This window comes from Oncorhynchus tshawytscha, linkage group LG33 (assembly GCF_018296145.1).
Source record: "Oncorhynchus tshawytscha isolate Ot180627B linkage group LG33, Otsh_v2.0, whole genome shotgun sequence".
NCBI lineage: Eukaryota > Metazoa > Chordata > Actinopteri > Salmoniformes > Salmonidae > Oncorhynchus > Oncorhynchus tshawytscha.
Genome location: NC_056461.1, coordinates 42,988,013 through 43,060,101, shown reverse-complemented (window position 1 = coordinate 43,060,101; position 72,089 = coordinate 42,988,013). Strand labels below are relative to the sequence as shown.

Here is a 72,089-nt window from a genome sequence, read left to right as displayed (position 1 = left end):
CCAAAAGTGCTTCTAAAGGGGGTAGGAATACTTATGTAAATTGCATTTAATTTAATGTTCTAACATTCTTAAAAACATGTTTTTACTTTGCAATCACGTGGTACTGTGTGTAGACCGGTGAGGATTTTTTTTTAAATCAATTTTGAATTTAGGCTGTAACACAACAAAATGTGGAGTAAGTCAAAGGCTATGAATATGTTTTGAAGGCAGTGTATGTAGGAAAAGAGCTGTAAGTTTCTAAACGGCTCACCCGGGCATGGATAAAAATACCATCAAATCATAGCTGACAGTCTTGCACTTTAACCTCATAGTTATTGTATAATTTCAAATCCAAAGTGCTGGAGGACAGAGACAAAACAACAACAAATATCACTGTCCCAAAACGTTTGGAGCTCACTGGACATGAAATGTGCTAATTTTATCAAATCATTCAGCCTTCGCTGTAACGCTTCCAAATTTGTGTGGAAAAATATTGAATTCAAAATGTTCTACTATTTAGTTTCATATTCCATTTTTACACTAAATTATGCAAGCAAGGTTTGCTGCACTTGGTCCCTTTGCCTATTGTTTTCACAATTAAAAAAGAAAGACAAATATATTGAAGTTACAGTGTACCATTGTACAGTTTACCACTTAGATTGACCCGTTTTAGTTCAATGTAAAAGCAGGTAAAAATTCCTGTCAATTTAAAGACGAGTTTCTACACCGGGATGCAATTCTGTTGATGATTTGACACCTGTTAAGTTACCTAATTTCAGATATGGTGGTTTTCTTCATTTCACATACATTTTAACTAACCCTATCTCTGACTAACACTCTCCCCATCTCAAAATAACTAACCCTATCTCTGACTAACACTTTTCCCCCATCCCAAAATAACTAACCCTATCTCTGACTAACACTGTTCCCCCATCTCAAAATAACTAACCCTATCTCTGACTAACACTGTTCCCCCATCTCAAAATAACTAACCCTATCTCTGACTAACACTCTTCCCCATCTCAAAATAACTAACCCTATCTCTGACTAACACTCTTCCCCATCTCAAAATAACTAACCCTATCTCTGACTAACACTGTTCCCCCATCTCAAAATAACTAACCCTATCTCTGACTAACACTGTTCCCCCATCCCAAAATAACTAACCCTATCTCTGACTAACACTCTTCCCCATCTCAAAATAACTAACCCTATCTCTGACCACTATCTCAAAATAACTAACCCTATCTCTGATTAACACTGTTCCCCCATCCCAAAATAACTAACCCTATCTCTGACTAACACTCTCCCCATCTCAAAATAACTAACCCTATCTCTGACTAACACTCTCCCCATCTCAAAATAACTAACCCTATCTCTGACTAACACTCTTCCCCCATCTCAAAATAACTAACCCTATCTCTGACTAACACTCTCCCCCATCTCAAAATAACTAACCCTATCTCTGACTAACACTGTTCCCCCATCTCAAAATAAATAACCCTATCTCTGACTAACACTGTTCCCCCATCTCAAAATAACTAACCCTATCTCTGACTAACACTTTTCCCCCATCCCAAAATAACTAACCCTATCTCTGACTAACACTGTTCCCCCATCTCTAAATAACTAACCCTATCTCTGACTAACCTCTCCCCATCCCAAAATCTCTCTGAAACACTCTCCCCATCTCAAAATAACTAACCCTATCTCTGACCCACTATCTCTGAATAACTAACCCTATCTCTGACTAACACTCTCCCCATCCCAAAATAACTAACCCTATCTCTGACTAACACTGTTCCCCCATCTCAAAATAACTAACCCTATCTCTGACTAACACTCTTCCCCCATCTCAAAATAACTAACCCTATCTCTGACTAACACTGTTCCCCCATCTCAAAATAACTAACCCTATCTCTGACTAACACTGTTCCCCCATCTCAAAATAACTAACCCTATCTCTGACTAACACTCTTCCCCCATCTCAAAATAACTAACCCTATCTCTGACTAACACTGTTCCCCCATCTCAAAATAACTAACCCTATCTCTGACTAACACTGTTCCCCCATCTCAAAATAACTAACCCTATCTCTGACTAACACTGTTCCCCCATCTCAAAATAACTAACCCTATCTCTGACTAACACTGATCTCAAAATAACTAACCTTATCCCCACTCCCCCATCCCAAAATAACTAACCCTATCTCTGACTAACACTGTTCCCCCATCTCAAAATAACTAACCCTATCTCTGACTAACACTGTTCCCCCATCTCAAAATAACTAACCCTATCTCTGACTAACACTCTCCCCAGTCCTAATAGTGATGATCTTTGTTCCAGGTGTCCTCTTCATTGATGGGGTGGAAGTGGCAGACAATGAGATAGACCAAAGTGCGGACTCGGATCGTGAGTACAAAGCATAGAGATGTCCAAGAGAACCAGAGCAACATTACAAATGAATGATAGTAGCAAATTATATGAGACATACACTACCAACAGTCAATGATAGATTGGGTTAACTATTATACAACCGTGTTTGATACCTTAACGATTCAGTTGTCTTAGCCACGTTTGATACCTTAACACGGTTAAGTTGTCTTCGCCACATTTGATACCTTTACATTGTTAAGTTGTCTTAGCCTCGTTAGATCCCTTGACATTATTTTTTTATTTCAAGTTCTCATTTACAACTGCGACCTGGTCAAGAAAAGCAGTGTGACAAAAATAACAACACAGAGATACACATGTTATAAACAAACATGCAGTCAATAAAACAATATAAAAAGTCTATATACAGTGTGTGCAAATGAGGTAGGATAAGGGAGGTAAGGCAATAAATAGGCCATAGTGGCGAAATATTTACAATATAGCAATTAAACACTGGAGAGGTAGATGTGCAAGTAGAGATACTGGGGTGCAAAGGAGCAAAATAAATAAAATAATTAAAAGTATGGGGGGTGAGTTAGTTGGATGGAGTATTTGCAGATGGGCTATGTACAGGTGCAGTGATCTGTGAGCTGCTCTGACAGCTGGTGCTTAAAGTTAGTGAGGGAGATACGAGTCTCCAGCTTCAGTGATTTTTGCAGTTCGTTCCAGTGATTGGCAGCAGAGAACTGGAAGGAGAGGCGGCCAAAGGAGGAACTGAGTTTTGTTGTGACCAGTGAGATATACGTCTGGAGCGCATGCTACGGGTGGGTGCTGCTATGGTGACCAGTGAGCTGAGATAAGGTGGGGATTTACCTAGCAAAGACTTATAGATGACCTGGAGCCAGTGGGTTTGGCAACAAATATGAAGCGAGGGCCAGCCAACGAGAGCATACAGGTCGCAGCGGTGGCTAGTATATAGGGCTTTGGTGACAAAACGGATGGCACTGTAATAGACTGCATCCAATTTGTTGAATAGAGTGTTGGAGGCAATTTTGTAAATGACATCACCGAAGTCAAGGAATGGTAGGATAGTCAGTTTTACGAGGGTATGTTTGGCAGCATAAGTGAAGGAGGCTTTATTGCGAAATAGGAAGCCGATGGTTTAGTTGTCTTTGCCTCGTTTGATCCCTTAACATGTTTACAGTTGCCTTAACCCTTTTATCTACTTTATTTATATAACCCCATTCTATATTTCTTCTTTATTTGATCAACTTTTATTTATTATATTGTTGCATTACTCTCTCATGTCCGCGGTCGTTGTACCATTGTTTTGCTATTTACATTTTATTCTTGTCTATCTTCATTTTATATTTGTGTAGAAACATAATGTGTCTTTATTTTTCTACCTTCTATTAGATTAGATTTTTTTAAATGCAAGAAATGTGCTGTGTAAATACAGTTTGATTCATACAAAGGGGAAGTGTGGCTAGCTCAGTGTAGGGATTGGAATGGATCGGATCGTCCTGACCTAAACAAATAGAGAATAAACAAGGCTCTCTAAGGTCAGGGCATGACATCACAGGAATGGATCGTCCTGGCCTAAACAAATAGAGAATAAACAAGGCTCTCTAAGGTCAGGGCATGACATCACGGGAAAGGATCATCTGAGATAGAAGTTACTGTTTGTCAGACAGCACTGACCGGTGAAATGGTGTAACTTTGAATGACATTTTTTTATGGTGTCGTTGGATCAATGAGATCCAGGGTCAACACCCTTCTAGGGGGGATCAATGGGCACGCCCACCCTATGGAGACTAAAACATGATTTTGCTGTGAAATACAATTATCTGAGGTCCCTTAGTCAAACACAGATTCAACAACATACACCAGGAGGTTTTCCCAATTCCTTGCAAAGAAGGATACCTATTGAATATCCTACGAAGAATGGTGCAGTTTCTATTACACATGGTGTATCAAAACACAGAGGCACTACAATGATACCGGTGTCCTTCCTAACTAAGTTGCCGGAGAGGAAGGAAACCGCTAAAGGATTTCACCATGAGACCAACAGTTTAAAACATGACACTAAACTCTTATTGCAAAACATGTGGCCAAGCACTTAACTTCAGAATAAAAAATAAGAAACAGAATGGAACTAAGCACAGGCAAAATCCTAGAGAAACACCTGTTTCAGTCTGCTTTCCACCAGACACTGGTAAATGAATACACCTTTCAGCAGGGCGATAACCAAAAACAGAAGACCAAATCTACACTTGAGTAGGCTTACCAAGAAGACAGTGAATGTTCCTGAGTGGCAGAGTTACTTGAAAGTCTATGGCAAGACCTGAAGAAGGATGTCTGGCAAGGATCAACGACCAATTTGACAGAGCTTAAAGAGTTAAAGAGTTTGGAAAAGAGTAATAAGTAAATATTCCACAATCAAGGTGTGGAAAGAGACTTCCTCAGTAAGACTCACAGCTGTAATCACTGCCGAAGGTGCTTCTAAAGGGGGTAGTAATACTTATGTAAAACTTCCTGTCAATTGAATTGTGAGTTTCTACAAAGAGTTGCAATTGATGATTTCACACCATTTAAATGAAGTTACAGATTTTCAGAAATGATGGTGGTTTTCTTAATTTCACATACATTTCTACTAACCCTCTCCCACATCTCAAAATAATGAACTATCTCTGACTAACCCTCTTCCCAGTCCTAATAGTGATGATCTTTGTTCTAGGTGTCCTCTTCATTGATGGGGTGGAAGAGGCAGACAATGAGATAGATCAAAGTGCAGACTCGGATGGTGAGTACAAAGCACAGAGATGTCCAAGAGTACCAGATCAAAATTACAAATGAATGACAATAGCAAATTATATGAGACATACAGTACCTACAGTCAATGTTAGATTGGGTTATCTATTATACAAACGTGTTTGATACCTTAACATTGTTTACTTGTCTTAGCCACATTTGATACCTTAACATTGTTTAGGTTTCTTAGCCTCGTTTGATACCTTAACATTGTATACTTGTCTTAGCCTCGTTTGATACCATAACATGGTATACTTGTCTTAGCCTCGTTTGATACCTTAACATTGTTTAGGTTTCTTAGCCACATTTGAAACCTTAACATGGTATACTTGTCTTAGCCTTGTTTGATACCTTAACATTGTTTAGGTTTCTTAGCCTTGTTTGATACCTTAACATTGTTTAGGTTTCTTAGCCTCGTTTGATACCTTAACATTGTTTAGGTTTCTTAGCCTCGTTTGATACCTTAACATTGTTTAGGTTTTTTAGCCTCGTTTGATACCTTAACATTGTTTAGGTTTCTTAGCCACATTTGATACCTTAACATTGTTTAGGTTTCTTAGCCACATTTGATACCTTAACATTGTTTAGGTTTCTTAGCCGTGTTAGATCCTTTAACACAGTTCAGTTGTCGTAGTCTTGTTTGATCCTGTTAATACAAACTCAACGGACACTATGAAAGCTTTAAACCAAGTTCATTCTGCCCATAAAACATGGCTTCACCCGTGGTAGTATACATACATACATACATAGATCTCCTCCTTATCACTTAGCAGGGAGCTGAGTGATATGAGACTTCAACGGTTCCTCCCCTTATCAGTACTGCTAAATGTGATAGTTTCCCCTGCACTCAGCCCCTCCCGAGCTTCATTATGGCACCCCTCATGTCTCTATTATAACTAATGATTACTAATAGTTCAAGTTCAGAAACTAAATATTAAGTGTATGTAAACTAAATTAGAATAAATATAAATATTAAATTATTATTATTAATTAAATTATAAATAATTATAAGAGTAATGTAGTCTTCCTTTATCAAAGGCCTTTTCAAAATCCGCTTTAAATACCAACAAGTGTCCACAACAACAGCCAGGCCTGGCTTCTTATGTGTTTCATGAAGTTCTATTACTTCTAGTAGTTGTCATATATTATCTCCAATGTATCGTCCATGTAAAAAACCTGTCTGATCAGGATGAACAATACCTGGACAAGTGCTATGCATTTCGCTAGTATTTTTGCATCAGAACATTGAAGTGTAAGGGGCCTCTAGTTTTTTAGATAGACTGGGTCTTTAAATTTGCCATCTGGATCTTGTTTGAATAATAGTGAAATCAGACCTTCCTGCTGAGTACCTGACAGACTACCATTTCTATATACCTCTACCGGTATGCCATCAAGCCCTGTGGTTTAACCAGACTGAAAGGATTTAATAGCCTCAAAAGGTTCTCCCTCTGTAGTTTGGCCTTCTCACTGATCTTCTGTACATTTGTTAATTTTCTATTTTTTTTCTATTTTTGATTACAATTCTTTATGGTAATCTTCATTCAGTGGGAGAGGATGAGTTGGAAAAGAGAACATAAAATAATTTGCTTCCTCTTTTAAAATGACTCCGTCTTCAGTAACGAGTTTCTGCAAATTATTTTTGTTAGCGTTCCTATATTGGACATTCAGGAAGAATTTTGTGCATTTTTCTCCATATTCCATCCAGTTGACTTTATTTTTTGTAATAGATTTACATTAGATCGTTCTTGAATAAGTTTCTCAAGTTCTTTTAGTTTTTCCTGTAACTTATTTTGTATCTCTGTAGTATTGTTTTTATTGCTATCTACCTGTACTTTAAGGTATTTAAACAACCAGAAATAATAAACAACCAGAAACTGCTTGTTTATTATTGATGAGTATTGAATTGAATGTCCTCTGAAGGTACATTTAAAGGTCTCCCAAACAACAAGGGGATTTGCTGAACCTATATTATAGGTTCAGTTATAAATGATTTTGTCTTAGTTAAAAATAGGTTGTCCTCCAGTAAACATAAAAGACGCCTTGCATTACTCTAGAAACGGCTTCACTACAGTACAAATGTCTTCCATACAATATGTTATTATTCCCCAATGCCCCTATTCTGATATCTTCCCCTTGCTTGTTGTAAACATATATAACCTTGTAGACAAATACATAAAAAAAGATAAACAAACAAGATACACATTAAAGGATAAAACCGTTCTCAACAATAGAGAGAGTGAGAGAAGAGAAAAGAGAGAAAGAAAGTGAGAGTATGAGAGCGAGATCAGGTGTGTGTGTGTGTGTATGTATAAGTCCGTGTGTGTGTATGTATAAGTCTGTGTGTGTGTGTGTGTGTGTGTGTGTGTGTGCGAGCATGTATTTGAGTACTTGTGTTCATATCCACTTCATAGTGTTCAGATATTTTTACAGTTGCCATACTTTCTTTTTTTGGTAACCTGAAGTCCCTGTAGAATTTAGGACAGCCATGGTGTTATGGAGCTGTCTCGGAATAGCTGTCCATCTATAAAGAGTTTGTCCACAGTGAGAAAGTAGCCACCCTTAGCATTGATGACAGCTTTGCACGCTCTTGGCATTCTCTAAACCAGCTTTACCTGGAATGCTTTTCCAACAGTCTTGAAGGAGTTCCCACATGTGCTGAGCACTTGTTGGTTGCTTTTCCTTCACTCTGCAGTCCAACCCATCCCAAACCATCTCAAATAGGTTGAGGTCAGGTGATTGTGGAGGCCAGGTCATCTGATGCAGCACTCCATCACTCTCCTTCTTAGTTAAATAGCCCTTCACAGCCTGGAGGTGTGTTGGGTCATTGTCCTGTTGAAAACAAATTATAGTCCCACTAAGCGCAAAGCAGATGCGACGTCTTCACTATTCTAGCTGCACAGCTTATTTTAAAAGTATTTTTTATTTTTAATACATTTTCATTTTTTTTTTGTTACATCTGTTTTTGCTTTGTCATGATGGGGTATTGTGTGTAAATTGATGAGGAACATGTTTAATTTAATCCATTTTAGATTAAGGCTGTAACGTAAAAGGAAAAATCCCAGGGGTCTGAATACTTTCCGAATGCACTGTATACAGTACATTCACCAGATAGTTTAGGTACACCACCCCGTTCATGAAAATGGATTGCTCCTACAGACAGTGAGTCACGTGACCAAAAATGGATGTAGCAAATCAAATCAAATCAAATCAGACGGATGTTGATGGGGATATTTTGTTATTATGCTAATTAGGTTCAAGTGTGGGATTGTCAATCAACTCTAGACGGTTAAATGCAACAACAAAACATCATTTATAAAAAGCAATATATTTATATTGTTGTTGAAAAATCTAGTTAGTTTACAAGCTGTATTTTTAGCTCAAGGAAAAAAGTTTCTCAGCTGTTCAAAACAAATGACGGTACAGACTGAAGTGAAGTCACAGTATGCACTGGCTAAACGGCCACGAAATGCGCAGACCCAACTCCACAAGTCAGAAGACACACCTCCACAGGTAGGAGGCAGCTAGGGACAGGTAAGACCCAACTCCACAAGTCAGAAGACACACCTCCACAGGTAGGAGGCAGCTAGGGACAGGTAAGACCCAACTCCACAAGTCAGAAGACACACCTCCACAGGTAGGAGGCAGCTAGGGACAGGTAAGACCCAACTCCACAAGTCAGAAGACACACCTCCACAGGTAGGAGGCAGCTAGGGACAGCCCCAACTCCACAAGTCAGAAGACACACCTCCACAGGTAGGAGGCAGCTAGGGACAGGTAAGACCCAACTCCACAAGTCAGAAGACACACCTCCACAGGTAGGAGGCAGCTAGGGACAGGTAAGACCCACCTCCACAGGTAGGAAGTCACACCTCCACAGGTAGGAGGCAGGTAGGACAGCCCCTCCACAAGTCAGAAGACACACCTCCACAGGTAGGAGGCAGCTAGGGACAGGTAACACACCTCCCACAGGTAGGAAGAAGCTAGGTACAGGTAAGACACACCTCCCACAGGTAGGAAGAAGCTAGGGACAGGTAAGACACACCTCCATAGGCAAGACACCTCCACAGGTAGGAGTAGGCTAGGGACAGGTAAGACACACCTCCACAGCTAGGAAGAGGCTAGGAACAGGTAAGACACATCAGCACATGTAGGAGGAGGCTAGGAACAGGTAAGACACGTCAGCACAGGTAGGAAGAGGCTAGGGACAGGTAGACACACCTCCACAGGTAGAAGGCTAGGGAAAGGTAAGACACACCTCCACTGGTAAGACACACCTCCATAGGTAGGAGGAGGCTAGGGACAGTTAAGACACACCTTCACAGGTAGCAGGAAGCTAGGGACCGGTAGGACACACCTCCACAGGTAGGAGGAGGCTAGGGACAGGTAAGACACAACTCCACAGTTAGGAGTAGGCTAGGGACAGGTAAGACACAACTCCACAGTTAGGAGTAGGCTAGGGACAGGTAGACACACCTCCACAGGTAGGAGAAGACTAGGGAAAGGTAAAACACACTTCCACAGGTAGGAGGAGGCTATGGACAGTTCAGACACACCTCCACAGATAGGAGGAGGCTAGGGACAGGTAAGACACATCTCCACAGGTAGGAGGAGGCTAGGGACAGGTAAGACACAACTCCACAGTTAGGAGTAGGCTAGGGAAAGGTAAGACACAACTCCACAGTTAGGAGTAGGCTAGGGACAGGTAAGACACAACTCCACAGTTAGGAGTAGGCTAGGGACAGGTAAGACACAACTCCACAGTTAGGAGTAGGCTAGGGAAAGGTAAGACACAACTCCACAGTTAGGAGTAGGCTAGGGACAGGTAAGACACAACTCCACAGTTAGGAGTAGGCTAGGGACAGGTAGACACACCTCCACAGGTAGGAGGAGGCTAGGGACAGTTCAGACACACCTCCACGGGTAGGAGGAGGCTAGGAAAAGGTAAGACACACCTCCACAGGTAAGACACACCTCCATAGGTAGGAGGAGGCTAGGGACAGGTAAGACACAACTCCACAGTTAGGAGTAGGCTAGGGACAGGTAGACACACCTCCACAGGTAGGAGGAGGCTAGGGACAGTTCAGACACACCTCCACGGGTAGGAGGAGGCTAGGAAAAGGTAAGACACACCTCCACAGGTAAGACACACCTCCATAGGTAGGAGGAGGCTAGGGACAGGTAAGACACACCTCCACAGGTAAGACACACCTCCATAGGTACACACTTTCACTTTATGTTTCACTTCATGTGACTTCAGGTGACCTGTCTGTGTTGCTCGGGGCTGGTGCTGCTGGAATGGGTCTCCTCGCGGTCCTAGCGCTAACCTACAGGTCAGACACATAGATGAACCATCAGTCTTTATTTTTTAAAGTTGCTTTGTAACTTACCCCCTGGCTACATATAGTAAATATGGCTTTATCCCTGTTTATTTGGCTGTTTGAAAGTTTGACGTGGGCGATCGTATTTCAGGAGGTTGGGTTGATAAAACTGCCTGTAAGGTTTTGTTATGTGTTGTTATGCCCTCAGGAGAATGCATGTCAAGTGGCCATGGAATTTAAATCCGGAGGACACACCAGAAGTCATAGTAACATACTGGGTGAGTTTCAATGCACACACAAAAAGGTTACTCATTTTTCATTTTTCCCCGCAGGGGAAACCTTTCCTGGGCTGTGAAGAACCTTTTTATAGCGGTTCTTTGAATAACTATTTGTATCACCATTTGTTGAATTCAGGACGGTTCTACCAGGAACAAGAGGGTTCTTCATTACAAATCAAATCAAATGTATTTATATAGCCCTTCGTACATCAGCTGATATCTCAAAGTTCTGTACAGAAACCCAGCCTAAAACCCCAAACAGCAAGCAATGCAGGTGTAGAAGCACGGTGGCTAGGAAAAACTCCCTAGAAAGGCCAAAACCTAGGAAGAAACCTAGAGAGGAACCAGGCTATGAGGGGTGGCCAGTCCTCTTCTGGCTGTGCCGGGTGGAGATTATAACAGAACATGGCCAAGATGTTCAAATGTTCATAAATGACCAGCATGGTCAAGTAATACATTGTTAAACATTTCCTGCCAACTGGTTACAGTGAACATACAGTTAATATACACAAAGTTACTGTAATTTATTATTAAAGCATTAAAGCTGGAAAGAACAGTATGCTGCTGTATACACACGTGGGTTATTGGTTCCATCCCTGTAGGGCGGAGCCCTTCTGGGTTCTACGCAGAACCCTGTCATGAAAAACCCTCTGGTTCCAGGTAGAACCAATTACAGGTTCTACAGTTATAGGATATTTCAGATGCGCTTATGGCACACACTGTAAAAATTGATCTGTAATTTGTTACCAACTAGAGTTGCAGTAAATATTCAGTAACAACTTATATGGTATTTTTAAAACTGAACTGTATTTGTATAGTTGAATGACGGTGTTGTTGTTGTAACATGACATTATGCTGCTGATTTCTCATTGTTTCAAAAATATTTGATGTCTTTTTACTGCAACTCAGTAGCCAGGAATATATTGTAATTTTGCAGGATTTTTTAAACCTTTATTTAACTAGGCAAGTCAGTTAAGAAAAAATGCTTATTTACAATGACAGCCTAGGAACAGTGGGTTAACTGCTTTGTTCAAGGGCAGAATGACTGATTTTTACCTTGTCAGCTCAGAGATTTGATCTAGCAACCTTGCAGTTACTAGTCCAATGCTCTAACCACTAGGCTACCTGTATAACCTTGTAAAATTATGTATTCTGAGCACAATTGGGACTAAATCTCTATTGGGATTTGAACTTGGTTAACAATGACCTGAATTCCCTGCTGCACCATCAGGTCTGTGGCATTGATCAAGATTGGCCACAGATTTAATGGCAAGAATACATTTCTGCAATTTGCTAAAAGTTGTCCAAAATCCAATCAATAATTGTGCAAAGATCTGACAAACTAAAGTAAAAGGGGCAGTGCTCAGGGAGCCTTGGCATCAAGTATGGATATACGCTATGGAGATTTGGATTTGAAACGTTTTGGTCAGGATTGCGTTAATGTTTCTGCAATGACATCAGATACATATTGATATCAAGAGCATGTATTTACACTCACAAGAATATGGGTACAGCTAGGGTATAGTGTACATGTATCCTAAAAGGTACTAACTACAAAGAATGCTTACTATCTGTCCAATAATGTTATATGTTATCTTATAATCAGAAAAGTTTATTAAAGGTACAGTAAGTTACTGGCAGTTAATTTAATACATTTTACAATAATTTACTGACATCTGGTTGCCAGTAAGTTGTTGGCAGTTAGTTGCCAGTGTAGTATTAGCAGTTACTGGCCATAACTCACTGAAAGACGGTTGCCAGTTAAGTAATGCAAAATTCACATCAACTTCCAGAAAATTAACTTCCATTAATTTTCGATGAAATGCAGAATGCGGCTCTTTATTGTAGCATGGTCTTAGAAAGATTGCAAAACTAACAGTGTCAAAAGAGGTGCTCTACCTGAACAACATAACCATCCAACCACTTAAACTGGTACAACACTTCCACTGACGGTGGGCACAAATATGAATCTTACTATCTATCTTACTTACTATCTTACTTACTTTTTTGTACCCCAGGGAACAACACTAACTATTATTTTTGAGAGTGTGTGGATATACAATGCCTTCAGAAAGTATTCACACCTCTTGACTTTTTCACATTTTTTTGTGTTACAAAGTGGGATTAAAATCGATGTATTTGTCTTTTTTTGTGTCAACGATCTATACCAAATTTGCCCCAAACACAATACTTTGTATTCAGGACCAAAAGTTATTTGCCACATTTTTTGCAGTATTACTTTAGTACCTTGTGGCAAATAGGATGCATGTTTTGGAATATTTTTATTCAGTACAAGCTTCTCTATTTTTTACTCTCTCAATTAGGTTAGTATTGTGTAGTAACTACAAGTCTTAGAGACTTACCCCCCCAAAACAAACTAACCGCTGTAAACACTGCCAAAGGTGCATCTCCATTATTGACTCAGGGTGTGAATACTGTAAATGACATTTTTATGTATTTAATGTAATACATTTGCTAAAATAAAATAAAAATGTTTGCACTTTGTTATTATGGGGTATTGTGTGTAGATTATTTATTTATTTGACCTTTATTTAACTAGGCAAGTCAGTTAAGAGCAAATTCTTATTATAATGATGGTGAGAAAAGAGATTTGAATACTTTATTGAGACTTACCTTTACATCAAGTGTCCCTAAAGCACTTCTATTTTTATGTTGTCAGACAATTATTATTATTGACTTGATTCTGTCCAACTTTTAGCAAAGTGCAGAAATGTATTCTTGTCATTAAATCTGGTCTTTGTCACAACGTTGTTGGTGTAACAAGAACATATCAGTTTGCTGGCAACCAAAAGTTTCCATTCGTTACACTTCTCAACTTCACCCCTTTTCTCAGCGCACACACAAACACACAGCCCTTCCCTCTCTGTCTTTGTGTATCAGAACAATTGTGTGGCCAATGAGGCAACAACAGAAGAAACCACAGCAGAACATGGAGGGAAGGTGGAACCAATCATGGTAGAACCCTAGAGGAACAGAAATACAGAACACAGGACGGGCTGGAGATATCTATTTTCAATTGTCTTTTGTTTTAAACCAGGGTTATCTTCATGTCACACGACTTAGGCACTAGCTATGTCACTCCCTGCTTACCAACACACAACCCCTAGCACAATGTCCTAGTGGACCAAACTGATTAAAACCTAGTAGTCAGTTGAATTTTCAAAGCCAAGTGGTTTGATTTTATTTCTGTGAATGTGAAAAATTGAAAAAAAAAATGCTGCTCAGCTCAGGATGGGTTTGTCCAACTACAGGACAAACAAAATAATTACATTTCCATGCATGGCATTTAATTAAAACTTCATATTCCTTAAACACACTGCAACACTGCATAATAAGATACACTTTACATATACGCTATATTTAGTTATAAAATGTTAACATCATTGGATTGTTTAGATACTAATAATTATTATTATTAATAAAGAACAAAAATGCCATCTATAAAATATGTAAACTTTTTGTGAATTACAGGTTTGTTTAAATACAAATATAAACATATTATTATTATGATCATTATTATTAGTAATATTATGTAGTATTTTGTATTATTATCATTATTGTTGTTATTATAATTATTATTATTATTATTGTTATTATTATCATTATTATTATTATTATTATCATTATTATTATTATTATTATTATTTAGATCTGTCTGGCCTACCTTATATCCATCTCTGGCAACTGATTCTAATTTTGATCTATTACATATATTCCTATTGAATGCTCTCTAAGAAATGTACCATTGCTCATCAGATCTTAATTTGTAAAATAAAAAAATTATTCCTTTTATCTGCAACCTGTTGTTTCTATCCCTTAATTTGTGTTGGACTCCCCTAGAACCCTCAAATTAATCTCTGAACCTGCTGTTTAATTTGTGTTGGACTCCCCTAGAACCCTCAAATTAATCTCTGAACCTGCTGTTTAATTTGTGTTGGACTCCCCTAGAACCCTCAAATTAATCTCTGAACCTGCTGTTTAATTTGTGTTGGACTCCCCTAGAACCCTCAAAATCATCTCTAGACCTGCTATTTTTTCATTCTCCCGCTCTAATCAGGAATTTATCTAAACCTGGGCCACCAGGTGGGAGATAATGATCAGGTATAACAGAAAATCATCTGGCTCCGGACCTCGTAGGGTAGGATTTGAATATCCCATGCCCTAGCACAGGGGTAGGCAACCAACCCCGTTCCTGGAGAGCCATAGGTACTGTACTACAGCATTTTGTCCCAACTAGGCACCTCGTCTAACCAACTGAGATAATGAATCAGTCCAGTGAGCCTAAATTCAATACACCTGGTGTTCTTCCAGGTCGGTTAAAGGAAAAACATGAAGTGCCTGCAGCCCTCTAGGGTTGCCTAGCCCTGCCCTAGCGTCTCTGTGCCTGCAGCCCTCTAGGGTTGCCTAGCCCTGCCCTAGCGTCTCTGTGCCTGCAGCCCTCTAGGGTTGCCTAGCCCTGCCCTAGCGTCTCTGTGCCTGCAGCCCTCTAGGGTTGCCTAGCCCTGCCCTAGCGTCTCTGTGCCTGCAGCCCTCTAGGGTTGCCTAGCCCTGCCTTAGCGTCTCTGTGCCTGCAGCCCTCTAGGGTTGCCTAGCCCTGCCCTAGCGTCTCTGTGCCTGCAGCCCTCTAGGGTTGCCTAGCCCTGCCCTAGCGTCTCTGTGCCTGCAGCCCTCTAGGGTTGCCTAGCCCTGCCCTAGCGTCTCTGTGCCTGCAGCCCTCTAGGGTTGCCTAGCCCTGCCCTAGCGTCTCTGTGCCTGCAGCCCTCTAGGGTTGCCTAGCCCTGCCCTAGCGTCTCTGTGCCTACAGCCCTCTAGGGTTGCCTAGCCCTGCCCTAGCGTCTCTGTGCCTGCAGCCCTCTAGGGTTGCCTAGCCCTGCCCTAGCATCTCTGTGCCTGCAGCCCTCTAGGGTTGCCTAGCCCTGCCCTAGCGTCTCTGTGCCTGCAGCCCTCTAGGGTTGCCTAGCCCTGCCCTAGCGTCTCTGTGCCTGCAGCCCTCTAGGGTTGCCTAGCCCTGCCCTAGCGTCTCTGTGCTCCCCTTTGCTCCTGTAACAACTATAGTATTGCCACAGTAGTCTATAAAATAACACATATACTGTAGAAAAGTATTTATTCCCCGAACATTCCTCTCGGGGAGAAGTCTATCTTGTGTACGAAATTGTTTGGTCTATTTTTCTACTTGTATGTTGAATACCTAAACATGGCAAATAAAAATATATACAGTGCCTTGCGAAAGTATTCGGCCCCCTTGAACTTTGCGACCTTTTGCCACATTTCAGGCTTCAAACATAAAGATATAAAACTGTATTTTTTTTGTGAAGAATCAACAACAAGTGGGACACAATCGTGAAGTGGAATGACATTTATTGGATATTTCAAAAAATTTTAACAAATCAAAAACTGAAAAATTGGGCGTGCAAAATTATTCAGCCCCTTTACTTTCAGTGCAGCAAACTCTCTCCAGAAGTTCAGTGAGGATCTCTGAATGATCACATGACTGGGCAGGGGTGCTGCCATGGGTGGACCTGGGAGGGCATAGGCTCACCCACCTGGGAGCCAGGTCCACCCAATCAGAAAGAGCCCCCCCCCACAGGTATCTGTGACCGGGGCAGCGGCATTGAGGCTATCTCCATTTTAAAGTAGTCCATTTTATTATTATTTGGGGTTTGAAAATAGTGTTAAGTTCATTTTGGGGATCGCTCCCAACTCATGGGAATCCCCACCCAGTTGACTACTTTAAAATGATGGAAGCTCACAATTACAGTGTCCATGCTAAAATGGATTATATCCAATTTGAGTCCTCTAACTATCTCGTTGGCTATGCACAATACATTTCATTTGAACAGTTTGTAACGTGTTCCCTCGTGAATAGGCCGCATGCACACCTACTGAATCAGGTTGCCAAATTACAGTCAATCAGAATGGTGGTGGGTGTGGCCCAGTGTGATGAAGTTTAAAGGGACAGTTCACCCTAATGACAAATATACTTCATCTTATTGACAGAAACAGCATACCAACAACAGTGAGTGTGGACAGATAGACCCCTATTGGAAAAGAATAGAATGTCAAAATACAGCAACACATACCCCCCCTTTATTCAAGTACACAGTAAAAGACTATGACACATCAGATTGGTCTTTATTCAAATAGACAGTAAAACACTATGACACATCAGATTGGTCTTTATTGAAGTAGACAGTAAAACACTATGACACATCAGATTAGTCTTTATTCAAATAGACAGTAAGACACTATGACACATCAGATTGGTCTTAATTCAAGAATATTGATTTTGTATCATTATAACATTATTCTGTTCAATATTTATGAACTTAATTTAACTTCTTATGGGCAGGGTGGGACGGTAGCATCCCACCTGGCCAACGTCCGGTGAAATTGCAAATTGAAACTTCTTGTTAATCCAGCCGCTGTGTCAGATTTCAAAAGGCTTTACGGCGAAAGCAGACCATGCGATTATCTGAGGACAGCACCCCGCTTCACAAAAGCATGAAAAACATATTTCAACCAGGCAGGTGCACCACGAAAGTCAGAAATAGCGATATAATAAATGCCTTACCTTTGATCATGTTCTTCTGTTGGCACTCCAAAAGGTCCCAGATACATCACAAATGGTCCTTTTGTTCGAGAATGTCCTTCTTTATATCCATAAAAACTCAGTTTAGCTGGCGCGTTTCAGTCAATAATCCACCCAGTTTCCCTCCATCAAAATGCATACAAAATGAATCCCAAACGTTACTAATAAACTTTTCCAAACAAGTCAAACAACATTTATAATCAAACCTTAGGTACCCAAATACGTAAATAAACGATCAAGTTTGAGACGGAGAATGGTTATTGTCTTTACCGGAGAAAAATACCAAAGAACGCGCTCTCTTCCACGCGCTTGGAAACACTACAGCCAAAATGGGAGCCACCTAGAAAAAACACAATTTCTGGGTCATTTTTCCAAAAACCAGCATGAAACTCTTTCTAAAGACTGTTGACATCTAGTGGAAGCCCTAGGAACTGCAATCTGGGAGTACTTGGCCTTATAATAAAAGTGATAGCCATTGAAAATAGTGGAAGGCTAAAAAATTTTTTTTGGGGGGGGGATGGTTTGTCCTCAGGGGTTTCGCCTGCCATATCAGTTCTGTTATACTCAAAACCAGCATGAAAGTCTTTCTAAAGACTGTTGACATCTAGTGGAAGCCCTAGGAACTGCAATCTGGGAGGACTTGGCCATATCAGTTCTGTTATACTCACAGACATTATTTTTAACAGTTCTAGAAACTTTAGAGTGTTTAATATCCAATATCTACCAATTATATGTAATATATATAATATATATATCCTAGCCTCTGTGTCTGAGTAACAGGCAGTTTACTTTGGGCACGCTTTTCATCCGGACGTGAAAATACTGCCCCCTACCCAAGAGAGGTTAACCTCAAGCTTTCTATATTCTATATTCTCAAATCATAATTTAAATTGCCTGGCACATTTACAGAAATCTTAATGTGCACGGGTCCATGTTAAATAAATAAAAAGAAATTCACTGTGTAACACTTTAATTTAAACAACCTGGTCTCATAGTCTAGACATAGCATAGTAAATGTAAATCTAGGACACTCCAATTAGTATGATATGTGTCGTGGAAAAATTACAAGATTATAAAATAAGGCTTGTATTACATTATAATAGTTGTTACATTTGACAGAATAGAGTATTGTGTGTGTGTGTGTGTGTGTGTTCCCCTGAGGATGGGCCTCTATGAGAGAGCACTGAAAATGCCTTTGGGTAATAATGCCTACAGAGCATTCCAGATAACATGAGCTAATGGTTCTGTTCTATGCCGTACCAGGGAGAGATGGTTCCCCTTTGGAGTCAGGTGGCCAGACACCGGTCTTTACAATGAGAACTGTTGACACCGCAGTAACTGTCTGCTATGTTCTATAGATATCTTTCATACAAATCGTAACCTTTTGTGAACTGTTCCTAAAATCTGTGGTTCGTCAGTGTAAGTTGAGAGGGGTGTATCTTGGCTATAAAAGATCTTTGTACTTTTCTGTTGGTACTTTTCAATGGTTCGTTAGAGATAGCGCATCATTGAAAGTCAAACAAGGCTATTGCAAAGCTCTGATTTAAAAAAATGTAGTTTAAGTATAACTCTGACTGGTGTGTGAAGTTTGTAATTCTGTCCTCATTTGGTAAAGCAGAAATATGCCACCACATTTGGCGATGGGGATGGGACGTGAATCTTCACTCGGTGACCGCTCCTGAAGATCTGGGCAAATCGTACACGAGGGATCCCTCAAACTTGGGATCTCAGGGAAACCATCTCAGGGAAACCACACTTCGGGAACGAAGCAGATGGACCCACCTTTGATCTGAGAGGCAGCGAGCCGAGTGGATACCACATCTCAAATTTAGTTTTTTTGAAGAAAGAGGTGAACAAACCACACTTGAAGTCGAGTTTTAAAATAAGCCTCTGTTAGGTATGCTCTGAGTGTGTATTCCTTGTGAGGAGGGCACCTTGGAGGCGTAAGCAGGGCCGAGTCAGAGGAGAGTAATCTGAGAGTTTGCGGACTCAAAGATACTCTGCTATTTGTCGGTTGCGGGCGACCTAGAGCCGTCCTGACACTGAATTGATCACAGTGGGGTTTGGTGCGGTGTGTGGGGGTGAGGGGCCAGGGTGACTGTGCGTTCTGTGTGAAACACGGTACTTGGTAAAGCCCTATTGGACGAAGGACCTCATTCTGAAAAGTGTCTGTGTGACTGTCTAAGTGACTCTGTGTGAGCGCGGTAGGTTGACTCTGTGTGGGTAACCTTTTAATTATGTTCTGATTTTCTGTGTGGACATCTGACCAATCCTGTGTGGGTGATCCTTAAAGTTCTGTGTGAGTAGCTAAGATTCTGAGAATATAGGAAAACATGATCAATTGTATGTGTGTATAATCGATTACTAGTAATAACGATGAAAGTAATGCTGAGAATATAATTAGATACAAGTTAAACCACCCATTCGTAGACGTACGTAGGTTTTGAGTTGGTTTCTTTAATGGATAATTTGATAAAGATGAGGTTTTAAGCACTATTAAACTGTCTACAAAGTCTGGGAAATTGTGCTCTAGAAACTGATTAAAGTGTGTCCACTTTCGGTCAAAAAACTGCCCTTAAGGTCTGAAACTGTTTTCTTTTTTCTTCCCAGTATGAGTGGAGTTGGGGATTTATTGATGATTCGTGTTTATTGTTGAAGGAATGAGCGTTACACCGAGGCCTGTACTCTGGAGCGGGATCAATTTGGAGGTGGAGGGTCCTTCATGGTCTGGGGCGGTGTGTCACAGCATCATCGGACTGAGCTTGTTGTTATTGCAGGCAATCTCAACGCTCTGCGTTACAGGGAATACATCATCTTCCCTCATGTGGTACCCTTCCTGCAGACCCATCCTGACATGAAACTCCAGTGCCACCAGCCATACTGCTCGCTCTGTGCGTAATTTCCTGGGAACTTGGAACTTGCAGGTGCCTTGTTGGAAGAGTGGGGTAACATCTCACAGCAAGAACTGGCAAATCTGATGCAATCCACGAGGAGGAGATGTACTGCAGTACTTAACGCAGCTGGTATCCACACCAGATACTGACTGTTACTTTTGATTTTAACCCCCCCTCCTTTTTTTCAGGGACACATTATTCTGTTAGTCACATGTCTGTGGAACTTGCTCAGTTTATGTCTCAGTTGTTGAATCTTATGTTCATACAAATATTTACACGTGTTAAGTTTGCTGAAAATAAACGCAGTTGACAGCGAAAGGAGGTTTCTTTTTTGTGCTGAGTTTATTTCCCAACATGCTCTATTGCAGTTAGATATTTTGAATTATTTGTTGCAATATCTGTGTTTTTGATTGATAAATAAATCAATAAATGTATCTTATGCTACTCAAAGATAAATAGCATACATTTTCCTAAACTAATTCAATCTATGAGTCGGATTTATTGCTCCCATTACTGAAATGGTTGTTCCAGTAGATAGTATCATTTATTCATATTTCTATCTGCGGCAGTCACTCTGAATGCAGTCACTCTGAATGCAATCCTTCTGAATGCAGTCACTCTGAATGCAGTCACTCTGAATGCAGTCACTCTGAATGCAGTCACTCTGAATGCAGTCACTCTGAATGCAGTCACTCTGAATGCAGTCACTCTGAATGCAGTCACTCTGAATGCAGTCACTCTGAATGCAGTCACTCTGAATGCAGTCACTCTGAATGCAGTCACTCTGAATGCAATCATTCTGAATGCAGTCACTCTGAATGCAGTCACTCTGAATGCAGTCACTCTGACTGCAGATAGTTGGAATCCACTCGGGCTGGATTCCATTAGGAATTCAACATCTCTCTGCAAACCAGCATAACGTGACGTGATGCCGGTGTTGCTGTATCGTTGGCTGGTCACCATGTATAGCACCGTTAACATTCGGAACACATTCCTAATATGGGACAGCATCCCTGTGGAAAGCTTCTGAAAACTATGTAGAGTCCATGCCCAGACGCATTGACAAGCAACAAATACATCCTAATGAACAAGGCTTTGAAGGCTTTGTTTTCCTCTATCCTCTAACTCAAAAAAAGAAAAAGAGACCAATGTAATACATAATACCCCCCCTCCGGTTTTGTGAGATGACCTCTTCCAAATATGGACGTCCACGAAACAGAGTTCAGACGACTGCTGTACAGCTTGCCGATGTCGTTAAGCTAAACAACCACCGTTGTCATGTTCGTGAGAGTCTTGTTAGTTTGTAGCTCACATAGTTTGGGTTGGTTTCCACTAGTTACCCCAATCACAAAGTCATAATTGACTATATTGTAAAAATAGTGTTTTGGTCATTATTTAAGGTTAGGAATAAGGTTATTCAAATCAAATCAAATCAAATTTTATTTGTCACATACACATGGTTAGCAGATGTTAATGCGAGTGTAGCGAAATGCTTGTGCTTCTAGTTCCGACAATGCAGTAATAACGAACAAGTAATCTAACTAACAATTCCAAAAAACTACTGTCTTATACACAGTGTAAGGGGATAAAGAATATGTACATAAGGATATATGAATGAGTGATGGTAGCAGTGTTTTTAAGGTAAGGGTTAAGGTGACGTTTGAAACGTCATTTAAGAAATAGTTTGGGGTTACGACATTGTGTCTGTGGTAACTACTGAGGACAGTTTGGGTTTTACAGACGATTTTGTGACAATGTTCTTGTCCGGATCCTCGCATGTGTAGAAAAAGGCCACTTTCACAAGCCCCATGTAATGAAATAGGTGCAAACGTTACGTCGGCGGAAAGAGGAGATTGAGCTGCAGCCACTACAATAAACAGTACGTCTCTAGCATTAACACGCAGGGAGATATTCAATATTCAAAATGACGTCACGGGTGCGTCAATCGACTCTAGGTGGGTTTTTTTCATAAGCAACTCTCTGCTTTTCTGTGTAGTTTAAAAAAAATTAACAATCAACTCCAGCAGAGTACATGTATCTATCGATTGACTTCCGTTTGATCTAAAAGTCCGTGCTGCTTTGCACACTGCAAAGTGGGAAAATGAGGTCCATGTAAGAAATCCGATCAGGGCTTTCATACAGCATCTGACGCCAACCTTCGGTTTTGTACGGAATATTATCTTCTTTCATTTCTTGCCAAAAACCTAATTGAAAGGCTTCAGGGTTCAGGAAGACGGACACGGACGGACGCAACAGAGGATGTCAGGCAGAAACAGTCAGTCAGCCACATTATTATGCTACATCCCAAATGGGTTCTGAACAAAAGTAGTGGACTACATAGGGAATAAGGTGCCATATGGGTACTACATAGGGAATAAGGTGCCATATGGGTACTACCTGGGGAATAGGGTGCCATATGGGTAGGATATAGGGAATAGGGTGCCATATGGGTACTACATAGGGAATAGGGAGCCATATGGGTACTATATAGAGAATAGGGTGCCATTTGGGTACGACATAGGGAATAGAAAGCCATATGGGTACTACATAGGAAGAGGGTGTCATATGGGTACTACATAGGGAATAGGGTGCCATATGGGTACTACATAGGGAATAGGGTGCCATATGGGTACTACATAGGGAATAGGGTGTCATATGGGTACTACATAGGGAATAGGGAGCCATATGGGTACTACATAGGGAATAGGGTGCCATATGGGTACTACATAGGGAAGAGGGTGCCATATGGGTACTACATAGGGAATAGGGAGCCATATGGGTACTACATAGGGAATAGGGAGCCATATGGGTACTACATAGGGAATAGGGAGCCATATGGGTACTACATAGGGAATAGGGTGCCATATGGGTACTACATAGGGAATAGGGAGCCATATGGGTACTACATAGGGAATAGGGTGCAAATGGGTACTACATAGGGAATAGGGTGCTATATGGGTACTACATAGGGAATAGGGTGCTATATGGGTACTACATAGGGAATAGGGTGCCATATGGGTACTACATAGGGAATAGGGATCCATATGGGTACTACATAGGGAAGAGGGTGCCATATGGGTCCTACATAGGGAATAGGGTGCCATATGGGTACTGACAAGGGTGCCATATGGGTACTACATAGGGAAGAGGGTGCCATATGGGTACTGACATAGGGAAGAGGGTGCCATATGGGTACTGCATAGGGAATAGGGTGCCATATGGGTACTGACAAGGGTGCCATATGGATACTACATAGGGAATAGGGTGCCATATGGGTACTGCATAGGGAAGAGGGTGCCATATGGGTACTGACAAGGGTGCCATATGGATACTACATAGGGAAGAGGGTGCCAATACTGACAAGGGTGCCATATGGGTACTACATAGGGAAGAGGGTGCCATATGGGTACTGACAAGGGTGCCATATGGATACTACATAGGGAAGAGGGTGCCATATGGGTACTACATAGGGAAGAGGGTGCCATATGGGTACTACATAGGGAATAGGGCGCCATATGGGTACTACATAGGGAATAGGGTGCCATATGGGTACACATAGGGAATAGGGTGCCATATGGGTACTACATAGGGAAGAGGGTGTCATATGGGTACTACATAGGGAATAGGGTGCCATATGGGTACTATATAGAGAATAGGGTGCCATATGGGTACGACATAGGGAATAGAGAGCCATATGGGTACTATATAGAGAGTAGGGTACCATATGGGTACTACATAGGGAATAGGGCGCCATATGGGTACTACATAGGGAATAGGGTGCCATATGGGTACTACATAGGGAAGAGGGTGTCATATGGGTACTACATAGGGAAGAGGGTGCCATATGGGTACTGCATAGGGAATAGGGTGCCATATGGGTACTACATAGGGAATAGGGTGCCATAGGGGACACAGTCTGCCACACTTTGTCTCTAATGGCCCTTTTCCTCTGAGATATAACTGGTTGGTAAATGACTGGCGAACACATTGATTAACACAAATCCCGAGAGCCATTAGCGATGCAACACACTGGATTCCTCCTCCTCGGCTGCGTTCTCTGGCTAATGGAGAGTGAAAAACAAATGAGCTCTCTTTGTTTACCCACCGCTGTGTTCTCGCCGTCTCCTTCCGTCTCTCTTTATTGGGCCCTCTCTCTTTCGCTCCCATCTTCCCACCACCGAGATGGCACATTTCATTTCTGTGAGAGGAACCTCAGGGAAACTAATGACCTAGGTCTGACACTGAGGAGTTATGAATAAACCTGACGTTATCAAGATAGGGAAAACATGTGGTCTGTTTCTCTGTGTGTGTGTGTGTGGTCTATTGTTTATGTGGCTCTGTTCAAATACATGTACCTTTCATCCTTCTGATGTGTTCTGACCTAAAGCCTGAATGAACATACTAGGCAGTTGGGGGAAAAGTCAACATGGTGGTCACTTCACATAGTAAGCTAAAGACCGACTGATATAGTGAGAGGCCTTGTCCCGAGCCAGAACGGCCCATGGGACAGGAGCCCATCTCCTGTTTCTGTAGTGTGAGGCAGCTTGATGTACAAGTACACTACCTGGACAGGACGCTAGTCTATTGCAGGGCCCATGATACAGTAGCTCTTTCTAACACCTTGGCACTAGTCTGATTCGGAATCTTCATTTTCACCATCAGTACCTACTGTGTATCAGTTGCAGGTTAATCTCGTCCACGAGCACCCTCCCTCTCTCTGGCAGTAATTGGTCCTGAGGATGTTAGTTGCCGGTTGACGTGATGCACGAGTTCAGTTTTTTGTTGATGGGACACAATGCATTACATCACAGTGTGTAGTGTATTTGGATAATGTTAGGTTTGCAAAAATTCCATTAACTTTCACAAAATTCTCTGGTTCTCCTGCTTATTCCCTGATGATTCTGTGAATCTTCAAAACGGGAATCTTCCAACCAGGGAATTTTGAGACCTTAGTTGATTTTCATGAATGGTATATTTTTCTACCCTGTTCGAGTCATTTTATCTGATGCTCTTATCCAGAGCCAAGTACAGTAGCAATTAGGGTTAAGTGTCTTTCTCCGGGGATTCGAACCAGCGACCGTTCAGTTACTGGCCTAATGATATTTTAACCGTTAGGCTCTGCTATACGACATGCCAGTGTTGCCTACTGTACTGAATTACATGGACATCCAGCAGTACTGTTGGAATCAGACAGACGGCAGCAGAGCTCCATGTTCAGTTTATCACAATACAATTTATTTATTTTTTATATTTTTATTTAACTTGGCAAGTCAATTCTGGAGGTTACAAGACAGAAAAACCCATGTCCAGAGAATACTGAAAAACCATCATGGTTTTCCTTAACCGCCCCAAACCAGACTTGAAATAATGGCATTACAAAATGATCTCGGCTACAATGGGAAATGCAATACATGAATATATTCCAGAAAGATCTGCATTGTAAAAGTTATGGATGCTCGCTTGGACAGTATTCGTCTCTGGAAAAGGATGCTAGACGAGACCACCTAAAAACAGACAGCTTCCTTGAACAAGCATCATTTATTAAATGAGTGATATAACAATGCTCTCTGAAAAGCATGCTGAACAAGCTAAATCGTTTGAATGTGTAGTACAAACCCACATTAATGCAGTCCTCTTCAAAAAGTAAGTACATACATCCCTAAATATGCCCACAGATTTCGTTCGCAAAAAAAGAGGCAGATATATTAGCCATTTACCAATACAAATAAAATAGGTACACAAAACTACAACTGTTCACAAGCACATTGTCTGCTAAGCTTCCGCCAAGTCCTTCTCTTGAAGCCGCCAGAGTGTGTGTGTGTGTGTGTGTGTCTGTGTGTCATCAATTACTTCAGTGTGAGAGTATCTATGGGTAGCATGGGGTGACGCTGCATTTGGAGAGTGCAGACAGGATAGACAGAATTAATCTTGCTGCTGCTGTGTCTCTTTGTGTAGGTGTGTGTGTGTGTGTGTAGTAATTTCAGGCCAAGAAAATATATACACAAACACACTGAGTGTTCCGCAGGTCAGAAGTGAAACATGATTCAGCCGGTGTGTGTGTGTATGAGTCACTGGGTCTTCAAGGAGGAGGATGAGGAAGATCGGTCTGTACCTACTCCCCTTCCTCCCACTCTGTCTCTGGGAATGATGCGCAACTCTGAACCGTGCTTCAGGAACACATTCCCTGGGGGAAAAAAAACAACAGCAGCATCATAAATCGTCTAACGTCAGAGAATAGAAGAAGACAAAACGTTCTCGATAAAGAGACCCCCATCTGAAAACAGTTGATAGTATATATAGTCTTTCCTGGGCATTTCTCTATAAAAACACACATCACCAATCCACAGACACCTCCAGGAGATAAATAAGACGAACTGATAGATTGAGCTACTAAACACAGCAAATGTTGTAAAATATATCAAGTAGTAACATCCCAGAGACTAGTGTTCAAGTACTGACAGATAGTAGTATAGGTTAACGTTAACCTATACTACTAACAATACGGAAGACTACAGTGATTACAGCAGATGGTGAGTACAGGGCACGGTGATTACAGCAGATGGTGAGTACAGGGCACGGTGATTACAGCAGATGGTGAGTACAGGGCACGGTGATTACAGCAGATGGTGGGTACAGGGCACAGTGATTACAGCAGATGGTGGTTACAGGGCACGGTGATTACAGCAGATGGTGGTACAGGGCACGGTGATTACAGCAGATGGTGGTACAGGGCATGGTGAGTACAGGGCGGTGATTACAGGGAGATGGTGGGTACAGGGCACGGTGAGTACAGGGCACGATACAGGGCACGGTGACTACAGGGCACGGTGATTACAGGGCACGGTGACTACAGGGCACGGTGATTACAGCAGATGTGATTACAGGGCACGATGACTACAGGGAACGGTGACTACAGGGAACGGTGACTACAGGGAGACTGGGCACGGGACTACAGGGCACGGTGATTACAGCAGATGGTGATTACAGGGCACGATGACTACAGGGAACGGTGACTACAGGGAACGACTGGTGGTGACTACAGGGCACGGTGACTACAGGGCAGATGGTGGGTCTACAGGGCACAGGGAACGGTGACTACAGGGCAGACTACAGGTGGTGACTAGGGCACGGTGACTACAGGGAACGGTGACTACAGGGAACGGTGATTACAGCAGATGGTGACTACAGGGCACGGTTACAGGGCACGATGACTACAGGGCACGTGATTACAGGGCACGGTGACTACAGGGCACGATGACTACAGGGCACGATGACTACAGGGCACGGTGATTACAGGGCACGGTGATCACAGCAGATGACTACAGGGCACGGTGATTACAGCAGATGGTTATTACAGGGCACGATGACTACAGGGCACGGTGATTACAGGGCACGGTGATTACAGGGCACGGTGATTACAGCAGATGGTGAGTACAGGGCACGGTGATTACAGCAGATGGTTATTACAGGGCACGATGACTACAGGGAACGATGACTACAGGGAACGGTGACTACAGGGAACGGTGACTACAGGGCACGGTGACTACAGGGCACGGTGATTACAGCAGATTGTGATTACAGGGCACGATGACTACAGGGAACGGTGATTACAGCAGATGGTGACTACAGGGCACGGTGACTACAGGGCACGGTGACTACAGGGCACGTGATTACAGGGCACGGTGACTACAGGGAACGGTGACTACAGGGAACGGTGATTACAGCAGATGGTGACTACAGGGCACGGTGAGTACAGGGCACGATGACTACAGGGCACGTGATTACAGGGCACGGTGAGTACAGGGCACGATGACTACAGGGCACGTGATTACAGGGCACGGTGACTACAGGGCACGATGACTACAGGGCACGGTGATTACAGGGCACGGTGATTACAGCAGATGGTGAGTACAGGGCACGGTGATTACAGCAGATGGTTATTACAGGGCACGATGACTACAGGGCACGGTGATTACAGCAGATGGTGACTACAGGGCACGGTGACTACAGGGCACAGTGATTACAGCAGATGGTGAGTACAGGGCACGGTGATTACAGCAGATGGTGAGTACAGGGCACGGTGATTACAGCAGATGGTGAGTACAGGGCACGGTGATTACAGCAGATGGTGAATACAGGGCACGGTGATTACAGCAGATGGTGAGTACAGGGCACGGTGATTACAGCAGATGGTGGGTACAGGGCACGGTGATTACAGCAGATGGTGGGTACAGGGCACGGTGATTACAGCAGATGGTGGTACAGGGCATGGTGATTACAGGGAACAGTGATTACAGGGAACGGTGAGTACAGGGAACGGTGAGTACAGGGAACGGTGACTACAGGGCACGGTGATTACAGGGCACGGTGATTACAGTGCACGGTGATTACAGGGCACGGTGACTACAGGGCACGGTGACTACAGGGCACGGTGATTACAGCAGATTGTGATTACAGGGCACGATGACTACAGGGAACGATGACTACAGGGAACGGTGACTACAGGGAACGGTGACTACAGGGAACGGTGACTACAGGGAACGGTGACTACAGGGAACGGTGACTACAGGGAACGGTGACTACAGGGAACGGTGACTACAGGGAACGGTGACTACAGGGAACGGTGACTACAGGGAACGGTGATTACAGCAGATGGTGACTACAGGGCACGATGAGTACAGGGCACGATGACTACAGGGAACGGTGACTACAGGGAACGGTGACTACAGGGCACGATGACTACAGGGCACGGTGATTACAGGGCACAGTGATTACAGGGCACGGTGATTACAGCAGATGGTGAGTACAGGGCACGGTGATTACAGCAGATGGTTATTACAGGGCACGATGACTACAGGGCACGGTGATTACAGCAGATGGTGACTACTGGGCACGGTGACTACAGGGCACAGTGACTACAGGGCACGGTGATTACAGCAGATGGTGAGTACAGGGCACGATGACTACAGGGCATGTGATTACAGGGCACAGTGATTACAGCAGATGGTGACTACAGGGCACGCTGATTACAGGGCACGGTGACTACAGGGCACGGTGACTACAGGGCACGGTGTTTACAGGGCACGATGACTACAGGGCACGATGACTACAGGGCACAGTGATTACAGCAGATGGTGAGTACAGGGCACGGTGATTACAGCAGATGGTGAGTACAGGGCACGGTGATTACAGCAGATGGTGAGTACAGGGCACGGTGATTACAGCAGATGGTGAGTACAGGGCACGGTGATTACAGCAGATGGTGAGTACAGGGCACGGTGATTACAGCAGATGGTGGGTACAGGGCACGGTGATTACAGCAGATGGTGGTACAGGGCATGGTGATTACAGGGCACGGTGATTACAGGGAACGGTGAGTACAGGGAACGGTGAGTACAGGGAGATGGTGAGTACAGGGAACGGTGACTACAGGGCACGGTGATTACAGGGCACGGTGATTACAGGGCACGGTGACTACAGGGCACGGTGATTACAGCAGATGGATTACAGGGCACGATGACTACAGGGAACGCTACAGGGAACGGTGATTACAGCAGATGGTGATGACTACAGGGCATGACTACAGGGAACGGTGACTACAGGGCACGGTGACTACAGGGCACGGTGACTACAGGGAACGGTGACTACAGGGAACGGTGACTACAGGGAACGGTGACTACAGGGCACGGTGTCTACAGGGACTGTCTACAGGGAACGGTGTCTACAGGGAACGGTGTCTACAGGGACGGTGTCTACAGGGAACGGTGACTACAGGGAACGGTGACTACAGGGAACGGTGACTACAGGGCACGGTGACTACAGGGAACGGTGACTACAGGGCACGGTGATTACAGCAGATGGTGACTACAGGGCACGATGATTACAGCAGATGACTGACAGGGCACGTGATTACAGGGCACGGTGATTACAGTGAAGGTGACTACAGGTGAGACTACAGGGAACGGTGACTACAGGGAACAGATGGGAACGGTGACTACAGGGAACGGTGACTACAGGGCACGTGATTACAGGGCAGATGGTTACAGGGCAGTGATTACAGGGCACGGTGATTACAGCAGATGGTGAGTACAGGGCACGGTGATTACAGCAGATGGTGGAACAGGGCACGATGACTACAGGGCACGGTGATTACAGCAGATGGTGACTACAGGGCACGGTGACTACAGGGCACGGTGATTACAGGTGGTGAGTACAGGGCACGATGACTACAGGGCATGTGATTACAGGGCACGGTGATTACAGCAGATGGTGACTACAGGGCACGGTGATTACAGGGCACGGTGACTACAGGGCACGGTGACTACAGGGCACGGTGACTACAGGGCACGGTGTGATTACAGTGCACGATGACTACAGGGCACGATGACTACAGGGCACAGTGATTACAGCAGATGGTGCTACAGGGCACGGTGATTACAGGGCACGATGACTACAGGGCACGGTGATTACAGCAGATGGTGACTACAGGGCACGGTGATTACAGGGCACGATGACTACAGGGCACGGTGACTACAGGGCACGGTGATCACAGCAGATGGTGTGTACAGGGAACGGTGATTACAGGGAACGATGATTAGAGGGCACAGTGATTACAGGGCACGATGACTACAGCAGATGGTGAGTACAGGGCACGGTGACTACAGCAGATGGTGATTACAGGGAACGGTGATCACAGGGCACGATGATTAGAGGGCACGGTGATTACAGGGCACGATGATTACAGGGCACGGTGATTACAGGGCACGGTGATTACAGAAGATGGTGACTACAGGGCACGGTGATTACAGGGCACGGTGACTACAGGGCACGGTGACTACAGGGCACGGTGACTACAGGGCACGGTGACTACAGGGCACGGTGACTACAGGACACAGTGACTACAGGACACGGTGACTACAGGACACGGTGACTACAGGACACGGTGACTACAGGACACGGTGACTACAGGGCACGATGACTACAGGACACGGTGACTACAGGGCACGATGACTACAGGGCACGATGACTACAGGGCACGATGAGTACAGGGCACGATGAGTACAGGGCACGATGAGTACAGGGCACGATGAGTACAGGGCACGGTGACTACAGGGCACGGTGATTACAGGGCACGGTGATTACAGGGCACGATCACAGCAGATGGTGTGTACAGGGCACGGTGATTACAGGGAACGATGATTAGAGGGCACAGTGATTACAGGGCACGATGACTACAGGGCACGATGACTACAGGGCACGATGACTACAGGGCACAGTGATTACAGCAGATGGTGCTACAGGGCACGGTGATTACAGGGCACGATGACTACAGGGCACGGTGATTACAGCAGATGGTGACTACAGGGCACGTGATTACAGGGCACGATGACTACAGGGCACAGTGATTACAGCAGATGGTGAGTACAGGGCACGATGACTACAGGGCACGGTGACTACAGGGCACGGTGATCACAGCAGATGGTGTGTACAGGGAACGGTGATTACAGGGAACGATGACTACAGGGCACGATGACTAAAGCAGATGGTGTGTACAGGGAATGGTGATTACAGGGAACGATGACTACAGGGCACGATGACTACAGCAGATGGTGAGTACAGGGCACGGTGACTACAGCAGATGGTGATTACAGGGAACGGTGATCACAGGGCACGATGATTACAGGGCACGGTGATTACAGGGAACGGTGATCACAGGGAACGGTGATCACAGGGCACGGTGATCACAGGGCACGGTGACTACAGCAGATGGTGAGTACAGGGCACGATGACTACAGGGCACGGTGATCACAGCAGATGGTGTGTACAGGGCACGATGACTACAGGGCACTGTGACTACAGCAGATGGTGAGTACAGGGCACGATGACTACAGGGCACGGTGACTACAGCAGATGGTGAGTACAGGGCACGATGACTACAGGGCACGGTGATCACAGCAGATGGTGTGTACAGGGCACGATGACTACAGGGCACGATCACAGCAGATGGTGTACAGGGCACGATGACTACAGGGCACTGTGATCACAGCAGATGGTGAGTACAGGGCACGATGACTACAGGGCACGGTGACTACAGCAGATGGTGATTACAGGGCACGATGACTACAGGGCACGGTGACTACAGCAGATGGTGAGTACAGGGCACGATGACTACAGGGCACGGTGATCACAGCAGATGGTGTGTACAGGGCACGATGACTACAGGGCACGGTGATCACAGCAGATGGTGTGTACAGGGCACGATGACTACAGGGCACGGTGAATACAGCAGATGGTAATTACAGGGCACTGTGATTATAGCAGATGGTGAGTACAGGGCACGGTGACTAGAGGGCACGGTGATTACAGGGCACGGTGACTAGAGGGCACGGTGACTACAGGGCACGGTGACTAGAGGGCACGGTGACTACAGGGCACGGTGACTAGAGGGCACGGTGACTAGAGGGCACAGTGATTACAGGGCACGGTGACTAGAGGGCACGGTGACTACAGGGCACGGTGACTAGAGGGCACAGGATTACAGACTGAGAGGGCACGGTGACTACAGGGCACGGTGACTAGAGGGCACAGGATTACAGGGCACGGTGACTAGAGGGCACGGTGACTACAGGGCACGGTGACTACAGGGCACGGTGACTACAGGGCACGGTGACTACAGGGCACGGTGACTACAGGGCACGGTGACTAGAGGGCACGGTGACTAGAGGGCACGGTGACTAGAGGGCACGGTGACTACAGGGCATACTAATCGGGCGATGTCACAAAGTGATGTGCAGAAACATGGTGGCTAGGAAAAACTCCCTAGAAAAGGCAGGAAACTAGGAAGAAACCTAGAGAGGAACCAGGCTGATGGTGTTCAAAAGTTCATAGATGATCAACAGGGTTAAATAATAATAATCACAGTGGTTGTAAGGGTGCAACAGGTCAGCACCTCAGGAGTAAATGTCAGATGGCTTTTCAATGCCGAGCAGGGCTCTATGTGTAACATGAGCCACAAATTAACACTCTGTCATACCCCTTCACATCGACTCAGTACTGGTACTCCCGTGTATATAGCCAAGTTAGAGTTCCTCATTGTGCATTTATTATTACATGTTATTATTTCTCAATTGTTCTTTGTCTCTGAATTGTTGAGCAGAGTTGCAAAGAAAAAGCCATATCTCGGACTGGCCAGTAAAAATAAAATATTAAGATGGGCAAAACAACACAGACACTGAACAGAGATACTCTGCCTAGAAGGCCAGCATCCCGGAGTCGCCTCTTCACTGTTGACGTTAAGTCTTGTGTTTTGTGGGTACTATTTAATGAAGCTGCCTGTTGAGGATTTGTGAGGAGTCTGTTTCTCAAACTAGACACTCTAATATACTTATCCTCTTGCTCAGTTGTGCACCGGGGCCTCCCACTCCTGTTTCTATTCTGGTTAGGGCCAGTTTGCGCTGTTCTGTGAAGGGAGCAGTACACAGCGTTGTATGAGATCTTCAGTTTCTTGGCAATTTCTCGCATGGAATAACCTTTATTTCTCAGAAGAAGAATAGGCTGACAAGTTTCAAAAGAAAGGTCTTTGTTTCTGGCCATTTTGAGCCTGTAATCAAACCCACAAATGCTCCAGATACTCAACTAGTCTAAAGAAGGCCAGTTTTATTGCTTCTTTAATCAGAACAGTTTTCAGCTATACTAACATAATTACAAAAGGGTTTTCTAATGATCAATTAGTCTTTTAAAATTATAATCTTGGATTAGCTAACACAACTCAGTGATGGTTGCTGATAAATGGGCCTCTGTACGCCCATGTAGATATTCCATTAAAAAAAAAAAAATCTGGCATTTCCAGCTAAAATAGTAATTTACAACATTAACAATGTCTACACTGTATTTCTGATCAATTTGATGTAATTTAATGGACAAAAAATGAGCTTTTCTTTAAAAAACAAAGAAGTTTCTAAGTGATCCCAAACTCTTGAATGTTAGTGTGTATATATATTGTGGCAGATGGCAAATGGCAGGGAGAGGTGAGGGGAGTGGTTATTGAGGGGAGATATCTTGCAGCCCACTGGCTCCACCCCCAATCCTTATATGGACTTCCTGCCCCAACGAGGCAAGGCTGTGCCTTGTTAAGGCAGGGAGTGCTTGGGGATAATGGAGGAAGCAGCCTGCACAAGGGGGCAGAGTAATTAGAGAGCAACGTGCGTTATGAAGAGCGGGAAAGAAAATCCTACATGACATGTTTTATTGTGAACATGTTTTTCAGAAATTGTTGCAATGGTATTAAAAATTTAAAAAAACAAATACCTTATTTTACATAAGTATTTCAGACCCTTTGCTATGAGACTTGAAATTGAGCTCAGATGCATCCTGCTTCCATTAATCATCCTTGAGACATTTCAACCACTTGATTGGAGTCCACCTGTGGCAAAGTCAATTGCTTAGACATGATTTGGAAAGGCACAGACCGGTCTATATAAAGTCCCACAGTTGACAGTGCATGTCAGAGTAAAAAACAGGGATTGAAGGAATTGTCCATAGAGCTCCCAGACAGGATTGTGTCGAGGCACAGATCTTGGGAAGGGTGCAAAAACATGTCTTCAGCATTAACCTGTTTGGGCTAGGGGGCAGCATTTTCACTTTTGGATGAATAGCATGCCCAGAGTGAACTGCCTCATACTCGGCCCCAGATGCTAATATATGCATATAATTATTAGTATTGAACAGAAATCACTCTGAAGTTTCTAAAACTGTTTGAATGATGTCTGTGAGTACAACAGAACTCACATGGCAGGCAAAAACCTGAGAAAACAATCCAAACAGGAAGGGGGAAATCTGACGTTTGTAGTTTTAAAACTCAGCCCCTATTGAAGATAGTGGGATATTGGTTATGTTGCACTTCCTAAGGCTTCCACTAGATGTCAACCATCTTTAGAAACTTGCTTGATGATTCTACTATGAAGGGGGGTTAAATGAGAGGGGAATGAGTCAGAGGTCTGGCAGTAGCCTCAAGCCCAGTCACACGCATTCAAGAGGTAGCTCTCGTTCCATTGCTTTTCTACAGACAATGGAATTCTCCGGTTGACATCCTAAAGTTTGATTCTATACTTCGTTTGACATGTTTCTACGAAAAGTAATATAGCTTTTTGAAATTTTCGTCAGAACTTTCCGCTGGAAGTTGCACGCGCGTTTCGATTTGTTTACCATACGCCCTAACAAAAGGAGGTATATGGACATAAATTATGAACTTTATCAAACAAGATTCCTGTGAGTGCATTCTGATGAAGATCAAAGGTAAATTAATATCCGCAACATGGCAGAGATTTATTTTGGCTGGTTTGGGCTCTGAGCTCCGTACTCAGATTATTGCATGGTATGCTTTTCCCGTAAAGTTTTTTTGAAATCTGACACAGCAGTTGCATTAAGGTGAAGTTTATCTAAAGTTCCATGTATAACACTTGAATTTTCATCAACATTTAAAATGAGTATTTCTGTGAATTGATGTGGCTCTCTGCAAAATCACTGCATGTTTTGGAAGCAAAACATTACTGAACGTAACACGCCGATGTAAAATGAGATTTTTGGATATAAATATGCACTTTATCGAACAAAACATACATGTATTGTGTAACATGAAGTCCTATGAGTGTCATCTGATGAAGATCATCAAAGGTTAGTGATTAATTTAATCTCTATTTGTGCTTTTTGTGACTCCTCTCTTTGGCTGGAAAATGGCTGTGTTTTTCTGTGACTTGGTGGTGACCAAACATAATCGTTTGTGGAGCTTTAGCTGTAAAGCCTTTTTTTAAATCAGACACTGTGGCTGGATTAACGAGAATTTTATCTTTAAAATAGTGCCTAATACTTGTATTTTTGAGAAATTTGATTTATGAGATTTCTGTTGATTTATATTTGGCGCGCTGCAATTTCATTGGCTGTTAGCGGAACGGAACCCCGTTCCCAGACAGCTTAAAGGGCCAGGGTGGTGACCAAGAACCCAATGGTCACTGACATTCCTCTGTGGAAATGGGAGAACCTTCCAGAAAGAAAACCATCTCTGCAGCACTCCACCAAATCAGGCCTTTATGGTAGATTGGTCAGACAGAAGCTACTCCTCAGTAAAAAGCACATGACAGCTTGCTTGGAGTTTACCAAAATACACCTAAAGACTCTCAGACCATGAGAAACAAGATTCTCTGGTCTGATGAAACTAAGAGACCACTTTGGCCGGAATTCCAAGCGTCATGTTTGGAGGAAACCTGGCACCATCCCTATGGTGAAGCATGGTTGTGTTAGCATCATGCTGTGAGATGTTTTTCAGCAGCAGGGACTGGGAGACTAGTCAGGATCGAGGGAAAGATGAAAGGAGCAAAGTAGATCCTTGATGAAAACCTGCTCAGGACCTCAGACCGGGGCGAAGGACTTTCCAATAAGACAACGACCCTAAGCACACAGCCAAGACAATGCAGCAGTGGCTTCGGGACAAGTCTCTGAATGTCCTTGAGTGGCCCAGCCAGAGCCCGGACTTGAACCCGATCGAACATCTCTGGAGAGACCTGAAAATAGCTGTGCAGCAACACTCCCCATCCAACTTCACAGAGCTTGAGAGGATCTGCAGAGAAGAATGAGAGAATCTCCCCAAATACAGGTGTGCCAAGCTTGTAGTGTCATACCTAAGAAAACGCGATGCTGTAATCGATGCCGAAAGGTGCTTAATAAACAAAGTACTGAGTAAAGGGTCTGAATACTTATGTAAATATGATTTCATTTTTTTCTTTGTAATAACTTAGTAAAAGTTTATAAAAAACAGTTTTTTGCTTTGTCATTATGGGGTATTGTGTGTAGATTGAGGGAACAATACAATTTAATGAATTTTAGAATGAGGTTGTCTGAAGTCAGATTTTTTTTTTTTTTAATATATGATTATTTTTTAAATAGATGATTTCAAATTTGCCATATTTTTCCAAATTTGTGTCTTGTTTTAAATGCCACCCTTCAGCTACATTCAACCTCTCTGAACACCAGTTTTGATTTCTATTTGCCATATTTTTTCCAAATTTGTATCTTGTTTTAAATGCCACCCTTCAGCTACATTCAACCTCTCTGAACACCAGTTTTGATTTCTATTTGCCATATTTTTTCCAAATTTGTATCTTGTTTTAAATGCCACCCTTCAGCTACATTCAACCTCTCTGAACACCAGTTTTGATTTCTATTTGCAAATATTTTTTCAATTGTGCTGTGAGGTTTCACGACAGTTCTAAACTTTTCTATTCTCAGTTTCTACAGACTCCAAATGAAAAAGATACACATTCAGAGTATAAATTGATTGATTGACTATGACGTTTTCAAAATCACCCAGCAGTGCTATTTGCAGAGTTACCTCCAGGTAAATGTTGCAATTCTTCAGATAATTCCTGAACCTGCAATCAAAGCCAAGCCACATCTGGACGGTACCAAAACATATGATCTAATGATTCTGCAAAATCTGCAGAGCTGGGATGGTTCTTTCCCCAATATACATTTATATTGGTAGCAATAATTTTGTATAATAATTTAAATTGAAAAACTAGTCGTTTTGTGTAATCGGTACATTGAAAAGCTCTTTCCAACTATTTTGCGATCTATTTGGCATGGCTGTATATTTTTTGGTCCTTAAATGAAAATAGTATACTTTTTTTGGTCTTTATTGCAGACAGACTTGTTCCTTACTTTCTCCCCCTTCCACTTGCCTCTTGCAAACAACACGACAATGTAAAAGTTGTATTGTTTTGTGGTCCAATACATAACATAGTACACTTCACATCATTTGGTTGTAATCCATAGAGGTTAGAACAAGTATCTAGATCATCTATGAGGCTGTGGAGGGATCCACATTGTGGATTTAAAAGAAAACACGAATCAGATTTATAGCCCTTTGAAAATTGTTGGATCTGATTTTAATAGAGAACATTTCGATGGCCATTATAAATAGATATGCCGATAGTGGACAACCTTGTTTTACTCCACTTGAGGGTTTAATACTTTGAGATGTAGCCATTATTTAATATTTTACAAGAGACTCTCCAAAATTGAAATATTCCAGGCATTTTTATATACATTCCAGTCGTACTGTAACCCTTGTGTGGTGTTCGGGTCTGTGGGACCCATTTCAAATGTTCGCGAAGACTAATTGGCCTTGGCTCATTTGTGAAGAACATGTAAAATAACACATTTTCATTGTGCACCCCCTACACATTTATATTACATATGTGGTGTTCGGGTCCACTCGACCCGGTTAATAAAAGTCTGGTAAAGTGTGTACGTGAAAACAAGTAAAAATTAAACCAACATTTTTTGCTGTGTGCCTTCACTCGGTCTTCCTCCTCCCTGGGCCTGCTGTTTCAACATAGCACCAAGAACCGGTCTGTCTCCAACTTTTCTCGCACTCTTTACCCTTTGTAATTGTGTGGAACTACACAATGTCTTGCGGGAACCTGCACAATGTGATTACAATACGCTGTGGCAAAATACAGATTTTTTTTTTTTTAACACTCTACTACCGAAGCCAAATTGCAAATAAATAGCTTTGCATGTGTGGTTCCTTACCACATTCAATCAGTATGGCAAAAATAATCTCTGCTCAGAGGGCCTTAGAAAATGTTGGATTTTTTTGCAGAGAGAAGCTGGTTTGGAAGAAGCGTCTTCCACTATGGAAGATGAAGAATTTTCTGAATATGAGGATCATGTCTGTCAATTCGGAGTCTGACAGTGAGTTGGAAGAAGGTAAGATTGACCCTCAGCCAGATCTAGGACCAGCCCATCAGCAACCAGCTCAGCAGCAGCATGCAGGAAGAGAAATATGGATGTCAAAAAATTGTGAAATTGAATGGTCTTCTTGCCCAAGGAATGAGCCCCCCAACATGGCTGCCAATGTGATAAGGATGCAACCAGGGACAACGCAGATGGTGGTTACTCATGTGTAGGACATAGTCTTCTTTTCAACTGTTCATCCCAGGCGCCATCCAGAAAACCATTCTGTACTGCACTAATTTGGAGGGAAGAAGTGTTTTTGGAGAGATGGAAGGAGATGGACCAAACTCATTTACATGCATACTTTGGGGTTCTTATCCTTGCTGGTGTTTTCAGGTCCAATGGGGGAATCCACAGAATCCCTGTGGGATGCAGAAACTGGTAGAACACTTTTCAGTGAAACAATGTCTCTGGATAACTTCTACATTATTTCCAGGATCATCAGCTTGGATAATTGAGACACCAGACCAGCTCGGTAGCAGAGAGACAAGCTAGCTGCAATCAGGTCAGTGCAGAGAGACAAGCTAGCTGCAATCAGGTCAGTGCAGAGAGACAAGCTAGCTGCAATCAGGTCAGTGCAGAGAGACAAGCTAGCTGCAATCAGGTCAGTGCAGAGAGACAAGCTAGCTGCAATCAGGTCAGTGCAGAGAGACAAGCTAGCTGCAATCAGGTCAGTGTGGGACAAGTTGGTGGACCGCCTTACTCTGTTTTACAACCCTGGGCCCAACGTTACTGTTGATGAGCAGCTTATGCCATATATGGGCTGCTGCCCATTCAGACAGTACATACCGTCTAAACCTGCAAAATATGGAAACAAGATCTGGGCTGCCTGTGATGCTGCTTCATCATATGTGTGGAACTTGCAAGTGTATGGAGGAGCTCCTAAGCAGAATCAAGGGATGCGGTTTGTACTCAACGTGACACAGGGACTCTGTGGCCACAACATCACATGATAACTTTTTTATTTCGCACAAGCTGGGACAGGAGCTCCTCAAGAGGAAGCTGGGACAGGAGCTCCTCAAGAGGAAGCTGGGACAGGAGCTCCTCAAGAGGAAGCTGGGACAGTGCCAGCTGTTGAATACACGGAACAGGCCTTTCAATTCCTCTAAGTTTGTGTTCACGGCCGACACGTCCCCAGTGTCCTACGTGCCAAAGAAAGGCACAAATGGGGTACTCGAGTACGCTGTATAGGGATGGGAGAATCTGTGGACAGGAACATTTTAAAAAATGAAATCACAATGGATTACAACGCCACAAAAGGAGGGGTGGACAATTTAGACAAGCTGGTGACTGGCTACAACTGCCAAAGAAGGACCCTACGCTGGCCACTTGATATCTCTGCGTTCAACACGTTAGTCATCTGGATGGCGTTGAACCCAGATTGGAACAGAGGGAAGCTCCAGAAGAGATGGATCTTTCGAGGTGATGGGCAAAACATTGGTAAGACCTTAAATCCAGAGGAGGTGTCATATCCCAAAGACCCCAGCTTCTGCAGCCATCGTGAGGAGGGTTCAGGAGGATGCTGGACTCCCATGCACCTGACCCACAGAACCAACAACTCCAATACCGAAAGTGTGATGTTGTTGCATGTGTGTGTGTGTGTGTGTCTGAATCTCCTACCTTGGCCTGCTATAACTATATACAGTGCCTTGCGAAAGTATTCGGCCCCCTTGAACTTTGCGACCTTTTGCCACATTTCAGGCTTCAAACATAAAGATATAAAACTGTATTTTTTTGTGACGAATCAACAACAAGTGGGACACAATCATGAAGTGGAACGACATTTATTGGATATTTCAAACTTTTTTAACAAATCAAAAATTTAAAAATTGGGCGTGCAAAATTATTCAGCCCCTTTACTTTCAGTACAGCAAACTCTCTCCAGAAGTTCAGTGAGGATCTCTGAATGATCCAATGTTGACCTAAATGACTAATGATGATAAATACAATCCACCTGTGTGTAATCAAGTCTCCGTATAAATGCACCTGCACTGTGATAGTCTCAGAGGTCCGTTAAAAGCGCAGAGAGCATCATGAAGAACAAGGAACACACCAGGCAGGTCCGAGATACTGTTGTGAAGAAGTTTAAAGCCGGATTTGGATACAAAAAGATTTCCCAAGCTTTAAACATCCCAAGGAGCACTGTGCAAGCGATAATATTGAAATGGAAGGAGTATCAGACCACTGCAAATCTACCAAGACCTGGCCGTCCCTCTAAACTTCCAGCTCATACAAGGAGAAGACTGATCAGAGATGCAGCCAAGAGGCCCATGATCACTCTGGATGAACTGCAGAGATCTACAGCTGAGGTTGGAGACTCTGTCTATAGGACAACAATCAGTCGTATATTGCACAAATCTGGCCTTTATGGAAGAGTGGCAAGAAGAAAGCCATTTCTTAAAGATATCCATAAAAAGTGTTGTTTAAAGTTTGCCACAAGCCACCTGGGAGACACACCAAAAATGTGGAAGAAGGTGCTCTGGTCAGATGAAACCAAAATTGAACTTTTTGGCAACAATGCAAAACGTTATGTTTGGCGTAAAAGCAACACAGCTCATCACCCTATCACCCTCATCACCCTATCCCCACTGTCAAACATGGTGGTGGCAGCATCATGGTTTGGGCCTGCTTTTCTTCAGCAGGGACAGGGAAGATGGTTAAAATTGATGGGAAGATGGATGGAGCCAAATACAGGACCATTCTGGAAGAAAACCTGATGGAGTCTGCAAAAGACCTGAGACTGGGACGGAGATTTGTCTTCCAACAAGACAATGATCCAAAACATAAAGCAAAATCTACAATGGAATGGTTCAAAAATAAAACATATCCAGGTGTTACAATGGCCAAGTCAAAGTCCAGACCTGAATCCAATCGAGAATCTGTGGAAAGAACTGAAAACTGCTGTTCACAAATGCTCTCCATCCAACCTCACTGAGCTCGAGCTGTTTTGCAAGGAGGAATGGGAAAAAATGTCAGTCTCTCGATGTGCAAAACTGATAGAGACATACCCCAAGCGACTTACAGCTGTAATCGCAGCAAAAGGTGGCGCTACAAAGTATTAACTTAAGGGGGCTGAATAATTTTGCATGCCCAATTTTTCAGTTTTTGATTTGTTAACAAAGTTTGAAATATCCAATAAATGTCGTTCCACTTCATGATTGTGTCCCACTTGTTGTTGATTCTTCACAAAAAATACAGTTTTATATCTTTATATTTGAAGCCTGAAATGTGGCAAAAGGTCGCAAAGTTCAAGGGGGCCGAATACTTTCGCAAGGCACTGTATGTGAGTGAGATGCCAGTCAAATTCTTGAACAAAGTGTTTTCATCATTCTAGATTGCAGCCGGTAGCGACAAGAAGAGGCGCAACGATGTGTGTGGACCAAAGAAATACATGCAAATACATTGCAACACAGACTGTACAACTCTGTCCCTCATGTGGTGTGTACACCAACCTAAATGTGTGTTCATTTGCATAAAATGCTGTATGTAAAATGTGTTCAGTTCAAAGCAAAAAACATCAGTGATGAAAACCTTGTTTCATTGATATTTGGTCAAGATAAACATGATTTAAATCCATCCATGTCTTAACTACAATTGATTTGTTTACAAAAATCACATTTTATAAAAAATTTAAATAATCTAGCAGAGGTAAAGGACAGATATTAACCATGAATACTGTCTATATTAACCATGTGTGCTGTCTATATTAACCACGTACAGTTGAAGTCAGAAGTTTACATACACCTTAGCCAACTACATTTCAACTCAGTTTCTGACAATTCCTGACATTTAATCATAGTAAAAATTCGGTCAGTTAGGATCACCACTTTATTTTAAGAACGTGAAATGTCAGAATAATAGTAGAGAATGATTTATTTCAGCTTTTATTTCTTTCATCACATTCCCAGTGGGTCAGAAGTTTACATACCTTCAATTACTATTTGTTAGCATTGCCTTTAAATACTTTAACTTGGGCCAAACGTCTCGGGTAGCCTTCCACAAGCTTCCCACAATAAGTTGGGTGAATTTTGGCCCATCCTCCTGACAGAGCTGGTGTAACTGAGTCAGGTTTGTAGGCCTCCTTGCTCGCACACGCTTTTTCAGTTCTGCCCACAAATGTTCTATAGGTTTGAGGTGATGGCCACTCCAATACCTTGACTTTGTTGTCCTTAAGCCATTTTGCCACAACTTTGGAAGTACGCTTGGGGTCATTGTCCATTTGGAAGACCCATTTGCAACCAAGCTTTAACTTCCTGACTGATGTCTTGAGATGTTGCTTCAATATATCCACATAATTTTCCTTCTCATGATTCCATCTATTTTGTGAAGTACACCAGTCCCTCTTGCAGCAAATCACCCCAGCCATCCTACAATCTAAGCTTGATGCCCTCAATCTCACACAAATTATCAAACAACACTACCAGGTACCACCCCAAAGCCGTAAACACGGGCACCCTCATAGATATCATCCTAACCAACTTGCCCTCTAAATACACCTCTGCTGTTTTCAACCAGGATCTCAGCGATCACTGCCTCATTGCCTGCATCCGTAATGGGTCATAGGTCAAACGATCTAAAACGCTCCCTGAAAAACTTCAGAGAGCAGGCCTTTCTAATCAACCTGGCCGGGGTATCCTGGAAGGATATTGAACTCCTCCCATCAGTAGAGGATGCCTGTTTTTTTATGCCTTCCTCACCATCTTAAATAAGCATGACCCATTCAAGAAATTTAGAACCAGGAACAGATATCGTCCTTGGTTCTCTCCAGACCTGACTGCCCTTAACCAACACAAAAACATGCTATGGCGTTCTGCATTAGCATCGAACAGCCCCTGTGATATGCAACTTTTCAGGGAAGCTAGAAACCAATATACACAGGCAGTTAGAAAAGCCAAGGCTAGCTTTTTCAAGCAGAATTTTGCTTCCTGCAAGACAAACTCTAAAAAGTTCTGGGACACAGTAAAGTCCATGGAGAATAAGAACACCTCCTCCCAGCTGCCCACTGCACTGAGGATAGGAAACACTGTCACCACCAATAAATCCACTATAATTGAGAATTTCAATAAGCATTTTTCTACAGCTGGCCATGCTTTCCACCTGGCTACCCCTACCCCGGTCAACAGCACTGCACCCCCCCCAAAGAAACTCGCTCAAGCCTTCCCCATTTCTCCTTCTCCCAAATCCAGTCAGCTGATGTTCTGAAAGAACTGCAAAATCTGGACCACTACAAATCAGCCGGGCTAGACAATCTGGACCCTTTCTTTCTAAAATGTTCTGCCAAAATTGTTGCCACCCCTATTACTAGCCTGTTCAACCTCTCTTTCGTGTCGTCTGAGATTCCCAAAGATTGGAAAGAAGCTGCGGTCATCCCCCTCTTCAAAGGGGGGACACTCTTGACCCAAACTGCTACAGACCTATATCTGTCCTACCCTGCCTTTCCAAGGTCTTCGAAAGCCAAGTCAACAAACAGATTACCGACCATTTCGAATCCCACCGCACCCTCTCCGCTATGTAATCTGGTTTCAGAGCTGGTCATGGGTGCACCTCAGCCACGCTCAAGGTCCTAAACGATATCTTAACCACCTTTCGATAAGAAACAATACTGTGCAGCCGTATTCATTGATCTGGCCAAGGCTTTCGACTCTGTCAATCACCACATCCTCATCGACACATTTGATAGCCTTAGTTTCTCAAATGATTGCCTCGCCTGGTTCACCAACTACTTCTCTCTTCTCAGTGTGTCAAATCAAAAACAGACCTCTACGCTCTCGTTGGCTGGCCCTCGCTTCATACTCGTCGCCAAACCCACTGGCTCCAGGTCATCTACAAGACCCTGCTAGGTAAAGTCCCCCCTTATCTCAGCTCACTGGTCACCATAGCAGCACCCACCTGTAGCACGCGCTTCAGCAGGTATATCTCTCTGGTCACACCCAAAACCAATTCTTCCTTTGGCCGCCTCTCCTTCTAGTTCTCTGCTGCCAATGACTGGAACAAACTACAAAAATCTCTGAAACTGGAAACACTTATCTCCCTCACTAGCTTTAAGCACCAGCTGTCAGAGCTGGACACAGATTACTGCACCTGTATATAGCCCATCTATAATTTATCCCAAACAGCTACCTCTTCCCCTACTGTATTTATTTATTTTGCTCCTTTGCACCCCATTATTTCTCTCTCTACATTGCACATTCTTCCACTGCAAATCTACCATTCCAGTGTTTTACTTGCTATATTGTATTTACTTCGCCACCATGGCCTTTTTTTGCCTTTACCTCCCTTATGTCACCTCATTTGCTCACATTGTATATAGACTTATTTTTCTACTGTATTATTGACTGTGTTTGTTTTCCTCCATGTGTCACTCTGTGTCGTTGTATCTGTCAAACTGCTTTGCTTTATCTTGGCCAGGTCGCAGTTGTAAATGAGAACTAACTAAAAAATTAACCACGTATACTGTCTATATTAACCACGTATACTGTATACCATCTATATTAACCACGTATACTGTATACCGTCTATATTAACCACGTATACCGTCTATATTAACCACGTATACTGTATACCGTCTATATTAACCACGTATACCGTCTATATTAACCACGTATACCGTCTATATTAACCACGTATACCGTCTATATTAACCACGTATACTGTATACCGTCTATATTAACCACGTATACCGTATACCGTCTATATTAACCACGTATACTGTATACCGTCTATATTAACCACGTATACCGTCTATATTAACCACGTATACTGTATACCGTCTATATTAACCACGTATACCGTCTATATTAACCACGTATACTGTATACCATCTATATTAACCACGTATACTGTATACCGTCTATATTAACCACGTATACCGTCTATATTAACCACGTATACTGTATACCGTCTATATTAACCACGTATACCGTCTATATTAACCACGTATACCGTCTATATTAACCACGTATACTGTATACCGTCTATATTAACCACGTATACTGTATACCGTCTATATTAACCACGTATACCGTCTATATTAACCACGTATACCGTCTATATTAACCACGTATACCGTCTATATTAACCACGTATACCGTCTATATTAACCACGTATACCGTCTATATTAACCACGTATACCGTCTATATTAACCACGTATACCGTATACCGTCTATATTAACCACGTATACCATATACCGTCTATATTAACCACGTATACCATATACCGTCTATATTAACCACGTATACCATATACCGTCTATATTAACCACGTATACCGTATACCATCTATATTAACCACGTATACCGTCTATATTAACCACGTATACTGTATACCGTCTATATTAACCACGTATACCGTCTATATTAACCACGTATACCGTCTATATTAACCACGTATACCGTCTATATTAACCACGTATACCGTCTATATTAACCACGTATACCGTCTATATTAACCACGTATACCGTCTATATTAACCACGTATACCGTATACCGTCTATATTAACCACGTATACCATATACCGTCTATATTAACCACGTATACCATATACCGTCTATATTAACCACGTATACCATATACCGTCTATATTAACCACGTATACCGTATACCATCTATATTAACCACGTATACCGTCTATATTAACCACGTATACCGTCTATATTAACCACGTAGCTGGTCTATATTAACCACGTATACCGTCTATATTAACCACGTATACCGTCTATATTAACCACGTATACCGTCTATATTAACCACGTATACCGTCTATATTAACCACGTATACCGTATACCGTCTATATTAACCACGTATACCGTCTATATTAACCACGTTACTGTATACCGTCTATATTAACCACGTATACCGTCTATATTAACCACGTATACCGTATACCGTCTATATTAACCACGTATACCGTATACCGTCTATATTAACCACGTATACCGTATACCGTCTATATTAACCACGTATACCGTCTATATTAACCACGTATACCGTCTATATCAACCACGTATACCGTATACCGTCTATATTAACCACGTATACCGTATACCGTCTATATTAACCACGTATACTGTATACCGTCTATATTAACCACGTATACCGTATACCGTCTATATTAACCACGTATACCGTATACCGTCTATATTAACCACGTATACCGTATACCGTCTATATTAACCACGTATACCGTCTATATTAACCACGTATACCGTCTATATCAACCACGTATACCGTATACCGTCTATATTAACCACAGTATACTGTATACCGTCTATTTAACCACGTATACCGTATACCGTCTATATTAACCACGTATACCGTATACCGTCTATATTAACCACGTATACCGTATACCGTCTATATTAACCACGTATACTGTATACCGTCTATATTAACCACGTATACTGTATACCGTCTATATTAACCACGTATACCGTATACCGTCTATATTAACCACGTATACCGTCTATATTAACCACGTATACAGTCTATATTAACCACGTATACCGTATACCGTCTATATTAACCACGTATACTGTATACCGTCTATATTAACCACGTATACCGTATACCGTCTATATTAACCACGTATACTGTCTATATTAACCACGTATACTGTCTATATTAACCACGTACACTGTCTATATTAACAACGTACTGTATACTGTCTATAATAACCACGTACTGTATACTGTCTATATTAACCACGTACTGTATACTGTCTATATTAACCACGTTTACTGTTTATATTAACCATGTATACTGTCTATATTAACCACGTACTGTATACTGTCTATATTAACCATGTACTGTATACTGTCTATATTAACCACGTTTACTGTTTATATTAACCATGTATACTGTGTATATTGCTCTAAGTCAACATCTAAGTACTATGTATTTTTCTGAAAATTGAAAGGGGTTAAAAGCCTTTTCAATGTCAGCTATGAGTACCAGGTTTCCCAGAGTTGCCATACTTCTCTATTGTTTTCAGTACCCGTCTTATTATCTCGTCCATAGGTAACATTAGGTCGTTAATCCAGATTATTACCTAAGGCCACGATTCGGCAGTCTCATCCAGATCATTTGTAGTTCTTTATGATAGCCACATTAGCAGCTAATTAGTATTACATGTTTGGGGAGGGGGTAAATACAGATGGTATTTGTAGTTCTTTATGATTTAGACGAATCACAGCCCTTCTTTTAAGTGTTTCTAAAAATCCCATATGCGAAAAACATTTATGGTGAGAAAAAAAAAAATCCTTGTTTGACCGCTAGGTTTTATGGGTATTATGACTCCTACTGTGGTACTCTATAAAAACAAAGCAGAGACGAATGAGATTTGAGATTAGAAAAATAGCATAGATCGAGAATAATACAACCAGGAATAGGTTGTAACTAAAATAACACTCTATTCATTATTATGACAACACTGTGTCCCAAAATAGCACCCTATTCACTATATAGTGCACTACTTCTGATCACTGCTCATAGGGCTCTGATCGAAAGTAGTGCACCATATAGGGAATAGCGTGTCGTCATTTGCGATGCAGAAGTATCTGGTTAGGGTAAGACTGGACTTCATACTCACATAATAACGTGTTAGCATGCCTCCTTGGAGCATCACATCAATATCCATGAAGAAATATAATAAACCACATTTACATACAAGCTTACGTTGGGTCTATTCTGTTATTATCAATATTTACATAATGACCCTGGTATCAACAGATGGCATCAACCACAGTCCTCTATTTACATAATGATCTGGTATCAACAGAAGGTTATCAACCACAGTCTGGACTATTTGCATTGACCCCCCACCACCACGACCGTTGTTTTTACACTGCTGCTACTTGCTATTTCTTATCTGTGCAGTCACTGTACCCCTACCTTCATCTACATATTACCCAGACTGCCCTGTACCCCTATAGTCACTGTACCCCTACCTTCATCGACATATTACCCAGACTGCCCTGTACCCTCATTAGTCACTGTACCCCTACCTACATGTACAAATTACCTCAACTAACCTGTACCCTCAACTAACTTTATTTTCTTGAAACTGCATTGTTGGTTAAGGGCTCGTCAGTAAGCCTTTCACGGTAAGGTCGACACCTGCGGTCTTCGCCGCATGTAAAAAAAAAAATTACATTTGATATTGACAAAGCCTCAGTACCAACATAAGGTATCGGCCACAGTCCTCTATTAAAATAACGATCTGGTATTTACCACAGTCCTCTATTAAAATAACGATCTGGTATCCACCACAGTCCTCTATTAAAATAACGATCTGGTATCCACCACAGTCCTCTATTAAAATAACGATCTGGTATCTACCAGTCCTCTATTAAAATAACGATCTGGTATTTACCACAGTCCTCTATTAAAATAACGATCTGGTACCTACCACAGTCCTCTATTAAAATAACGATCTGGTACCTACCACAGTCCTCTATTAAAATAACGATCTGGTATCTACCACAGTCCTCTATTAAAATAACGATCTGGTATCTACCACAGTCCTCTATTAAAATAACAATTTGGTACCTACCACAGTCCTCTATTAAAATAACAATTTGGTACCTACCACAGTCCTCTATTAAAATAACAATCTGGTACCTACCACTGTCCTCTACCTCCATAAAGCCCTGTTACCAACAGAAGGTATGTATCCACGGTAGTTGTTGTTGTTATCTGGGTATGTGCATTAGTATCATACAGTGGCTTCAAGGTATTCACACCCGTTGACATTCTGCACATTTTGTTGTGTTATTTAGATTGTTTTATCCCTGGTCTACACCCCATTATGTCAAAGTAGAATTATGTTTTCTAAACATTGGGAATTCATTAAAAATAAAAATAAATGAAAACCTGAAATGTATTGAGAAAAGTATTCAACCCCTTCAACCCCTTTCATGGCCATAAGTTTCAGGAGTAAAAATGTGTTTAACATGATTTTTGAATGACTACCTCATCTCTGTACACCACACACACAGATAATTGTAAGGTCCCTCAGTCGAACAGTGAATTTCAAAGACAGATTCAACCAAGAAGGTTTTCCAATGCCTTACAAAGAAGGGCACCTATTGGTAGATGGGTAAAAATAAAATAAAAAGCAGACATTGAATATCCCTTTGAACACGGTGAAGTTATTTATTACACTTTGGATGGTGAATCAATACATACAGTCACTACATAGATACAGGAGTCCTGCCTAACTCAGTTGCCGGAGAGAAAGGAAACCGCTCAGGGATTTCAACACGAGGCCAATGGTGACTTCAAAACAGTTACAGAGTTTAATGGCTGTGATGGGAGAAAACTGAGGATGGATCAACAACATTGTAGTTACTCCACAATACTAATCTAAATTACAGAGTGAAAAGAAAGAAGCCTGTACAGCATGAAAATAATCCAAAACATGCTTCCTGTTTGCAATAAAGCACTAAAGTAAAACTGCAAAAAATTTGAAGATATGTCAAAAATGTAGTCTATTTCAGAAGAACATAATAACATCCTCTGAGTTGTCCTTATGTTAGGTCCTGATCTGACTATGCCAAATGGCTGTGGGCTACACTAGTTAATTTCACAGACAGGATTTGCTTAGAATTCCATGGCATTATTTTATAGAATGAATAATACAATTGAATATAGCTGAATAAAATAGAAAGGGTATTTCCTCCAAACGATTTCCAAGGAAGTGCAAACATGAAACTATTCTATGTTGAGCGGTTAACAAAAAAAAAACAGGTCATCCTATAAGCTTAATTTAGAGTTATGAATCTTTGTTATACAAATGTTGGGCTATATGTTTTGATTTTTAATACATTCTAAGTCTCTAGTGATGATTTGAAAAAAAAAAGTCTCATGAAAGGCATGAGCTCTGTTTCTTGTTCAGGCTGCACACACTTCATCAGTCTCTCATTCACTATTTGACAAGCACTTCATTATATTCTCACCATTTCCTGGTGGCAACACCCATAATGCCCCCTAAAAAAGGACATGTCTTTTGAGGACAAAGTAGCCGTTGTACCCTTCGGCTGAATATAATATTCATAATTCCCTTCTACCGGCTGCCACGCTCTGAAGCACCTCTTACTCACATGGCTCTCTCAGATACCTTAATTCTTAATGGCCAATGCCCGTCACATGATCGGGTTCTTCTCACAAGTATCTCCGCTTAAGTAGTAGGCTAAAAGTGAAGACAGACACATCGCGTCCCTGTTACGGAATTCCGAGGCTCATGTTGAAGAAGTTAGAGGAGCTGTCCACATTGACTTTTCGTCATCCAACAAGATGTGTAGGCCTAACGAAATGCAAAAGCACTATCCCCTCCATAATACAAAATCAAGAAATATATAAAACATTTTTATTTTACCTTTATTTAACTAGGCAAGTCAGTTAAGAACTAATTCTTATTTTCAATGACGGTCTAGGAACAGTGGGTTAACTGGTATAGGAACAGTGGGTTAATTGCCTGTTCAGGGGCAGAACGACAGATTTGTACCTTGTCAGCTTGGGGATTTGAACTTGCAACCTTCCGGTTACTAGCCCAACGCTCTAACCACTAGGCTACCCTATCTGGGACAGATATGGAATGCGATAGAGCACAAACTAATACAAATACAAAATAAAAAAAACTTGTTATAATGTGGCTGATGCAACAGATCAAACGCTTAGCTTCAAAATGTTGATAAACAATTTTCCCCAAATAAACAGCGATGCGCACACTGCAGATTGTTTCAAAATGCAATCAATTAGCGAGAAAACACTCTTCCCAAAAGTGTACCACAAATGCGATTATACATGTAACGCTTTCTTATAAAAGTGTATTTTGATGGTGAAAATGATCTTCCCCAAACTTGAAACTCACGTGCCGCCTATGTGCGTCAGTTAGGCTCTACACCGATTGTAGAGTTACTTGGCCAATTTAGTTGATACAAACCTTGTCAAAACATATAGGTGTATGGGCTATGCATACTGTAAGCTATAGACAACAAACACAGTTGCATTTTATCGATGGCATTTTGAATGCGCAGAGATACCGTGACGAGATCCTGAGGCCCATTGTCATGCCATTCATCCAGCGACATCATTTCAGCATGATAATGCACGGCTGATGTCGCAAGGATTTGTAAAAATTTCCTTGAAGCTGAAAATGTCCCAGTTCTTCCATGGCCTGCATACTCACCAAACATGTCACCCATTGAGCATGTTTGGGATGCTCTGGATCAACGTGTACGACAGGGTGTTCCAGTTCCCGCCAATATCCTCCAACTTCACAAAAAGGAATGGGACAACATTCCACAGGCCACAATCAACAGCCCGGTCATCTCTATGCAAAGGAGATGTCTCACGCTGCATGAGGCAAATTCTGGTCACACCAGATATAAACCCAACTATTTAATTTTTTTTAAAGGTATCTGTGACCAAAATATTTATATCTGTATTGCCAGTAATGTAAAAATCGATAGATTAGGGCCTAATTAATTAATTTCAATTGACTGGATTTCCTTATATGAACTGTAACTCAGTAAAACCTTAGAATTTTTTGTTGTTGTTCAGTATAATTTAAATTTATTTTCCTTCCTCTATTACTACTAGGGATAGACCAAATGGGGCAGTTCTATGCTATCTTATAGCCCTACCAACGCTATCAATATCAACCATCAGACAGGGCCTGCAACTGCCTATTGAACAGTGTTTGAGTTGGAGACTCCATGTTACTTTAAAAAGGACGTTGTTGACGCATTTGAACATTTGGAGCTTACTTCCTCAAAGCCAACTGATTGATCTTATTTTAACGAATACACGATTGAAAAGTGTTTCTACTGGTGTCTTCACCCAATATATTATTGACCATTGCCCAGCTGTTTGTGTTAGAGATGTGAGAATACAAAATTCTAAGCCTTGTGTCATCACAAAGAGGGGCAGCAGGGTAGCCTAGTGTTTGGAACATTGGAGTAGTAACCGAAAGGTTGCAAGATCGAATCACAGGGCTGACAAGGTAAAAATATGTAATTCTGCCCTTGAACAAGGCAGTTAACCCCACTGTTCCCCTGAACAAGGCAGTTAACCCCACTGTTCCCCTGAACAAGGCAGTTAACCCCACTGTTCCCCTGAACAAGGCAGTTAACCCCACTGTTCCCTGAACAAGGCAGTTAACCCCACTGTTCCCCTGAACAAGGCAGTTAACCCCACTGTTCCCTGAACAAGGCAGTTAACCCCACTGTTCCCCTGAACAAGGCAGTTAACCCCACTGTTCCCTGAACAAGGCAGTTAACCCCACTGTTCCCCTGAACAAGGCAGTTAACCCCACTGTTCCCCTGAACAAGGCAGTTAACCCCACTGTTCCCCTGAACAAGGCAGTTAACCCCACTGTTCCCCGGTAGGCCGTCATTGAAAATAAGAATTTGTTCATAACTGACTTGCCTAGTTAAATAAAGGTAAAACCATATATTTTTCTAAACTAATTTTAAAAAGTTTTTCTTCATGATCTTTACCTTAGTGACCTTGATTGTATCTCAACTATCCCTGAACATGATTTAGCTTTTAGCCATTTTGGAGATGTCTTTGATGCTATTGTGGATCCATTGAATGCCTGGTACACTCCGGAATTATCAGAAGTCATTCATAAAAAGAGATGATGCTTGGGTCAAGGCCAGGAACACAGGCTTAGTCCCAGACTGGCAAGCTTTGAAGCAACTGAGGAATCATTGTGTGAAACCAAAATCAGAAAGGCTAAATCAGATTATTACGTAAACTCTCTTTCGGATTGTAATGAGAACCCGGCTAAATTCTAGAAGAAAAAAATAAATAATGTGTTCTACTTCTTCCTCTCTGACACAACAAATTAATTCCGACACAAGCCTCATTACACGAAAAAAATATGCCATCACTGATGCATTTAATTACCATTTAATTTTTTCTTATCATTATTTATTATTATTTCAGCAGGCTCTCTTTCAAATAATTTCTAAGTTTATTCACAATGGATATTGGGCTAGATGCGGATAGGGAAAACTTGCTGAATGATAAGATATATTATAGTCAAGGCTTTGATTTTAGGCTATTCACAGAAGAAAAAAAATAAGCCCTTGACGCTTCGCTAACAATAGACAACGAGAAATCCAGAAGGGCCGACCAATTGGATCCTGGTGTTCAGCGCCCACCATGGTTGGCTCAATAACACACTTTTTCATTATAATTTTTTTAAATATTGTTATCAGGAAATATTCAAAAAATATGGAAATGAGCTGTTGTGCTGCCACTCCACAAGGACAGGGACCCATTTCAGGGACAGGGACCCATCGACCCATTTCAAGGCTTCCTTGTCCAGCAAAGATTCTAGAATCCTGGTAAAAATGTACAACTTTGTTCTTTTTTTAAATCTGAGAAATGAATGCAAACCAAATCAGGGTTTAGGCCTGGACATCCAATCAGGGTCTAGTCCTGGGCATAGCACTATTACAGCAACCACTTTAGTTATTAATGATCTAGGTCTGCTGACGCCTGTTCATGGTCATCTTAGTGACAGAACTCAGGCCATTGTGATTGATTGGGTTAAGTCCACATGTCTTGAAGTACATAAAAGGTGTTCCGCAGGGGACGATACTCGAACCTGTTCATTTCACTATTTATATTAATGCTATTGGTCAATCTGTAAAAAAAAAAATGTAAATAATACTTATGTACGCAATTTCCCCAACTGCTGACCTGGCTGTCACGAGGAAACAGTCCGATTTTGCAGTTGTGCAGGAAGTCCTTACTGATTTAAAACGTGTCTCAGATGGATGACATATTCACTCATCGGATAGTTCTAGAAATCGAACGATTCCCTGAATACTTACACCTTGGTATTTGGATTGACAATGATTTATCGTAAAAAATAAATTTAAAAAACAACATACGACTAAGCGTGTTAATAAGAAACTAAGATTTAAAAAGTGGTCTTTTTTTTTTTTACAGAAACAGATCGTCTCTGTCGTCAGCAGGAAGCAGATTGCGCAGTCAACCTTTCTACCGGTTCTCAATTATGGTGATACTAAACGCCAAAGTGCAGCTGCTTCTACTCTTAAACCCCTGGATGCCATTTTTCATAGCACCCTTTGCTTTATCAAAGGAAATCAATCAAATCAAATGTATTTATAAAGCCCTTCTTACATCAGCTGATGTCACAAAGTGCTGTACAGAAACCCAGCCTAAAACCCCCAAACAGCAAGCAATGCAGGTGTTGTTAAACTTTAATTACTCATCACTGTGTTCTTTACCAAAAGGTTGGCTGGACCTCTGAAGTCATTACACTCTTTCTTTGTTTGTTTACAAAGCCCTGCTCCACAAGCTTCCGACTCACAGGGTTGGTTAACTCTGGAGACGCCTTTGGTATCTAGAAAGTTAGGTAGATATAAGCCTTTCGTTTCTTTGCACAATTCACTTTAAAAGTGGAGGAATTGGTGACTCTAGGGCATTTCAGACAGTTGTTAGGGAAACTTTTTACTGAAGAATATGTCTGTGTTTTGCTTTCCATGTATTGTGTATAATAGCATGTATTTAAATGTGTGTATGAATGTGTTTATGGTATTTTGATGTGTATTGTGGTGCTTCATAGGGCTAATCTGGAAAAGACACCTTGGTCTCAGCATCGACTCCCTGTCTAAATAAAGAGACCTTGGTCTCAGCATCGACTCCCTGTCTAAATAAAGAGACCTTGGTCTCAGCATCGACTCCCTGTCTAAATAAAGACACCTTGGTCTCAGCATCGACTCCCTGTCTAAATAAAAGTTAAATAAAACATTTAAAACAACCAACTTGACAGAGCTTGAAGAATTAGGAAAATAATATTGTACAATCCAAGTGGGCAAAGCTCTTAGAGACTTACCCAGAAAGACTCTCAGCTGTAATCGCTGCCTAAGGTGATTGTAACATGTATTGACTTGGGGTATTGACTTGGGGTTGAATACTTATGTAATTAAAATATATATTAGTGTTTCATTTTTCAAAAATCTTTTATAATAAAAAGTTAAGATTTTTCTTCCACTTTGACATTAAAAGTATTATGTGTAGATTGTTGACAAAAAAAAATTACAATTAAAACCATTTTAATCCCACCTTGTAACAAACAGTTTTATAAATCAAGTTATTGTTGTCATCAGTATGGACGAGAAGACGGAAGACTCACCTGCTGTCTGAGCTGGGTTGATGCCGATACCGTCTGTCATGAGCACAGAGAGAACAGGGATTAGCATAAATAGCAATACATGAATGTTAACACCAAAACATGAATAAATAATACTGAGAATTAAAACATGCTAAAAAAGAGTGGTTGAGAGAGAGGGTCTGATGAGTGAGACTGACACATAAGTTCATGGTAACGCTGCTGCACTAAACAAAAACAACCACTTTTAACAGTATGTGTTACACAGACAGACATCTTTTACAAGGACCTGTTTTTTGTCAGAGATATTATCGATACAGAAAAAGCACATCCCCCCCTTTTCTGATTTTCTCTACTTTTACATATTATTGATACTGAATGTTATCATATCTTCAACCAAAACCACATTTTAGATTAAAGGTAACCCAAGTTTACAAACACCCAAATCCCCTGTGTGAACAAAATGATTGCCCCTTTACACTCAATAACTGGTTGTGCCACCTTTAGCTGCAATGACTCCAACCAACCACTTCCTGTAGTTGTCGATCAGTCTCTCACGTCGCTGTGGAGGAATTTTGGCCCCCTCTTCCATGCATAACTGCTTTAACTCAGCGACAATTGTGGGTTTTCAAGCCTGAACTGCTCGTTTCAAGTCCTGCCACAACATCTCAATTGGGATTAGGTCTGGATTTTGATTAGGCCAATCCAGAACTTCAAATGTGCTGCTTTTTAGCCATTTTAATGTAGACTTGATTGTGTGTTTTAGATCATTGTCTTGCTGCATGACCCAGCTGTGTTTCAGCTTCAGCTCATAGATGGATAGGGAGTTAGGGCCTTTAGGCCTGACATTCTCCTTTAGAATTACCTGATAGAGCAGAATTCCATGGTTCGTTCAATTAAGGCAAGTCATCCAGGTCCTGAGGCAGCAAAGCATCCCCAAACCATCACACTACCACCACGCTTGACCGTTGGTATGAGGTTCTTAATGTGGAAGGCAGTGTTTGGTTTTCGCCAGGCATTATGGGACCCACTGACACAATGTAACAGAATCACCCGTTTCTAATAAGACCGACACAATGCAACAGGTGATCACCTGTTTCTAATAAGACCGACAATGTAACAGACTCACCGTTAGTAATGATGGCACTGGTGGCTGCTGGTACTTTGAACTGTGAGAGGAAACAGACAGAATGATCATGTTATACACCAGCCTCTCAGTAGTCCAGGGGTGTTCAGACCTCTCCTCTGTGACCCCCAACCGTTCCATACAAATGTGTGAAATGTCTACGGGTCCATGTGAAGAGGTTTGAAAACCCCGGAAGGACAGCCAGGTGAGAGGGGACTTGGGTTTACGGGGAGAGAGGGGAGTTGGGCTCACGGGGAGAGAGGGGACTTGGGCTCACGGGGAGAGAGGGGACTTGGGCTCACGGGGAGAGAGGGGACTTGGGCTCACGGGGAGAGGGGGACTTGGGCTCACGGGGAGAGAGGGGACTTGGGCTCACGGGGAGAGAGGGGACTTGGGCTCACGGGGAGAGAGGGGACTTGGGCTCACGGGGAGAGAGGGGACTTGGGCTCACGGGGAGAGAGGGGACTTGGGCTCACGGGGAGAGAGGGGACTTGGGCTCACGGGGACTTGAGGGGAGGGGGGACTTGGGCTCACGGGGAGAGAGGGGACTTGGGCTCACGGGGAGAGAGGGGACTTGGGCTCACGGGGAGAGAGGGGACTTGGGCTCACGGGGAGAGAGGGGACTTGGGCTCACGGGGAGAGAGGGGACTTGGGCTCACGGGGAGAGAGGGGACTTGGGCTCACGGGGAGAGAGGGGACTTGGGCTCACGGGGAGAGAGGGGACTTGGGCTCACGGGGAGAGAGGGGACTTGGGCTCACGGGGAGAGAGGGGACTTGGGCTCACGGGGAGAGAGGGGACTTGGGCTCACGGGGAGAGAGGGGACTTGGGCTCACGGGGAGAGGGGACTTGGGCTCACGGGGAGAGAGGGGACTTGGGCTCACGGGGAGAGAGGGGACTTGGGCTCACGGGGAGAGAGGGGACTTGGGCTCACGGGGAGAGAGGGGACTTGGGCTCACGGGGAGAGAGGGGACTTGGGCTCACGGGGAGAGAGGGGACTTGGGCTCACGGGGAGAGAGGGGACTTGGGCTCACGGGGAGAGGGGGACTTGGGCTCACGGGGAGAGAGGGGACTTGGGCTCACGGGGAGAGAGGGGACTTGGGCTCACGGGGAGAGAGGGGACTTGGGCTCACGGGGAGAGAGGGGACTTGGGCTCACGGGGAGAGAGGGGACTTGGGCTCACGGGGAGAGAGGGGACTTGGGCTCACGGGGAGAGAGGGACTTGGGCTCACGGGGAGAGAGGGGACTTGGGCTCACGGGGAGAGAGGGGACTTGGGCTCACGGGGAGAGGGGGACTTGGGCTCACGGGGAGAGGGGACTTGGGCTCACGGGGAGAGAGGGGACTTGGGCTCACGGGGAGAGAGGGACTTGGGCTCACGGGGAGAGGGGGACTTGGGCTCACGGGGAGAGAGGGGACTTGGGCTCACGGGGAGAGAGGGGACTTGGGCTCACGGGGAGAGAGGGGACTTGGGCTCACGGGGAGAGAGGGGACTTGGGCTCACGGGGAGAGAGGGGACTTGGGCTCACGGGGAGAGAGGGGACTTGGGCTCAAATAGGGAGAGAGAGGGACTTGGGCTCACGGGGAGAGAGGGGACTTGGGCTCACGGGGAGAGAGGGGACTTGGGCTCACGGGGAGAGACATTTTGGACTTGGGCTCACGGGGAGAGAGGGGACTTGGGCTCACGGGGAGAGAGGGGACTTGGGCTCACGGGGAGAGAGGGGACTTGGGCTCACGGGGAGAGAGGGGACTTGGGCTCACGGGGAGAGAGGGACTTGGGCTCACGGGGAGAGAGGGGACTTGGGCTCACGGGGAGAGAGGGGACTTGGGCTCACGGGGAGAGAGGGGACTTGGGCTCACGGGGAGAGAGGGGACTTGGGCTCACGGGGAGAGAGGGACTTGGGCTCACGGGGAGAGAGGGGACTTGGGCTCACGGGGAGAGAGGGGACTTGGGCTCACGGGGAGAGAGGGGACTTGGGCTCACGGGGAGAGAGGGGACTTGGGCTCACGGGGAGAGAGGGGACTTGGGAAAGGGGACTTGGGCTCACGGGGAGAGAGGGGACTTGGGCTCACGGGGAGAGGGGGACTTGGGCTCACGGGGAGAGAGGGGACTTGGGCTCAAGAGAGGGGACTTGGGCTCACGGGGAGAGAGGGGACTTGGGCTCACGGGGAGAGAGGGACTTGGGCTCACGGGGAGAGAATCACTTGGGCTCACGGGGAGAGAAGGGAGTTGGGCTCACGGGGAGAGAAGGGAGTTGGGCTCCACGGGGAGAGAAGGGAGTTGGGCTCACGGGGAGAGAAGGGAGTTATGGCTCACGGGGAGAGAAGGGAGTTGGGCTCACGGGAGAGAAGGGAGTTGGGGGAGAGAAGGGAGTTGGGCTCACGGGAGGGAGAAGGGAGTTGGGCTCACGGGGAGAGAAGGGAGTTGGGCTCACGGGGAGAGAAGGGAGTTGGGCTCACGGGGAGAGAAGGGAGTTGGGCTCACGGGGAGAGAAGGGAGTGGGCTCACGGGGAGAGAGGGAGTTGGGCTCACGGGGAGAGAAGGGAGTTGGGCTCACGGGGAGAGAAGGGAGTTGGGCTCACGGGGAGAGAAGGGAGTTGGGCTGGGGAGGAAGGGAGTTGGGCTCACGGGGAGAGAAGGGAGTTGGGCTCACGGGGAGAGAAGAGAGTTGGGCTCACAGGGAGAAGAGACATGCACTGCCACAACTCTGCATGTGTGTGTGTGTGTGTGTGTGTCAGTAGTGATGTGAGAGTCAGCTATTTGTTCACCGACACCCAATTGCTAATAACCCACCCGCCCGACTATATTTGATAAAGTAAAAGTCTGAGGCCCATACCCGACTCTAACCCGCAAATATAGAAAATGAGCTGTACAGTCAGAGATCGTGGAAAGATTTCCTGACTGAAGTTTTTAGATCGTCTGATGTTTCTGCTTATAATGTCCCACATTTTGGTAGACTATTAGTTAGTCAACCTGTCCATAATTAGATACATGCAGCTTCTCTTCTGTTATTATTTGTTACCCTAGAATACTAAACAAATCCTTGCTCACCAGAATAATGTCATAAATCTATAGAATTAACGCTTCAATCTAGTTGACATTGGTAAAAATGTGTTTTCTCATTCATCTCTGCTTCTCTCACACAGCAAAGATGTTTAGGGACCAGGGAGAATAAAATGCAATAACTAAAAAGAATGGGAAAGATTTTCTGTGCAAAAATGTTGAAGTGAGATCAGTTTGAAAGGTTTTTAAAGGAAATTAAAATCTGTTCAAAAGACCCAACATATATTTTTTTTTATATGATTTCAGTTCGGCTTGGATGCATATTTTGTGTGTTTGAAGTACTAATCAGCTTTTACGAGGCTGATAAAGACAGCACCTTTACAGACGGTCCCTAACCACACAGTCATTCTCACATGATGCGGAAAGAAATCAGTTCTCCACTCCTATTCCTGAGTCAAAATGTACATTCGGTGTATCATTTTACTGCAAGAAATGCTTAATAGTATAGAGCAGGAGTTAATAGTATATTGGCCATGTAAGAGGTTGTAGATCTACAGTCAGTGTCCAGACAGGCTACTATTACATTTAAGGCATCTGAACAGTACAGGCCATTTTGAAGTCCCCCGTCATGTGACTGTGGAATTTGTATAGCGCCTCACACATCATTATACATAATAGAGGCGGCACACTACGATCAACCAGCCCTCCCTTGTCTTTATTTTCAACTCTACATTTCACATGTTTTTTTTTTTCTTTTCTTACCGAATTAAAACTCCGAAATGGTCCCTTTTTGCCTCAGTGGATTGACGTAAAATGTTCCCAAAATGATTTGCTGTGTATGTGTTGCCTACAGTTAGCCCTGAAACTAAAGCAACGTGCTACAACAGATACAAATTCTGAAAGAAAAACCTCAGCCTATAGATATGAATTGCACATTGACATTTTTTATGCATTATTTTCCCATTATTCAACCCTAAACCTGCCCGTCCTGTGGATATAACCGCAGGGCCTGCTGGTCATGAGTCGCGCATCACTAGTTGTCAGGGAGGCTGCTGAGCTTCGATACAGAGAGAAAATGACGGAGGATCATCTTCACGCTCTGTAACCGCAGTAGAGATTAAAGGATTTGTCCTAATAAAATGTAAAAACTGTGAAAAAAAACGCTGAATGTTCCAGTTGTTTAGAGGAATGTCTAATCTGTTCTATTGAGTTCTCCTAACTGGGCACTTCGGGTTTTGTTTTCTAGCGAAGTTTTGGTATATGAAACAAAGGACGCACCAATTGCAAAAAACAATGCTTAAAAAATTATTTATTATTATTATTTATTGATGAAAATACCAGTCGATGTAAATACATTCGACCGGTCGGTCATGCATATCGGTCTACGGGTTAATTTACATCATTTAGTGGAAATAAAGTGGTGTGTATTTTTCGTTAGTCGTTATGATTCTTCTTTAGAAAAAGTGTAAAGCCTACCGATACAGAGTTTAAGATGAAAATATGTCAGACTGTGTGAGAGCTGCTGCTGCAGTTCCTGTTGCTGCTGGAGTGAAACATTTAAGAAGCCCGAATAAATTGTGCAACAATTCTAAATTAAATTGCGTGTTAAAAACAGTTCTGATGGCCATGATTGACAAAAAAAAAAAAAACTATTTTTACTTATAAAACTGGTAATTGAAGTGGGCTTTCCGTTCAAGTGCAAGTGTCACACCGTACAATGTGATGTGAAACCTGAACATTTCACTTCGTATTATAAGGCAAGTCTTACCTTGCTTCAAAAGTAGCCTAGACAAAATCTGTTTCTATAAACGTGGAGCCAATTATTTTATAAAGACCTCCATATGCCATTGAAACTAGTAGCCTTTTTCTCATGTTCTATTATTCTATTGGGTTTCAAAACCCTAGTCATATTAGCATCTCATGCTAGTTGGTGATAACCCTAGTCATATTAGCATCCCATGCTAGTTGCTGATAATCCTAGTCATATTAACATCTCATGCTAGTTGGTGATAACCCTAGTCATATTAGCATCTCATGCTAGTTGGTGATAACCCTAGTCATATTAGCATCTCATGCTAGTTGTTGATAATCCTAGTCATATTAGCATCTCATGCTAGTTGGTGATAACCCTAGGCATATTAGCATCCCATGCTAGTTGATGATAACCCTAGGCATATTAGCATCCCATGCTAGTTGATGATAACCCTAGTCAGATTAGCATCCCATGCTAGTTGTTGATAATCCTAGTCATATTAGCATCTCATGCTAGTTGGTGATAACCCTAGGCATATTAGCATCCCATGCTAGTTGATGATAACCCTAGGCATATTAGCATCCCATGCTAGTTGATGATAACCCTAGTCAGATTAGCATCCCATGGTAGTTGTTGATAACCCTAGTCATATTAGCATCCCATGCAAGTTGTTGATAAACCTAGTCATATTAGCATCCCATGCAAGTTGTTGATAAACCTAGTCATATTAGCATCCCATGCTAGTTGTTGATAATCCTAGTCATATTAGCATCCCATGCTAGTTGTTGATAATCCTAGTCATATTAGCATCCCATGCTAGTTGTTGATAATCCTAGTCATATTAGCATCCCATGCTAGTTGTTGATAACCCTTGTCATATTAGCATCCCATGCTAGTTGATGCATCTTTACATCTCTCCTCTTTCTAAATGTGGAATGGATATGTTCATCTCTGTCACATGAAACAGCTCTCATTTGCAATGTACTTGTAACAACTCTGTTTTTTTTTTAATGTACTGGTTGAATGAATTTGGCAATAGATTTTTCCACACAGTATGGAGTATTCTAGTATGGAGGAATAGTAGACTGACATAGTTGAGTGGTTTTGCTGTTCGTTACTCATCTTGTTGGCTGTGGAAAAGTAAATGTTGATAGTTTTTCTAAAACATCTTCAAAGTGCGTTTCATCGGAATTCGTTAAGGACCACACACCGTTGCATCCTCGACTTGAATGTTCTGTTAAGACGGATTAACTTCACCTAGATGTAATTTCTATCATTCTGATCACAGTGGGTGGACACCCTAATCAGGTTACACACCTAATGCATATGGGTACAGTACATTTCTCAAATGTCTGATCAATTAAAAATGTTTCCGGCCAAACTCCTAAAAGGAAACTGTGGTGGCACACACACACACACACACACAAAAGTCATCAAGGGAGAAGGGAGGGGAAGCTAATCATTAATGAAATATTCCACTATCTATGAGAAACAGCCTGGAGGCAAAAATACTAATAATTGAGATTTCGTTCGCAGGAGAGAAAAGAAAACTCCTCTGTTGTCAACCATCAAAATCAGCCTCAGCATTCTAAGAACATAATTGTCTCTGTGAGGATTCTACTTTGCATAAAGAGGACAAAGCATATAGTAGCAGAAACAGCCATCACTCATGTCTACTTGAATCATGATGAGCCTCATGAGTTTTCTATGGGGTTATAGAGGAACACATCTCAAGAGAATGCCCCTGTTATTGTCACACAGAGAGACAGAGGAGATGCCACTAGTCTGAAGTCAGGGAGATAAGGATGGCTAAGCGAGCACAGAGCAGCACGGGCCTTCTAAATCAATCACAGATGAGCAGGAGAATGAGGAGAGAAAGAGAAACGCATTATGTAGCTGGGAATGGACAATGGACAATGGGTTGAAGAGGGAGGGTAGGAAAGATAAACTAATTAATGCTACTCTCAAAACATTACCCATCTGCCTCATTTAATCTTTAGGCTATTCACTCTGTCCATTATTTGGATGATGATTATTGTAATAGGTTGCATTCATAAATCTAAATATTAAAAGGGAAGGGATCCATTGATTCAACGAGGTCTGATCGGTATTATAAACGATGGTCCTCTCCCAGCTTACCATCTACTAGAAATACGTTATTGACTTAATATCATGTGGAATGACAGTTCCAGCTACGGAAGCAGGCAGGGTGGGACCAGGCTAAACAGAGAGGAAATGCTCAAGCCTGCTATCTATATGGTATATCGTGTATTGTTGCCATGTCATACATGTAAGAGAGGAGACTGAGGAGAGACTCTAGCCTTACCTTTACTAGAGGTGCTGTATCTAATCTTTGATAGTCGCCATGCAACAGAGGAGGACTCCATACTGTAGGCAAAGCCTACAGCAAAGCCTATGTGCTGTAGCCAACTCTAGTATTATATCATTGCTATGCCATACATGTATGAGAGACTGAGGAGACTCAACCCTCACATCCATACATGTATGAGAGACTGAGGAGACTCAACCCTCACATCCATACATCTGTGCTTTTGTTCCTCTTTTTCTGTGCTTTTGTTCCTCTTTTTTTGGGGGGCTACATCTTGTAAAGTGGGTTGTGACCCCTTAAAAATGCTTTCACTTGACTTGTATTATAGCCAACTACTAGTATTTTTTGTTGTTGCAACACCCAGTATGAGATGAACTAACCTCCTCCGCTGCAAACTTCAACACGGCTGTAAACGGCGTGCTCTCTGGGACGCTGAGTCTGAAACAAGAAATACACATCTATTTTATACATCACTCCAACTCTCTGCTCTCCATGGAACGACCCCCCCCTTCAATATTTCCTTTCCTCTCCCTCCCCTTTATCTTCCACGTGTAATCAGTAAGGAAAGGCTTCATAGGCCAATTTGCTGTGGCGCTGCAGAGTCCCTGTTCTGTGTTGATTGTTCAACTACGACGTCCCCTTTCATAAAGTGCAAAAACAGCCAGTCATCGAGGTAAGTGGTGACGTGTGGTAAACTGGCTGGAAGCCTGGAACACATAGGCTAGCTAGTTAGCAATGTTGTGATTAAACGTTATTTGGAAATGTCTGCAAACACATTGCAAGAGGTTTATGTTATGCCAAGATCCTAAGCAAATGACAGTGCTAATGGCAACAACGAACGCATCGGCAAAACTGACTACCGTCATAGTGAATTGGCACGCTAGCTAACTTGCTGGCCAGTGACAGCTGTGTTATGGTTCAAGGGAACAACATGCTTCCAAGATGTAGCAGCTAGCATCTTGCAATTAGCTTCTACTAGTAGCTAGATAGCTTCAACACTTAGCTAGCTGCAGACGAATATAATGAAGATCACAGCTAGCTGAACAAGCTACATGCATGGGTGTGACGGTAAGCATCAGTATTCATTGATGTTTTTAGCTAACGTTAATGCTGATCTGTCACTTACACTTTGTAGGGTAGCCGGGGATCCGACGTCAGAGTGATTTTAAACGTGACTTTAGACCTGAAGGAGGAAACAAACACAGTTATCATCACACTGCTTTTTTTGCTAAATAATAGTAATTTATTAAATGTGTATTATAGGACAGAATGAGAGGTAAACTTACATTTTCTTGGTGACTGTGGTCTCTACTCCACACCGTTAACGTAGACCCGGAAGTCAGAAGGACTCCGTGGACACGTCATCAGTTCGATAAGGTTTTAGCAGCCTCGCCGAATGAGTTAAATGTTTTTTTTAATAGAAATACTTGTGTTCCATTAATTTATTGAATAGTACAGTCTTGAAACAAGTAACAAAACAGAAAAAGTTGTGCTATTAAAAGATAGGCGGCTTTGACAGAGTGCTTGTCAATTTACCGTAACATACGACCACATGCGCACACCTATTTGTACATTTGCAGAACTACAAAGCCCAAATGACTTATGATGTATTTTTTTGAAGAATCAACTATTAATATACCATCACTATATACAGAAAATGTAGGGTAGCGATAACTTTTTTTCCATGACATTACACTAGAAGTAAAGTGTGCAGTGATTTGCAGAATGTATGTTGCCTTGTTCTCATGCATGTATAAAGTAATCTCATGCATTTGTAAGGTCAGAATGTACAGTGCATTCATAAAGTATTCACACCCCCTTAACCTTTTCCACATGTTGTTGTTACAGCCTGAATTTAAAATAGATTAGATTGAGATGTTGTGTCACTGGCATGTTACACACTATACCCCCTTAAGTGGTGAGAATACTTTCAGAAGGTGCTGTACATTCCCTTGCTCTCGTTCATTTTTGAGGTTATTGATTAATTGATCAAAAAAATCCCCAATAGCCTTTTCTTCTACAATGTGCTGAGGTTTGCTCTCTGGAGCAGATAGGTCAGTGCAGATAGGTCAGTGCAGATAGGTCATTGCAGATAGGTAGGTGCAGATAGGTCAGTGCAGATAGGTCAGTGCAATAGGCAGTAATGCATCCTTCTTCAGCTAAACATGTCAAAGTATGATGGTGCCTAATGGTATAGACATTTGTAGTGCACTACGTTTGACCAGGGCCCATAACAAGTAGTGCACTATGTAGGGCAGGGGTCTCTAACCAATGATGTATGTAGACCCTGGATAGCTGATGCTGTGTATTGGCAATTGAGAGGCATTGAAGCCACCGGGCGGCCATGTTGTCTCTCCCCACTAGGAGCAGTCTATAGGAATGAATGGAATTCTACACTATTTCATTTAAATGTTTGAAGGACAAAATTACATTTATTTAAAATAAGTTTTTGCTGTTGTAGAGGGGACAGTAACATCAGTACTCTTAATAAATAAATAAAAGACTTTGAGGAAAATGTTTTTGTCAGTCGTTTAGGGTTTATACCAGTTAGGGGAAGTGATGAGTGATGAGGTCTACAGCAGAGTCTCACATCTCAATCGCTGGTTGAAAACTGTTTTCTGACACTCCCAAACGATAGAATTTGTAGATAATTGGCCCTTTTTCTGCGACACCCACAAACAGGACCATTCCTGGCCTGTTGAGGAGTGACGAACTCCATCCTAGCATGAGGGGTGCTCTCATCTCATCTACGAACATAGACTGGGCTCTAACTCCTCAAGCTACACAAGGAGATAGGGTGCAGGCCAGGCAGCAGGCTGTTAGCCAGCCTGACAGCTTAGTGGAGTTCACTAGCACAGTGTGCCACTAGCACAGTCAGTGTAGTCAGCTCAGCTATCACCATTGAGATCGTGTCTGTGCCTCAATCTAGGTTGGGCAAAACTAAACATGGCGGTGTTCACCTTAGCAATCTCACTGGAATAAAGACCTCCTCCATTCCTGCCATTATTGAAAGAGATCGTGATACCTCACATCTCAAAATAGGGCTACTTAATGTTAGATCCCTCACTTCCAAGGCAGTTATAGTCAATGAACTAATCACTGATCATAATCTTGATGTGATTGGCCTGACTGAAACATGGCTTAAGCCTGATGAATTTACTGTGTTAAATGAGGCCTTACTTCTTGGTTACACTAGTGACCATATCCCCCAAGCGTCCAGAGGAGGTGTTGCTATTTTCGTCTTTTGAACTTCTAGTCATGAAATCTATGCAGCCTACTCAATCTCTTTTTATAGCTACTGTTTACAGGCCTCCTGGGCCGTATACAGCATTTCTCACTGAGTTCCCTGAATTCCCATTGGACCTTGTAGTCATGGCAGATTATATTCTAATTGTTGGTGACTTTAATATCCACATGGAAAAGTCCACAGACCTACTCCAAAAGGCTTTTAGAACCATCATGGACTCAGTGGGTTTGTCCAACATGTCTCTGGACCTACTCACTGCCACAGTCATACTCTGGACCTAGTTTTGTCCCGTGGAACAAATGTTGTGGATCAGACCACCATTTTATTACGTTTGCAATCGCAACAAATAATCTGCTCAGACCCAAACCAAGGATCATCAAATGTCGTGCTATAAATTCTCAGACAACCCAAAGATTCCTAGATTCCCTTCACCTACCCAAGGATGTCAGAGTACAAAAATCAGTTAACCACCTAACTGAGGAACTCAATTTAAACCTTGCGTAATACCCTAGATGCAGTCGCACCCCTAAAAACAAAAAACATTTCAAATAAGAAACTAGCTCCCTGGTATACAGAAAATACCCGAGCTCTGAAGCAAGCTTCCAGAAAATTGGAATGGAAATTGCGCCATACCCATAGCCCTTACTGCTGCTCCACCAAACTGGAAGTCTTCCGACTAGCTTGGAAAGACAGTACCGTGCCGTATCGAAGAGCCCTTACTGCTGCTCCACCAAACTGGAAGTCTTCCGACTAGCTTGGAAAGACAGTACCGTGCAGTACCGTAGAGCCCTTACTGCTGCTCGATCATCCTATTTTTCTACTTAATTGTAGGAAAATAAGAACAATCCCAAATGTATTATTGATACTGTCGCAAAGCTAACTAAAATGCAACATTCCCCAAGAGAGGATGACTGATAAATTCATGAACTTCTTTGAGGAAAAGATCATGATCATTAGAAAGCAAATTACGGACTCCTCTTTAAATCTGCGTATTCCTCCAAAGCTCAGTTGTCCTGAGTCTGCACAACTCTGCCAGGACCTAGGATCAAGGTAGACACTTAAGTTTTTTAGTATTATATCTCTTGACATATTTCTGAAAATAATCATGGCCTCTAAACCTTCAAGCTGCATACTGGACCCTATTCCAACTAAACTACTGAAAGAGCTGCTTCCTGTGCTTGGCCCTCCTATGTTGAACATAATAAATGGCTCTCTATCCACCAGATGTGTACCAAACTCACTAAAAGTGTCAGTAATAAAGCCTCTCTTGAAAAAGCCAAACCTTGACCCAGAAAATAGTCCTGCCATACCTACACGTACGCTACGGTCACAAGACACTCTTCACTGTCCCTAGAACTTCTTTGGAAACAGCTGGAGGCAGGGCTTTCTCCTGTATTTTTATGAAATGGTTCTGCCGACCCATGTGAGAGACGCAGACTCGGTCTCAACCTTTAAGTCTTTATTGAAGACTCATCACTTCAGTAGGTCCAATGATTGAGTGTAGTCTGAGCCCAGGAGTGTGAAGGTGAACGGAAAGGCTCTGGAGCAACGAACCGCCATTGCTATCTCTGCCTGGCCGGTTCCCCTCTCTCCACTGGGGCTGAGTCACTGGCTTGCTGGTGCTCTGCTATGTCATCCCTAGGAGGGATGCGTCACTTGAGTGGGTTGAGTCACTGACGTGATCTTCCTGTCTGGGTTGGCGCCCCCCCCCCTCCCCCTTGGGTTGCTGTCTCTGCAGCTTCTCTTCTGCCATAACTTGTTGCCTCATAAGACTAAATAATGTCATTATTTAGTAAAGTAGTGCTCACCAGAACAGTGTTTTACAGTGTTAGAATGAATGTGTAAGAATTATTAGTAATCTAGTTAACACTGGTAATGTTGTCTGTTGAAAACGTCGAAACATATTTCTGATAAGACTTCGGGTAGTTTTGGGTGTATTATTTTACGTGGTTGAAATACTGTCTGCCTGCTTAACAGTGTCAAAAGATAACACATTACACGCACATTCATATTTTCTAAAGAAATCATATTTCTCAACTCCTGTTCCAGAGAGAAAATGAACATGTGTTGTATAATTTAACTGAAAGAAATGTACAATTGTACAGGAATTTATATTATATATATATTATTATTATATTATGTTACAGGTGAGAGAATATAGGCCTGCGCTCAGTGTCCATATTTCAGTTACTTCCATTTAACCCATATAAATTTAAATGAGGAAAAGTCTGTTTATTCACGGTTAGTGGGATACTCATGAGTGGGATATCAAAGGTGCATGTAAACAGCCTATCCTGAGTAAGACCTTAAGCGGGATATGAGCTACTATCCGGAATACTGTGTGCATGGTCAGTGACGCAGTAGGCTGAGAATAGGGCCCTTGCAGTGAAGCAGTAGGTTGAGAATAGGGCCCTTGCAGTGAAGCAGTAGGTTGAGAATAGGGCCCTTGCAGTGAAGCAGTAGGTTGAGAATAGGGCCCTTGCAGTGAAGCAGTAGGTTGAAAACCCCTTGCAGTGATGCAGTAGGTTGAAAACCCCTGGCAGTGATGCAGTAGGTTGAGAACTCCTTACAGTGATGCAGTAGGTTGAAAACACCTTACAGTGATGCAGTAGGTTGAGAACCCCTTACAGTGATGCAGTATGTTGAAAACCCATTGCAGTGATGCAGTTTGTTGAAAACCCATTGCAGTGATGCAGTATGTTGAAAACCCATTGCAGTGAAGTTGAGAACAGGCCTGGTTATTTCACTGATATGTTCAAAATAACTTCAATAGCCAAAATGCAAAACAAGCATGTATGCATTGTGAAAGAACTGAACACAGTTTTTTTTCCTGCCATGAAAGGGCATGAACATGTGGATGTTTTCTTTTCAATTGCAGTCAGGGCGATTGCAGGCCAGCAGAGGCAGCAAATATTTTTGATATCTCAGATTGTATTGGACATTTCCTACACATAAACTTAATTGGGAGGAAGATCATGATGAAAGTGACCCTTTCATTGGGGGAAGAAGGATGTTTAACATGATGTTTACATTTGTATCACAAACGTGTTGTTGTTGTTGTTGTTGTTGTTGTTGAAGATCATGATGAAAGTGACCCTTTCAGTCCTGTTTTAGACCTGTACATGCCTTCTGTAAGACCCTATGACCTGTGAACCAGACCTGTACATGCCTTCTGTAAGACCCTATGACCTGTGAACCAGACCTGTACATGCCTTCTGTAAGACCCTATGACCTGTGAACCAGACGATACATACCTTCTGTAAGACTCTATGACCTGTGAACCAGACGTGATACAGACAACATCTTGGTGTCATCGGGGGTGAAAGTAGATATAATTTCTTCCCGATATGGGTACTCCTATATATGTGCACGCGCTAGAATATGAAATACTATTTTTCACATTAATTTATTAATCATAAAAAAATATTTTTATAATTAATAATAAAATATTAAGATAATAATATAATTCATAATAAAATAATACAATATTAATATAATTCATAATAAAATAATAAAATATTAATACAATTAATAATAAAACATTAAAGTAATAATAATTCATAATAAAACATTAAAATAATAATATAATTCATAATAAAATATTAAAATAATAATATAATTAATAATAAAATATTTAAAAAATAATATAATTCATAATAAAATAATAAAATATTAATAATTCATAAAACAATAAAATATTTATATAATGCATAATAAAACAGTAAAATAATAATATAATTCATAATAAAATATTAAAATAATAATATAATTCATAATAAAATATTAAAATAATAATATAATTCATAATAAAATATTAAAATAATAATATAATTCATAATAATAAAATATTAATATAATTAATAATAAAATATTAAAATAATAATATAATCCATAATAAAATAATAAAATATTAATATAATTAATAATAAAGCATTAATATCTCAAAACTACCCTTTTTGATTGAGCTTATTTTTAAGCAATATACTCTTAATTATATGACATTATGGGTCAATAACCAATCACAAACCTCTTTTATAATTGCACATTCAGCAAATCACCAGCAGATGCAGTTTCCTTTGAATCCATTTTCCCGTTCACTGTATTGGTGGTGCTCATAACATGTATCAGAACTTTAGAATGAGCAGAGTCCAGCCCAGTCTGGAAATGTGATGTACTTGTAGAGTATTGTTCTAAACAATAGCATGGACAAACATATTTTCACAATTTCACTAGTATCATCAAAATCAATCAATCGTAGCACGTTTTTGGGCTCATTCAAGTAGTTTTTTTCCAGATAAAATAGAATCCTGTTGAAAAATTGTTAAAAGGACTATATATATTCCTAAAACATCCATTCAAAATTATGCTATTGCTGCTTCCTGTTGTCATGGCTTTTTGATTCATGGCCGAGTGTTAAAAGCTGAG

The 72,089-nt window shown here is 42.5% G+C and overlaps 1 protein-coding gene across 1 annotated transcript; it reads right to left on the bottom strand.

The window, feature by feature from the left end:
• Window positions 1-25,476: 25,476 nt before the first annotated feature.
• On the bottom strand, window positions 25,477-65,864 carry ufm1 (ubiquitin-fold modifier 1). The gene is made up of 6 exons (XM_042311292.1): window positions 65,704-65,864; window positions 65,544-65,600; window positions 64,798-64,855; window positions 57,339-57,378; window positions 56,234-56,266; window positions 25,477-26,447 (listed from the first exon to the last, which is right to left on the bottom strand). Coding segments are annotated over exons 1-6 (306 nt in total). The 5' UTR covers window positions 65,706-65,864; the 3' UTR covers window positions 25,477-26,331.
• Between the last annotated feature and the right edge of the window lie 6,225 nt (window positions 65,865-72,089).

What these genes read in the sequence shown, in the direction of transcription:
- ufm1 (XM_042311292.1), bottom strand. An exon ending in TGAAGTTTGCAGCGGAGGAG is followed by an intron (nt 57,379 to 64,797) that starts GTTAGTTCATCT and finishes TTCCTCTCACAG; the next exon opens with TTCAAAGTACCAGCAGCCAC. An exon ending in CAGTGCCATCATTACTAACG is followed by an intron (nt 56,267 to 57,338) that starts GTGAGTCTGTTA and finishes TGCTCATGACAG; the next exon opens with ACGGTATCGGCATCAACCCA.